This window comes from Chlorocebus sabaeus, chromosome 24 (genome assembly GCF_047675955.1).
Source record: "Chlorocebus sabaeus isolate Y175 chromosome 24, mChlSab1.0.hap1, whole genome shotgun sequence".
NCBI classification, from domain to species: Eukaryota; Metazoa; Chordata; class Mammalia; order Primates; family Cercopithecidae; genus Chlorocebus; species Chlorocebus sabaeus.
Genome location: NC_132927.1, coordinates 67,756,459 through 67,817,406, shown reverse-complemented (window position 1 = coordinate 67,817,406; position 60,948 = coordinate 67,756,459). Strand labels below are relative to the sequence as shown.

Here is a 60,948-nt window from a genome sequence, read left to right as displayed (position 1 = left end):
ACCGCCCCGCGCTCGCACGACGGTGCGTGCAGGGAGGCGCGAGGGAGCCTCGGGCTGTCACCGGCGCAGTCAGCGTCCCGCCTCCTCCGCTCCCTGCGCTCCCGCCACCTCGGCAACTCCGCTCCCGCCTCCCGCCTCCGTCGGAAGCCTCCGCCGCAGTAAGGCTCCCGGTCTCGCTGCTGTCTCTTTAAATGGTGGGGCTCCGAGCCGCCCCTGCAGCTGCTCCCTGGGTGGCCCCGCGCGCCGCTTTTGAGGGGCGAACCAAGATGGCGGCGGTTTTGGCTGTGTGAGGAAGACGGAAGAGGCGGCGGCGGAGGGAAACCGACTTCCACTAGCCCGGGGCGGTCGGGCGGCCGGGGGCCTTCAGAGTGTCCTGGGCAGTGGTAGCATTTGCAGAAGGATCAGGCGCCTGTCGGCTTCTGACGTTTGAAGCAGGGAGCGGAAGGGAGCCACTGGCCGCGGTGGCAGGGCCAGGTATAAGGAAGGAAAATATGGCGGCGGCGGCAGCGGCCTGAGGAGGCGGCGGCGGCGCGGGAAGCTGCTTCGCGGAGATCATGGCGGAGGCGGGAGCAGGGCAGTGACGGGAGCCCCGAGTTCCTAGCGCTGCGGGGCGGGAGGCTACGAAGCGCTGCGCGGCCCCCTCGGGGCTGCCGGGCGCCGGGCTCGCCGGGCCTGGACAATAGCGCCGGGGAGCCGGAGGCGAGGAAAGGCGGCGGCCCAGAACTCGGTCCCGGGAGCGGGCCATGCAGGCGGCGGCGCGGCCCCGCGGCGCCCAGCGGCGGCAGTGAGGCCGGGGAGCCCTCCGCTCGCGGGCGCCCTCACGCCTCGCCCCTCGCCTCTCCAGGACCCCTTTCCTGGGCGTCTACTGGCGGGGCCCCCGCCCCGGTTCCCGGGCGGCACGATGACCGACACCCGGCGGCGGGTGAAGGTGTACACGCTCAACGAGGACCGGCAGTGGGACGACCGGGGCACCGGGCATGTGTCGTCTGGCTACGTGGAGCGGCTGAAGGGCATGTCCCTGCTTGTCAGGGCTGAGAGCGACGGTAAGTGAAGCCCCTCGTGGCGGGACCTTCGCAGCCCCCACGGCCCTGGGCCGCCTCCCTGGTTCTTGCGGGGCATGGCGCTCGCTCCACGAGAACGGAGGGACGGCTGGGGACGGCAGCCACCCCGGGGGAGGGCGGGCCCCAGGTACCCCAGGTACCCCAGTCACCCCAGTCCTGCGGGAGCTCCCGGGAGAGCGCCTGAAATGTTTCCTTTCTCTGAGTGCCTGGTGGCATTTTGGGTACGAAGAGAGCCAAGCGTGTTGAGCTGTGCCGCCCTGGAGTGTGGAGAGGTCGAGGACCTGAGATGGGGAGTCCGGAGTGTACTGTTCTTTTGCACTAGAGTGACCTTGAGAAAGACACTGATTAATCCGGTCTTCTGCCTTAGTTCACCCATCTGTAAAGCAGGCATGAAACTTTGGTTGGAGCTAAGAAAGTTCTTGGACCTTTCATACTTTGAAGAACATTTTGCTGTGATTTCTTTTTCTTTTTAAACGTCTTTTTGCTACATGTTTCTGATCCCGTTGGAGGTTGGCAACACTGGATCTGGCAACTCTACACTAAGAGAAAACGCTTTACCTTGAGAAGATAGAGATTTTTGTTCACCAGTGTTGGTTGTCTTTTTTATAGTAATGCAGAATTTTGTGTGTAGCTCGCTATATAAACATCTTGCAAGTCTGGAATAATTTTATATGAGCTTTTTTTTTTTGATTGCTTAAATGGGTGTTCATAATTTCGTTAACAGGTGCAGAGAAGTTGGCAGATAATTTTTAAAACCTTTCGGATCTTCCCTAGTGTTTATGCTTCACACATTTTGAAACAACCCTCAAGGTTCAAAGACTAAGTTGTTTGAAAATAAGTGTTTCCCTTTTTTTCTTTTTTCCACATCATCTGAGTGTTTCATATTTTAAAAGACTTATTCTCTCTAGGGATTGCCACTGTTTTTGGAGATATACAGTGAATTTCAGTGTATATCAGTGAATATATTCAGATATACAGTGAATATACAGATATACAGTGAATTTCACTTATTCATTCAAGTAGGGTAAAACTGTTGTCAAATTGTTACTTCCAAACGTGAAAGTAAGTTCTCTTCCACCTCTTTTGGTACATTGGTTTATATTTTACAGTTGCTAATGAGGTCAGTTTATTACGATTGTAGTGATTCTGTGTCTGAATTATTACAGACTAATTTCAAGGAATTTTCTTCAATTGGACTCTACCCAGAATTCCAATTCCATGAAAAACCAATAAGACTAGCCCTTGTGTAGTTGAAGACTTTGGGAACATTGATGTTCTATTTAAATTGAAAGTGGTAATCTGGAGTATATTGCCCACAGGTTATAAGGTTACCCAAAATGACTTCAATCTGGAGAGAAATTATTTCCTTTGGGGGGCATTTAAAATTTTTTGAATGTTGGGTATATTTTTCTGGGCCTGAGGTATTATTGGCTTCTTAAAATACAATTTGAATGTCAAGTGTTAGTGTAATTTTGTATGTGACTCACGTAATAACCTACTCTAGATCTTTCACACGTTTGGCAAACTTTACATAGTATGTTAGAAGGTATGGGCTTTTAGTAGATTCATCTGTAGATTTCTTTTTAATTTTTTACTTTCAAAAAGATAAAAATAAAGACAGGATTTTGTCCTGTTGCCAAGGCTGATCTGGAACGCCTGACCTCACGCAATCCACCCACCTAGTCCTCCCAGAGTGTTAGGACTACGGGCGTGAGCCACCATCCCAGCTGAAAACGTGTAGATTTGAGATCAATTCTTTGAATTCCATATTAAAAATAATACATATAATCTTCACATCATGTGTTTAATTTGATTCATTATACAAAAAATCCTTTAAGATATTTTTAAGCATAAAAGGTTAATGTCATACTATCAGAAATATGCTCTTCTGCATAATTCTATGTTAATATAATTATATGTTAATATAAGAAACTTTTTTCTGTATGTGTGTATATATATGTAATACATAGTACATGTAGCATATAGTACATATATAGTATAATGTAGTACATATAGTATATAGTACTTATATAGTATATATAATATGTAGTACATACAGTATATAGTACATATATAGTATAATGTAGTACATATAGTATATAGTACTTATATAGTATATATAATATGTAGTACATACAGTATATAGTACATATATAGTATATAATATATACATATACATAATTTTTTTTTTTTTTGAGATGGAGTTTCGCTCTTGTCGCCCAGGCTGGAGTGCAATGGCATGATCTCGGCTCACTGCAACCTCCACCTCCTGGGTTCAGGCAATTCTCCTACCTCAGCCTCCTTAGTATCTGGGACTACAGGCATGTGCCACTATGCCTGGCTAATTTTTTTGTATTTTTAGTAGAGATGGGGTTTCACCGCTTTGGCCAGTCTGATCTCGAACTCCTTACTTCGGGTGATCCGCCCACCTCGGCCTCCCAAAGTGCTAGGATTACAGGCGTGAGCCACTGCGCCCAACCTCCATTTATATTTTTACCGTTTTGGAAATAGCCACAAATCTCTCTTCCTCCATTTCACAGGATGGAGGTTAAATGACTAAAGCAAAATGACTTTAGTTTTTATCTAGCAGGGAGATAGCTTAACTCAATTACTGATGTGCCCTTGTAAGTTTAGGCTGTAAGGAAAACTGAATCCAAATAATGGACTTAGGCTGGGTGTGGTGGCTCACGGCTATAATCCCAGCACTTTGGGAGGCCAAGGCAGACAGATTTCGTGGGCTCGGGAGTTCGAGACCAGCCTGGGCAACATGGCAAAACCCCATCTCTACAAAATGTGCAAACGTTAGATTTTGCGGTGGCAGGGTCCTGTAATCCTAGCTGCTCTGGAGGCTGATGTGGAAGGATCGCTTGAGCCCAGGAGGTGGAGGCTGCAGTGAGTTATGATCATGCCACTGCACTGGGTGACAGAGGGGGAGACCCTGTCCTACACACACACGCACACACACACGCACCCTGGACTTAGAAAAAATTCCAGGATACTTGTGAGATATTGTCAGTAATCTTTAGTTTGATGATTAACATTTCTTCTAACATCTAAGTAGGGATAATAAGTCAAAATTTACTGAGTACCTTCTATGTGCCAGACTTGACTTACATAATTCTCACAACAGTGCTCTGATTTGGTTAGTGCTGTTAGCCCTATTAAACCCCCATGTTACTGTCTACTTGCATTTGCTGCTCTATTAGCCTGAAGTTGTATTTTAAAGAAAATGAAAATAACTTTCAGCCTAAAGATATTTTCGGCTAGGCACGGTGGCTTATGCCTGTAATCCCAGCACTTAGGGAGGCTGAGGCGGGCAGATCACAAGGTCAGGAGATCGAGACCATCCTGGCTAATACAGTGAAACCCCATCTCTACTAAAAACATGCAAAAAATTAGTGGGGGGTGGTGGTGGGCGCCTGTAGTCCCAGCTGCTCAGGAGGCTGAGGCAGGAAAATGACATGAACCTGGGAGGCGGAGCTTGCAGTGAACTGAGATCAGCGCCACTGCACTCCAGCCTGAGCGACAGAGCGAGACTTATTCTCAAAAAAAAAATCTCAATTGTAGTTTGTCTACAAGCTTTACATGAATGTTTTTGTGTTGACTGCTAGTTGGGGTCAGCCATTACTGTGTGCTTGCTCCATTCTCCATCATAGGATGATTGATATTTTCTTTTTATTGTCATGAGCAAAGTGGAAAGTATTTCTGATTTTCCGTAAACTGAGTCATTTGTCCAATAGAAACTTAAAATTATTGCGCTTTTCCGTATTTGGGCTAGACCTAGTCATGGTTGTGTTGAAGTTTTTTTTTCTAAATTACTTGTGGCTTTTCCCCAAAAAAATCTGTTGATTTTCAGATTATTTCTTTAAAACAAAACAAATACTTGATTCTTAACACTTTTGCAATATTTTATGTTCTATAAAATTAAGTTTTTGTGATGTGTTAATCATCTACCTTAGAAATAGGCTGTCAGCTAATTTGGTGAGAAACTGGTCAGTGCTAGAGATAGGGTGATAGGGGCTTTTGCATATCTGTGAAATAAATGATGGGTTTTTTTGTTTGTTTTTGTTTTTTAACAGAATCTCTGTCACCCTGGCTGGAGTGCAGTGGCATGATCTCGGCTCATTGCAACCTCCACCTTCCGGGTTCAAGGGATTCTCATGCTTCAAGCCTCAAGCCTGGGATTACAGGCATCTGCCATCCTGCATGGCTAATTTTTGTGCTTTTAGTAGAGACGGGGTTTCACCATGTTGGCCAGGCTGGTCTGGAACTCCTGACCTCAGATGATTCAGCCTCCCAAAGCGCTGGGATTACAGGTGTGAGCCACTATACCTGGCCTCATTTCTTTTTTTTTAGTAAGTTCTCTCAGAAAGGATGACAACATGTCCAAAGTCATTCATCTATTAAGATGGTATGAGTTGGGATTCAAATTCAGGCAATTCGTTTTAAACTGTAAACACTACTTAGTAATGACAAAGTGTTTGGGAATTTTATAATGTATATAGTTTTAGCATGGTTATAGAAAGGCTGGGTAGTTTTAAAATTTTCTCATTATTGGGTCTATCTTTGTGGAAGGGGAAGCTATGATAATGCTATCTCAACTGTAGGCTCAGTTCCTGTTAGGGGAGCTTATATGCTCATCTAAAAATCACAGAAGGGAATTTATAAATGGAAGTACTTGTGGTTTTCGTATTACAGAGCAGATCTGTCTGGGTAAGTACTGTATGCCCTTCCCTTCCAAAACTGAGTAAACTTGGCACTCAGCCTAACTTGCTTTAGAGGAAAAGGGATGTCCCACTAAGCTTCTGGGCCCATTTCTTGGATTGCGTCCTTATCCACCAGGTTTCTGCTGGCAAAATTGGTTGGAAGAACACATCCCTTTTGTTTTTTGTTTTTTCTGGGTTTTTTTTGAGACAGTTTCGCTCTTGTCACCCAGGCTGGAGTGCAGTGGCACAATCTCGGCTCACTGCCACCTCCGCTTCCCAGGTTCAAGTGATTCTCCTGCCTCAGCCTTACGAATAGCTGGAATTACAGGTGCTTGCCACACGCCTGGTGAATTTTTGTGTTTTTAGTAGAGAGAGGGTTTCACCATGTTGGCCAGACTGATCTGGAACTCCTCCTGACCTCAGGTGAGCCACCACGCCCTGCCCTTTTTTTTTTTTTTTAATTTTTATTTTTAAGACTGTTGCCCATGCTGTAGTGCAGTGGCAGGATCATAGCTCACTGTAACCTCAAACTCCTGGGCTCAGTTGATCTTCCTGCCTAGCTGGGATTATAGGTGCCCACCACTGCGCCTGGGCAATTAAAAAAAAAATTTTTTTTTTGAAAGGGGGTGGGTCTTTGTCACCCAGGGTGGTGTTGAACTCTTGGGCTCAGGCGTGAGCCACTGTGCCCGGCCCAATTTTTGAATTTTTTGAGAGGTTCTCACTGTGTTGCCCAGAATGGTCTCGAACTCCAGGTCTGAAGTGATCCTTCCCACCTGGCTGCCTAAAGTACTAGGATTACCGCACACCTGGCCCGTGCCTTTCTTTAATGAAGATAGGTTACTTTATTTTCTCTCAGTTTTTATGATAGCCATGTACCTGCAAAGTTCCATCTTCCATTTCAGATAATTTTGTTTTTATTTTAATTATTTCAGTGTGTGCTGTGTCTGTTGACTTGAAGTAAGGATAATAATTTCATACCTTATTTGTCCTCTCCCTTTGTGGTCAAATCATTATACTGCTTTTCTCTCTTCAACTTTTATTTTAAATTCCGGGGTACATGTGCAGGTTCGTTACATAGGTAAATGTGCGCCATGGTGGTTTGCTGCACAGGTCAACCCATCACCTAGGTATTAAGCCCAGCATCCATTAGCTGTTCTTTCCGATACCCTCTCTGCCTCTGCCCCACTGTACTACTTTTCACCATTATGATTTTTACCACATCCACCTGCCAGTTTTGCAATTGATAAATGTAAGACTGGGGAACAAAGTGAGACCCCCATCTCTACAAAATAAACATTTTAAAATTAGCCAAGTGTGGTGGTAAACACCTGTAGTTCTGGCTGCTTGGGGTTGAGGCAAGAGGACTGCTTGAGCCCAGAGATCGAGGCTACAGTGAGCTGTGACTGAGCTACTGTACTCCAGCCTGACTGATGAAGAAAGACCCTATATCAGGAAAAATATATATATATGTATTTGTGTGTGTGTATGTGTGTGTATATATTTATATAAATATATATAGAGAGAGAGAGCCTGGGCACAGTGGCCCACACCTGTAATCCCAGCACTTTGGGAAGCCAAGCTGGGGGCGGATTGCTCAAGGCCAGAAGTTAAGAGACCAGCCTGGGCAACATAGCAAGACCCTATCTCCACAAAAAGTTGGAAAATTAGCCGGTCACATGGCACTTTCTTGTAGTCTCAGCTACTCAGGAGGCTGAAGCCAGAGAATTGCTTGAGCCCAGGAGTTTGAGGCTGCCATGAACTATGGTCGTGCTACTGCACTCCAGCTTGGGTGACAGACCCTATTTCTAAAAACAGATTTTTGAAAGAAAGAAATGTAAGGAAGTTGGAATTCCTCCACACATTGAAGAGTGTCTTTGGCCATAAAATATTTGTGCTCTTTATTATGAATTACTTGCCAAGGCATGCAGAATAGTGTGCTTACATTGAGTTTTTACCTTGAATTTTATAAAGTATTATTTACATTTCAAAATAGTTTTATCTGTTCTCTGACTCATCTTACAGAGTTAAACAGGTTAAATTCTCACTGATACTTAAGACGTGAAGAAAATGAGACATGGAGAAATGTTTTTGTTCAAGGCAGCACTGCTAGCGAATGGTGAAACTGGGATTCTGTGCTGTTTCTGCCTCTTGATAGAACTCCATGTTCGTTGTAGGTGGGTCTGCCTCTACCCCTACTATAATTAGAAAAGGAGGTCAGAACACATAGGGTGGAAAAGCTTTTGGGGGTGAGGGCTGTGAAAGAAATGAACAGTTAAGTCAGTAGTATAGAATCTTGTATATGCCAAGCATTCTGTATATTTACCAAGAAGAACTCAGTTTCGGTACAAGGGGAAGTATTTAACTTTGAAAAGTGTTTGTTTATTTAGAGACAAGGTCTTGCTCTGTCACTCAGGCTGGAGTGCAGTGCCACGATCATAGCTCACTGCAGCCTCAAACTCTTAGACTCAAGTGATCCTCCTGCCTTAGCCTCCCAAGTAGCTGGGACTATAGGCACATGCCACCATATGCAGTTGATTTATTTTTAAATTTTTTGAGGGGAAGTGGGATCTTACTGTGTTGCCCAGACTAGTCTTGAATTTCTGGTCTCAAGCAATCTTCCTGCCTCGCCCTCCTGAGTAGCCAGGATTATAGCTGTGAGCTACCACACCTGGCCCATTTTAGTTTTTAAATGCCATTGTGTAATGAGGCATTTAAATTTTTTTCCAAAAAAATCAGGAAAAAAGGACTTGGAGCATATGCCTGTTAGAGGTTTAAAGCATACTTTAGTCTCCCACCTACATAAGATTTTGGACCCCACTGACTTTTTGTGAGGTGGGGTCTCTGTTGCCCAGGCTGGAGTGCAGTGATCAGGGCTTACTGCAGTCTTGACCACCAGGCTCCAGTAAGCCTCTCACCTCAGCGTCCCAAGTAGCTGGGACCACAGGTGTACACCACCATGCCTGGCTAATTTTTGCTACTATTTTTGTAGAGACGGGGTCACCTTATGTTGCCCAGGCTGGCATTAACTCATTTTTTATGGTGCTTTCTCTCTACTAATGAGGCATAGTACATAAGTCCCTGCCTTAAGCTTTGAATATTGATAAGGACAGTATACTCTAGAAGCTGATGGGTTGAGCTTCTTAAGAGTGACAAGGGTGTAGCTGTTCATTCTGAAATCCTTCAGTATTTATCCAAATCAGGGCTGTGGCGAAGACCAAAGTTACTTAAACCAAAACACTCCCATGTTACCTTCCTGCTACCTGAGTCTAATTGGTTGATAGTGAAGATAAAACCATAAAAATTACAGGAATTGTCTGTACTACCTCATTTCTTCAGTGACAGGAAGTTAAATCTTCTAAACAAGTGAATTTTCCAGATGAATAAAAACTGTTTACCAGAAGGTGTTTTTGGGTTTTTTTGTTTTTAAATTTTAGAGACAGGGTCTCGGTCTTTCACCCAGGCTGGAGTGCAGTGGCATGATCATAGCTCATTGCAGCATCAATATTCTGGGTTCAAGCAGTCCTCCTGCCTCAGCTTCCCAAGTAGCTGGTACTACAGGCACATACCACCATGCCCGGCTAATTTTTGCATTTTTTGTAGAGACAGGGTTTGCCATGTTGCCCAGGCTGATCTTGAGCTGGTCTCCAATTCTTGGCCTCAAGTGATCCACCCACCTCAGCTTTCCAAAGTGCTGGAATTACAGTAATGAGCCACCGTGCCTGGCCTACCATAAGTTTTAAAAGTCAGTAATTTTTTTATGGAATGTTGACTAAATGTGTACTAGAATGTTTTTCCTAAACAGTAAATGAATATATTGGTTAACCTCTTATTCATAATGTGTTTATGGGTCATTATTAATACTCGTTTTCCTGCTATACAGTAGTACAGTGTTACCAGTGAAGATTGTATGATGGTGCCCTAAAAATACAAGTTTTGAGCCCGGGCGCGGTGGCTCACACCTGTAATCCCAAGCACTTTGGGAGGCCGAGGCAGGCGGATCACGAGGTCAGGAGATCGAGAACATCTTGGCCAATATGGTGAAACCCCGTCTCTACTAAAAATAGAAAAATTAGCCTGGTGTGGTGGTGCGCACCTGTAGTCCCAGCTACTCTGGAGGCTGAGTCAGGAGAATCGCTTGAACCTGTGAGGCGTAGTTAGCAGTGAGCCGAGATCGTGCCACTGCACTCCAGCCTGGGTGACAAGAGTGAAACTCCGTCTCAAAAACAAAAAAATATTGAGTGCTGGTTATGTACTTTATATTGGGACAGGCACTTGAATTAAAAATTTAAGTTAATGCTCGTGGCAGCCCTGTGAGGTAGGTATTTTTTTTTTTTTAACTATAAATCTTGCTGTATTAACTTGCACCCAGCAAGAAATCTATAATTTTTATGCAAAATCTTTCCTTTTAAAAATATTTGCTGAGTTCTCTCTAATGTCGACTTTGTTAGAAGGGTACCTTACTCTGTATTACCAGCCATCGTTCTCTCTAATCCCCAGAGGTGTAGCGTTGTGTTGTGTTTTGGTGGAGGTTGGCAACACCCTACAAGAAAGGCCCTCACATTTCATTTTATAGGAAGAACCAAGACGTGAAGCAGGGAGGGACCTTTGGTTTTTTTTTTTTTGTTTTTGTTTTTTTTTTTTGTGGAGACAGAGTCTCCCTCTGTCACACAGGCTGGAGTGCAGTGGTGCAATCTCGGCTCACTGCAACTTATGCCTCCCGGGTTCAAGCAATTCTCCTGCATCAGCCTCCCAAGTAGCTGGGATTACAGGCACACGCCACCATGCCCAGATAATTTTTGTATTTTTAGTAGAGATGGGGTTTCACCATGTTGACCAGGATGGTCTTTAACTCCTGACCTCGTGATCCTCCTGCCTCGGCCTTCATTATATTTTTTCTTGCTATTGGTCAGTTTCTACCTGCAGTTGTCTTGGTGATGTTCTGAGCGGCATTTCTCCTTTTGACATTGTTTTCCCATTTCCTAATTGGAAACACCTGTTATCAGTATAGTTGGGACATCGTTTAATGTCAGGATACACAGATCTCATTTAAAAGTAGCGTAGTATTCCACTGTACTTATTCACACAGTATCTTCTTGGTGGCACAGTGTAGTGTTCCACGAACTTTTTTTCTCAGGATACCTTTAGACTCTTTGTTTCTTTGTTTTGTTTTCATTTTTATTTTTTATTTTGTTTTTTTCAGACAGAGTCTCGCTCTGTTGCCCAGACTAAAGTGCAGTGGTGTGGTCAGAGCTCACTGCAGCCTCAACCTACTGACCTCATGCAATCCTCCCACGCAACTGGAACTACGGGCCTGCACCACCATGCCTGGCAATTTTTTTTTTTTTTTTTTTTTTTTTTTTTTTTTTGGAGAGATGGGGGTCTCAGCTGGAGGTGGTGGCTCATACGTGTAATCCCAGCACTTTGGGAGGCCAAGGTGGGTGGATGAAGTCAAGAGATCGAGACCATCCTGGCCAACATGATGAAATTCCGTCTCTACTTAAAAAAAAAAAAAAAAATACAAAAATTAGCCAGGCTTAAGTGACCCTCCGTTAGCAGACTCCCAAGTACCTGGGGTCATTGGCCTTTGCCACCACGCCCAGCTAGATCCCTTTATACTGTTAAATTGAGGATTCCCCAAATGTTCATTTGAATTGTGTTTATCAATATTTACCATATTAGAAATTAAAATAGACTTTTGGAAAAAAATCACTTAAAAATAATGTTTAATGTTTAAAATAAAAATAATGTTTAAAAAATAATGTTTTAACATAGCATGTTAACAAAATAACATTAAGGAAAAAATAACTTCTGAAGAGTTTAATGAGAAGAGTATCTTTATTTTTTTTTTTTGAGACAGAGTCTCACTGTGCAGTGGCACAATCTCAGCTCACTGCAAACTCTGCCTCCCAGGTTCAAGCAATTCTCCTGCTTCAGCCTCCCAAGTAGCTGGAATTACAGACATGGGCCACCACACCCGGCTAATTTTTGTATTTTTAGTAGAGATGGGGTTTCACCATCTTGGCCAGGCTTATCTCACATTCCTGACCTCAAGTGATTCGCCCGCCTCAGCCTCCTGAAGTGCTGGGATTACAGGTGTGAGCCACCATGCCTGGCCTATTTTTACGAATTGCAACATCTGGCCTAATTTTTAAAAAACCAGGAAGATTCTCATCTGCTTCTGCATTGAATCTTTGGCAGTATCAGTGTAGACTCTGAGAGAATTAACGGTGGAAAAGGCGTATAACCTTGTATCATTTTGAAAATAATTTTGACTTTGCAGGCCCCATAGCGTCCCCAAATCACATTTTGAGAACGGCTGGTATAGATTGTTTTTAGTGTGTTGCCATTACAGACTCTGCTAATGAAATCTTTATCCATATACCTTGGCACTTATCCGAGGGTGTAGGATAATTTCCTAGAAGAAGAATGGTTGGCCCAAAGAGTAGTATGTGTTTAAAAGTTGGGTAGGTGAAGATGATTCAATTTTCAGTCTTTGTACTGCTAAGTGAGTATTTAGGACCTCTTACGTTTTTGAGAAAGTCCAAGTGCATATATCAATTAGTAGACATGAGAATTTGTTAGGAATGATAGCTTCCACAGTGACAGATTTAATTAGAAGTACTGATGCATTCCGCTTGGCTTGAGCACTCGTGATTTTCATTTTTTTCTGTATTTCCTTTCTCATGGTTCAGATTGGAAGTGGAGAGATCTTTCTCAAGTCTCAGTATTGGAGTTTTCTTGAATTGGAGTGTAGGATTTCCTTTCCTTGGTCTTTGTTACAATGTCTTTCTCAGATGTGTGGGAAAAGGTATCGCGTGTGTGTGTGTGTGTGTGTGTGTGTGTGTGTGTGTGTAAGTAAAAGATTCCTCTTGGGAAATAAGGGAATCTGTTTCATTGGAGAGAGGATAGATGTGTTTCTCAAATGAGTTGGGGTGAATGGGGTCTGTCTTGAGCGTGTGCTTCAGTTACTGAGTTCCACTAGACGTAACTGTTATCAGAAACGTGTTGTTCTTAGTTAGAACCTTCTCTACCTCCCCTTAATGTTGCTGAGATCTTCTGCTAAGGATCATCATTTCTCCCCTGTCATCTCTGCTACCATGTTATTTAATAAATCCCTCTCCTAAGGTTGAACTCTATAACCCATCCATACCCATACATTAGTAGGATAGAATTACTGTGCCTAATACTGTAGCTATAGCAACAAAATACAAACAAACTTGGGGGGAAGGATTGTGTTAATTGATATTAACACTGAACTGGATCTTTTATAGTTGATTGGTGTAGTATATAACTTGGCTCAATAAAACCTATTAGATGATGGAGGGAAACCTAATAGACTAGGAGTAAATATAGTATTGTGTCTTTTATTTATTGTCTTACTGAACCCTCAGTAAGAGTTAAAAGACTGTTTCCCATGTTTTAGCCTCTACAGCCTACTTAAAGTGGGAATATGGTATTGGGAATCAGAGCTGGACTTCCTAGACCAAAACCATGTGATATGATTGAAAAGAGAGTTTCAGGGGATACTTTCCTCTAATATCCTGAATGGTCCAGAAAAACATTTCCCAACTCCAGAAACTTCTAGTGTGTCCTTGTTTTAGCCAGAACTTTGGAAGGGAATACGTCAAACCTTTTTCCCCCCCTTCCTAATTATCCTGATCCTGTAAACACTACTAAGAGAGTTTTGAAGAAAATGTGAAAGAGACTGGTACTTGAGAAATAATTGCTATTAGGTATCAGGTGACTGACAATGTCATACCACTGCACTGCCATGTTTTTTGTTTTAGCGACTGTAAAAGTCAGTGTGTTTCTTGAAAGCACAACTTGAATAACAACCTCAATCCCCTGTGCTATGTGTTTTTGACTTCTTAAACTTAGAAAAATCTTTTGAATTGCAGTATAATACATCAAAAAGGTACACAAATCATAAGTATTCAATTTGATGAATTTTCAAAAAATAACCAGTACACCATTGAAGAAACCACATAACCAGTACTCTAGAAGCCTGCTTCATGTTCCTCCCCGGTCACGATCCTACCCAGAGAAAACTGCTAGCCTAATGATAGGTTAATTTTGCCACATTATTCGTGGTATCCATTGTATGAATATTTATAGTTTGCCTTTTCATGTGTGTTTGTTTTGTTTTGTTTTGTTTTGTTTTTTTGAGACTGGGTCTTGCTCTGTTGCCTAGGCTGGAGTTCAGTGGCATAATCTCAGCTCACTGCAACCTGCATTTCCTAGGTTTAGGCAATCTCCCCACCTCTGCCTCCTGAGCAGCTGGGACTAAAGGCGTGCACTGCCACACTTGGCTAATTTTTAAATTTTTTTGTAGAGACAAGGTCTCACTATATTGCCTAGGCTGCACATTACCTGTTTTTTTGGTTTTTTAAAACAGCATTTGTATACTATATAAATCACCCATTCAAAATGTACAGTTCATTGTTTTTTAATATAATCACAGGTTTGCAACCATCACCACAATCTAATTTTAGAACATTTTGTCTCCTCTGAAAAAAATCGTGTGCCCATTAGCAATCACTACCCACTTTCACTTCCTCCCAGCTCTAAACAACCACTAATCTGTTTTCCATCTCTAAATTTACCTGTCTGGACTGGGAACGGTGGCTCACGCCTGTAATCCCAGCACTTTGGGAGGCCGAGGCAGGCATATCACTTGCGGTCAGCAGTTTGAGACCAGCCTGGCCAACATGGTAAAACCCAATCTCTACTAAAAATAAAAAAATTAGTCGGGCATGGTGGTACATGCCTATAGTCCCAGCTATTCAGGTGGCTGAGGCAGGAGAATTGCTTGAACCCAGGAGACAGAGGCTGCAGTGAGCTGAGATCACACCACTGCACTCCAGCCTGGGCGACAGAGTGAGACTCCGTCTAAAAAAAAAATATATATATATATATATATATATATATATATATATATATGTAACTTTACTTATCTGGACATGTGGTATTTTGTGATGGGCTTCTTTAATTTCATGTGTTTTCAAGGTTTATACGTATTGTAATGAGTTAGGTTTTCATTACTCTGTGTGGCTGAGTATGTGCCACATTGAATTTATCTGTTCATTTTTTGCTGTTGTAAATAACCTTGCTATGAATATAAATGTATATGTTTTTGTCTGGGCATGTGTTCATTTATCTTGGATATATACCAAGGAGGGAAATTGCAAGGTAACTCTGCTTAACTTTTTGAGGAACTGCCAAACTTTTGCAAAATCGATGCCTCATTTTATATTCCCAGAAGCAATGTATGAAGCTTCCCATTTCTCTACAGCCTTGTCACCACTTGTTATTGCCTTGTCTTTGATCATAGATATTCTAGTGGGTACTTAATGGTATCTCATTTGTGGTTTTGGTTTTTGTTTCCATTTGAGACAGAGTCTCTGTTGCCCAGGCTGGAGTGCAGTGGTGTAATCCCAGCTCACTGCAACCTCCGCCTCCAAGGTTAAAGTGATTCTCCTGCCCCAGCCTCCCGAGTAGCTGGGTTTAAATACATGCACAACCATGCCCAGCTAATTTTTTGTGTGTCTTTAGTAGAGACAGGGTTTCACCATGTTGGCCAGGCTGGTCTCAAACTCCTGACCTCAGGTGACCCACCTGCCCGCCAAGGCGGGCAGATCATCTGAGGTCGGGAGTTCAAAACCAGCCTGACCAATATGGAGAAACCCTGTCTCTACTAAAAATACAAAATTAGCTGGGCATGGTGGCACTTGCCTGTAATCCCAGCTACTCAGGAGGCTGAGGCAGGACAATCGCTTGAACCTGGGAGGCAGAAGTTGTGGTGAGCTGGGATCGCACCATTGCACTCCAGCCTGGGCAACAAGAGTGAAACTTCATCTCAAAAAAAAAAAAGTAATATTGATCCATAATGTACTGTATATACTTTATTATTTCCATGGAGAATAATAGAATGCCATTTTTATTCTAGTAATTAAAATAATGAAAGACTACAAAGATAGTTGGAGATGTTTATACTTTTTTTTAAATTTTATATTAAAAATATATAGAATGGAGTCTCACTGTTGAGACCAGGCTAGCCTCAAGCAGTCCTCCCATCTTGGCCTCTCAAAGTGCTGGGATTACAGGCATGAGCCACTGCACCTTGCCTTTGTTTTTTGAGACAGGATCTCTTATCACCCAGTCTAGAGTGTAGTGATAAAGTCATGGCTCACTGTAGTCTTGAGATCCTGGGCTCAGGCAATCCTCCTGTCTGTCTCTTGAGTAGCTAGAACTATAGGCATGCACCACCACCTCATCCAGCTAATTTTTTTTTCATTTTTTTTTTTTTTTGAGGCAGAGTCTCTGTTGACCAGGCTGGATTGCAGTGTTGCAATCTCAGCTCACTGCAACCATGCCTGGCTAATTTTTGTATTTTTAGTACAGATGGGGTTTAACCATGTTGGCCAGGCTGGTCCCAAACTCCTGACCTCAAGTGATCTGCCCAACTCAGCCTTTCAAAATGCTGGGATTACAGGCGTGAGCCACCAAGCCTGGCCTACTTTTTCTTATTTTTATTTTATTTTATTGTTATTTTATTTTTGCAGAGGCAAGGTCCCCCTTTATTGGCTAAATTGTTCTCAAACTCCTGGCCTCAGGCGATCTTCCCACCTTAGCTTCCCAAAGTGCTGGGTTATAGGCATGAGCCACCGTACCTGGCCACCTGCTGCTTTTTCTTGTTATGAATGTATCACTAGCACAGCTCTTAATAACCAAAATACAATCTTGAAAATTGAGCATGAAGAGAATTGAAGGGGCACTGGAAAAAGGGGTTTTGATTAATCTGGCAAAAGTTGGAAAAAGAGGAAGAAGATTAAAACTATTTTCTCTAAAACGTGAGAATGCTTATCTCAGCCTCCTAAGCCAAAACCAGTTTTTGTAAAGAAAGAAAACTCAAAGAAATGGGGTTTGTAGGGAATACAGGTGGAAAAAAATAATATGGAGAATGAGAATAAGAAAGAGATTTTGGATTAATTAGGTCACCTGTCCTAGACATAGTGGGAGGATTGGTGTGAAGTGGCAAACTGTTTATGTGCACAGGACGTACACAAATTGAGTTATCAGAGCTTGGTTAATTTACTATGTTCGGTATTATTTGGTACTGTTCTGAGCACACAGTAGTGAATGGTCAGTAAATCATTAATATTGGACAGTATCGTAAAACAAATGAATTTTGATGAAAAAGCAAACTAAATTTGGAAATGTTAAGAGCACTCTTAGCCATTTAGCCACTATTTGAAATGGGTAAAGCAATTGTTAAGTGTAATACGAGAAGAAATGAAAGCTCCGAATGAGAGACGGTTGCAAAGAAAACTGCTTTTTCTCAAATATTTTTGGGCCAGAGTTTGTCTTCAGGTAGTACTTGCAGGTATAAACTAGAACTGGTTGATAAGAGAAGAGGGGTATGGGAAGTCATACAATATATTGGAGATTTTAACCCAGATCATCTGACTTCACACTGTGCTGTTTAATTACCTTCTGCTGTCCATAAATTGGTAGATTTCTGTTGTTACCCAGTCCTTACTCGTGAGATTAACCAAGCATGGTAGCTGGCCCCTGTAATCCCAGCTACCCAGAAGTTGGAGGTTGCAGTGAGCTGAGATCACACAACTGCAACAGAGCCGAGACCCTGTCTCAGAAAAACATTTCTTTGGTTACAAGTAACTGTAATTAAACTTACATTGTTGTAAAAATAATTTTTCTAGGCCAGGTGCAATGGCTCACGCCTGTAATCCCAGTACTTCGGGAGGCTGAGGTGGGCGGATCACAAGGTCAAGAGATAGAGACCATCCTGGCCAACATGGTGAAACCCCGTCTCTGCTAAAAATACAAAAATTAGCTGGGTGTGGTGGCGCATGCCTGTAGTCCCAGCTTCTCAGGAGGCTGAGGCAGGAGAATCAAACCCAGAAGGTGGAGGTAGCAGTGAGCCGAGATCATGCCACTGCACTCCAGCCAAGGCAACAGAGTGAGACTCTGTCTCAAATAATAATAGTTTTTCTATAACTGAAGTTGAGTGTGCATCAAATGTTCAAAAAAGGAAATATGGCCAGGCACAGTGGCTTGCACCTGCAATACCGGCACTTTGGGAGGAGGGGGCAGCAGGAGGATCACTTGAGCCCAGGAGTTGGAGACCAGCCTGGGCAATGTAGCGAGACTCTATCTCTACAAAAAATGAAAAAAATTTTAAAAATCTTTTTTGAGGCCAAGCGCAGTGGCCCACAGGTGTAATGCCAACATCTTGGGAGGCCAAGGCTGGTGGATCACCTGAGGTCAGGAGTTTGAGACCAGCCTGACTAATATGGTGAAACCCCATCTCTACTAAAAATACAAAACATTAGCCTGGTGTGATGGCACACACCTGTAATCCCAGCTCCTTGGGAGGATGAGGCAGGAGAATCGCTTGAGCATGGGAGGTGGAGGTTGCAGTGAGCTGAGATCGCTCCCCTGCACTCCAGTCTGGGCGACAGAGGGAAGCCCTGTCTCAAAAAAAAAAAAAAAAAAAAAAAAATTTAAGGAAATATATATGTATGTAAGGGAATATAATTTTGCTGTTTTATAGTAACATAATGGAATGTCTTTTTCTATTTCCTAGGTTCTCTACTTTTAGAGTCCAAAATAAATCCTAACACCGCATACCAGAAACAACAGGTACAATTTTGAAGATGTTGTGTTTTATCTTGCATATTTTCCTTTTGAGTAAATGAAAGTTTATAATCTGATTGCTTATAGTGAAAAATTTAGAACAGATTACAACAGTTTGCCAGTGAAATTCTAAAATAGGATTTCTGCCAGTTCCTATAGTGTTTAACACAATAATTTTAAATTTAAAAAGCTTGCCACAAGTTAAAATGGAGTTTGTGTTCCACCTATTATAGCAACTGAGCCCTAAAATTTCCTTGTTTTTACCTTAATAAAAAGGTGACCATTGGTGTGATAAGCTGCTACTAACACAGTTAAACATGAAAATTCCTCCTTTTGCTGTTGTAGATGATAATGCAGAAGGAACATTAGTATCTCCCTCTACAGCAGTACTGTGTAGATAGGACTCTGTCATATGAATCTGATTTCTTTTACAGATTCCTGAATAGAGTCTTATTATGATATTACAGTTTTGAAGATAACTGTACTTAACAGTACAGTGTACTCAAAATACGCTGTTTCTTAAGCTTTTCTAATATGCAATGAAATATCAGAAAGTAAATCTTTCACTTAGTATCAACTAGTGCTGTTATTAAATGGTATTCATTCAGTACACACGCGCCTGTGCTTCATGTCCACCCACACACACACAAGATGAGTGCTCTATAGAGCCATTGAAGTCAAGATCAGTTCCCTCATTGCCCAGAAGATGCAGATACAAAATAGTTAATTTAAAAGAAAGAAGCTTACCAGCTTGTTCATAAAGTGCTTTGCTTCATCATTGATCTTGAAAATACTAGAAAGAAGTTGGTATTGTTTTTATTTTTCCCATTAGGTGATGCGTAAAGGTCGTGACTTGTTTGACGTCACCCAAATAGTGGATAGGAATGCTGGTATCAACTCCTAAATATCTTTAGTTGTGATTTATTTGTCCACCAAACATTCATACAATGTATTTTCTTGATAATTTGATGGTCTGATATAATACTGTGTTGCATTTAGTGTTCTTCAGAAAACTTAAGTTTGATGGAAAAATTGAGAGCCTGGAATCTTTGGCTTTGATCTTCCATACGTAAATACATTAAATTCATATTTTGAAGTTGTATTCAGCTGAAGAGTAAAAGCACATTTTAAGGAAAACGAAAGATTGAAACTTTTGAGAATTAGTGAACAAATTCCTGTGTCTCAGCCTATAGGTTGTTGGGTGATAAGATAATTTGGAGAAAAGTTGCTGTAATATTTGGAATCTTCAAGGAAAACAAGAGCAGTTTCTAAAATTTTATAAACTTGCTAGATTTGTCAAATGGGTAATTAAGAGCGTATGTCTGGCTATACCCTGACTTAAGCATCAGCCTCCAAATGATTCTGAATATACATTACAGCAGAATGTGTTACTTGGCTTTATGCTTATCCTAGTAGTCTTTATTGAGCTGATAATCGTAAGTATTTATCAGAGTTTTAGGAGCCATCTGATTTGGGCAAGTTGTTCCCCGCATTCCCAAGATGATTGTTATTTTCCCCCAACTTTGTTTTCATCACTAAGAAGTAGTACCAGCTGGGCACGGTGGCTCACACCTGTAATCCCATCACTTTGGGAGGCCGAGGTGGACAGGTCACAAGGTCAGGGGATTGAGACCATCCTGGCTAACACAGTGGAACCCCGTCTCTACTAAAAATACAAAAAAATTAGCCGGGCATGGTGGTGGGCACCTGTAGTTCCAGCTACTTAGGAGGCTGAGGCAGGAGAATGGCGGGAACCTGGGAGGCAGAGCTTGCAGTGAGCCTAGATGGTGCCACTGCACTCCTACCTGGGTGACAGAGCAAGACTCTGACTCAAAAAAAAAAAAAGTAGTATCTATATTATGACTAGTTTTCATAGCAGGATGTATTTTTCCCATCCTGATCATGAGGAAACTGAGGCTCAGAAAGGTTACCTAACTTTCTAAGCATCACCTGCTACATAGATGGTGGTATTAGAATTTATACTGTGGCCTCTTTACCTCCTAAATTTCTTAGTATTTTCATTCCATGCTATTTTGAGGGAAAATAATGTAATTTAATTTTGTCTTACATGAAGCCTTATAATAAATGCTCAGTATCTACTGAGCAGATAACCTTGTAAAGTATTTAGGCTGCCAGAATTATAGATTAACTGCAAATTCTTCTACCCGTTGTTCTGTTCTGGTGAATTATAAAGGTAAACTAAAAATGAAACCTTACTAATTTTTGGCATGTTGATCTTAGAATGTTAATAGTTTTGAGCCTGAACTGCTACTCAGTCTGGATCAGATTGCCTGCCTGGGGTCTGTGATAGCTGGAAGGCCTTTAAGATAGTGTAAAAAGGGGAGTTTTTGAGGTATTTTCCAAAATTCTGAATAAAAATTATAGACTTAGTAATACTGCACAACCAAATCAGATTCTCATTTATTTATTTCTGACTGGCAGCACTTTAGTCCAGCGAGACTACTGGTCTCTTGATTGACAGTTGTATAAATGACTGAACAGAGTTAATATGCAGTTTAGCAGATAAATTTTTCATTTTTATTCTTTTAGAGGTGGGGTCTTGATATGTTGCCCAGGCTGGAGTACTGGTTCACAGGTGTGATCTTAGTGCACTGCGGCTTCCAACTCCTGGCCTCAAGCAATCCTCCCTCCTCAGCCTCCTAACTAGCTGGGACTACAGGTATACATCATTGTGCCTCACTTAGACACATTTTTAAACATGGAATCCATTTGTGTTATTTTGAGAAGTGTTCTTGGCTAGAAGTGGTGGCTCACACCTGTAATACTAGCACTTTTAGAGCCCAGGAGTTTGAGACCAGCCTGGGCAGCATGGCATAACTCCGCCTCTACAGAAAATACAAACATTGGACATGGTGGCACATGCCTGTAGTTCCAGCTACTTGGGAGGCTGAGGTGGAAGGACCACTTGAGCCCAGGGAAGTAGGGGCTGCAGTGAGCCATGATGGTGCCACTACACTGCAGCCTGAGTGATGGAGACACCATCTCAAAAGAAAAAAAACAGAAGTCCTTGCTAGTGAGAAAGATTAGAAACTGCTGCAGTAGAATCATAGGTCCTTAAAAGTACCTTAAGCTAGTCCTGTTTCCTCCTCAATACGGGAACCATTGTCATCCCGATGGATGCCCAGTCAGCTTTTGCATGTCTGTTTTTGGTTACTTACTAGTTAGACTGAATTTTTTTTTCTTTATACCATACTCCAATCCATCTAACTTTACTCTTCTAAATTCTGTTTGTACCAGCTGGAAAAAACACCGAGTGGCATAGTCCTTCAGATTTGGAAGTTAGCCATTAAATGTGACTCTCCCTAGAGTACCATTCAATATTTCTTGTATGAGATGATTTATAGATTGCTGTCAATGAGAGGACCCTTTTTTGAAATGGTTTATTGCTATCAAAGAGCATGTATATTTATTTATTGCCAGTAAGATTTGAAAGGATTTTTTTTTTTTTTTTTTTTGAGACAGATTCTCACTCTGTCACCCAGGCTGGAGTGCAGCGGCACAATCTCGGCTCACTGCAACCTCCGCCTCCCAGGTTCAAGTGACTGCCATGTCAGCCTCCCATGTAGCTGGGATTACAGGCATCCGCCATCATGCCCAGCTAAAATTTTTTTGTATTTTTAGTAGAAACGGGGCTTTACCATGTTGGCCAGGCTGGTCTTGAACTCCTGACCTCAGGTGATCCACCTGCCTTGGCCTCCCAAAGTGCTGGGATAGAGGCGTGAGCCACCACACCCTGCCAAAAGGATATATTAGGCCTTAATAAATATTTTGACTCTTTAATTTTTTTTATTTTTTTATTTTTTTTGAGACAGAGTTTTGTTCCTGTTGCCCAGGCTGGATTGCAGTGGCGCAGTCTCAGCTCACTGCAGCCTGTGCCTCCTGGATTCAAGCAATTATCCTGCCTCAGCCTCCCAAGTAGCTGGGATTACAGGCACACGTCACCACGCCTGGCTAATTTTTGTATTTTTAGTAGAGATGAGGTTTCACCGTGTTAGCCAGGCTGGCCTCAAACTCTTGACCTCAGGTGGTCCGCCCACCTCGGCCTCCCAAAATGCTGGGATAACAGGCGTGAGCCACCATGTTCAGCCATATATTTTTATCATACCATGCATATCGTAGAATATATGCTGTTGGTACTATGAGGAATATAAAATGGTCTCAGTATTGTATGTGCAGTGTCTTGCTGAGATTACATCTTAATAAAAACTGTCGAACTATTCATTAAATTTTCATTAAAGTTCTGTCTAGATGGCCAGGCAGTGTGGCTTATGCCTGTAATCCCACTGCTTTGGGAGGCCAAGGCAGGAGGGCCTGAGGCCAGGAGTTCAAGACCAGCCTAGGCAACATGACAAGACCTCCATCAAAAAACTAAGAAGTTCTGAATAGGAATGAAAGTGTGGTAGGTGCTAGGAGTGTGCTGCTGCTTGAACCATAGCACTTCGCTAAGTTTTTTTTTTTTTTTGAACCTATGTACAGGTAAATACTCACATACTACAAATTTAGCCAACAATTTCAAGGGCTTCGTGGATCTCAGAAGCCCCTAGTGAAAAATACCTGCTAACAATAGAGGGAAGAGAGAAAGAGTTGTTTTAACCCTATCGTCCTAACATGCCCTTGGTATTTTATACTTAGATTTCCTCTTTGGACATTTTAATGACAGCATAAAATACAAGTCAGTATGCTTGGATATTGTTAGTGTAATTGGTATAATGTTTTTATCTTTTGCAGTGCATGAAAAGAATATATTCCATATATTGGTTTAAGTTGTCCTTAAGGAAACATTATTTTTGTTTTATAGATTGGGGGAAGTGAAGTGTAAAAAGTCATTGTTTTGAAAAAGAAAGACATTGGTAATTGCCAGTATTAGTGTTGCAAGAAGTAAAAATGAGCACAGTTTTATTTCCTTTTATTTGTTCGTTTTCGTTTGTGATAGTGTATGTTAATCATTCAGACTCCTTTTATGTTTCCAAAGGACACTCTGATTGTGTGGTCTGAAGCAGAAAATTATGACTTGGCCCTTAGCTTTCAAGAAAAAGCTGGATGTGATGAAATTTGGGAGAAAATATGTCAGGTAATTTTTTAAATAAAAAATCAACATGCTTTCTTTAAGTGTTTATTTTTCGCCATGCTTTCAACTAATGCCCAAGAATTTAAATAAATTTCAAATTGATCTTTTAAATTCACTGCTGCTTTGAACTTGATTTAAAGGAAGGTATAATTTATTGACACTAAACTTTCTAGCTCATACCTTTGCTGAACTCCAGTGTTTTATATCCACCTGCCTTTTTGAAACTTTCTCCTTGTGTGTTCACTAGCATCTCAAATTTAGTACTCCAAAACCAAATATAATCTTCCCACATACATCTATCCCATCTTCTTCTAAGTGCCATCCAGTTGCGAAATCAGAAACTTGTGGATCATGTTTATCCTTCGATCATCGCTTTTATCCATTCAGTCCCCCCATTTATTATCTCGATAATAAATCTTGATCCTTCGGTTTTATCTTCATTTTTACTATTGTAATTTTCCAAGCCACCATCATTTCTTGCCTGGTTTATTGGTTTTGTCTTGACTGATCTTCCTAAATCAACATTTTAGCTACAGTGATTAGGTGATCTTTTTAAAAATGCAAGTCTGATCACATCACTCTTTTGTTTATAACTTCTTGTGGCTCTTGAAAGAAAACCCACCCTTGTACTTGTCTGGAGCAGTATGGCTCTTGGCTGACGATTCAGCCTTACTCTGCCTCTAGGCTTGAATGTTCTTAATTTATTCTGGAGTTTCCCTAGTGACATAATCGCAACCTTTTGTGAATTTGCATTTGTATGTGCTCTAGTTGCTGATGCCATTGGCTCTTGTTATACACTCGTTTAGGCCATTTCTTTCCAGAGAAGGTTTCTCCATCTCCATGTTTACTTTATCTGGAGAATAATCTTCACCAGATTCCTTAATTCCTTTGAGTGTGGCCCTCAAACCAGCAGCATAAGCATGACCTGGGAACTGACAGAAATGCAAATTCTGAGACCAGCCCCCCTCCCACCGACCCTAGACCTACTGGATCAAAAACTGCAAGTAGTGTCCAATAATTGTTTTTTAAAATCCTGTCTTAGGAATTCTGTTTTCACAAGGCCTATAGGCCAGACTTTTCTCTTTAAAGGACAAGATGGCAAATATTTAAGGCTTTGCAGGCCATATAGTCTCTGTCACAGCTAGGTCAACTCTGCTATTGTAGTTCGGAAGTAGCCGTAGACGGCACATTAATGAATGGAGGGGCTGTCTTCTAGTAAAACTTCTATTTACAAAAACAGGCGCAGACCAAATTCGGCTGTAGTTTGTCACCCCCTGCTTTTGGTGATTCTGATGTACCCTGAAGTTTGACAGCCATAGCATTCATAGAAGATATAGTGTCCTTAGCACAGTTTTTTCTTAACTTGTGGAATTTATTTCAACTATATATTCTACTTAGCTGTGCTTTTCATAAATTAAGCTGTCTGTTAAGCTGTCCCTTTCCTTCTCTGAAACATGAAAGGACTAACATTTATATCTGAATACCATCCATCTTTTTAGTTTTTCTTTGCTTTCTGTCCAACAATTCTGTTTATAGCACATTTCTCTAGATTTTGTCTTGTAGAGTTCTCCCAAAGAGAGAGAGGTGACATTAATGAGTTCAGGCTATGTTAATAGCATCTGTTATTCAGACAAATGTTGTTCCCCTCTGTTTCATGTTTCTGAATCAAACAGTCCCACTCTGGATGCAGTCTTCCTTTATGCCAATGTGCAACTCAAACCTGAACTCGATCTGTCATTGTCATGCCTGTCTCTCCTTTAATATTGTCTGATCTTTACCTTTGTTCGGTCTTCAATGCCATAAAGTTTTCCGTCATCTAAAGTTGGGGCACAGATAGTAGTACTTGCATGCTTTCTCTATAATAATTTTATCACTAGCTGCGTTATATTCTTTTCTGGTTTTCCCTTTCAACATTTACATAGTTTATATTCAAGGTGTCATTTCTCAGTCACTATGGGTTCTGTCTGAACTTCTCAATCATTTTCTAGATCCAAAAAGTCATTACATTTTGCTCTCTGAGATGTTAAATGTTTTTCTGTTTCTTGAACCATGTTTACCAATTTTTGTCTGAACTCAAAAAGATGGCATTTTTAATATAATAAGGGTACTTCTCTCTTGTCATTCGGTTTGCTAATCAAAATCTAACATTTTTCTGTGGTAAAATCATGGTTTGGATATTAGAAACTTAAAATTATAATGAGAGCTTACATAATTAACAAATTCAGAGCCAATGTGAGACCATGCCAGGTACAAGCCATGAATGTGACTTGTCTTGCCTCCTTTCAGTGCTGCTGTCCACTTGGTTGAGGTCAAGACCATATCACCTTGCAGCACATTTCAAGAAAAGTACTCCAGGTCATCATCTTTTCTAGTGTCTGTCAATGCATCTGTTCATTATGCTAAGCAATTTAAGCTGCTTGGCTTTTTCATACAAGGTCTAATTTTTTTTCATCCCTTTACATTCTGCTTGGCCTTCTACTTGCTTTAGTGGTCACTGTCTCAAATTGTAGTGCCACGATAACAAAATTGGTTTCATTTCAAAGTTTATCCTTGACCTTTTGTTACAAAAACATGCCTTACTTTAAAATGTAGTCAATGTAAGTTACCTTTTTATAATAAGAGCCCCTCCAGTGGCATAAAATTGGGTTTTATGACAGATTTTCGGTCTCCTAGAGGGATCCTGAAGGCTACAGGTTAGGGTGTGTAGAAAGGAAAATATTTTCGTGGTTTGGTTACTTAACCTTCAGCAGACCTTTTTTGGGGATAACTCCTACTACATATAGGTTGTATTTACTTTATACGTGGCTTCATTTTTATGTAGGTACTCTTGTATTCTGCCTAGTGTTTTTTAAATCCTATTTTTGGGCTGTCAGTATTTATAGCAAATCAGTGACTCACTTTGGTCCAAAGCCAGTTTGTTCATGCTCTTTGGCCCTTGGTTTCTACAATCAATTGATGTTAAGTATTTTACTTTTTGCTTATAATGATATATATATTTTCTGTGATCATAACATTATGATATTTGGTGTTTGTTTGGTCTTCACCTCAGAGTTAAATATTGAAGAGCTTGGTGGTGGCAGCTATCCTTTAGCACAGTCCTAGCACTGTTTCTGAGACTTGCCCTGGTCTACTGGAAAAGAGGGCCAGGGATATGAGATGTTAGTGGCTGTTTTAGCATCAGGCTTCTGTTGTGAGTCTGCAGAGGTCTGTTTCATAACAGTCTCACTTAGTTTAGCCTGTCCTAGAAAGTTGTTCTTGCCAGCAGACCTCATGCTTTATAAGGAAGCTCAGTCTGTTTTTGAACTTTGACTAACTTCCTTAAAATTGAAAGTATACGTTATTTGGAGAAATGTAATGTAGAAAAATAGGCAGTTTTGTCTTGAAAATTACCATTATAGGTTTCTTACAGCATCTGTTGTATTCGTCTTAGAATATTTAGGTTTGCTGGTCAGTTGTTATATATTTAGTCAGCAATTAAATTTTTTTTCCATAGGTTCAAGGAAAGGACCCTTCCGTGGACATCACTCAGGACCTTGTGGATGAATCTGAAGAGGAGCGTTTTGATGATATGTCATCGCCAGGCTTAGAATTGCCATCTTGTGAATTAAGTCGCCTTGAAGAAATTGCAGAACTTGTGGCATCATCTTTACCTTCACCTCTTCGTCGTGAAAAACTTGCACTGGCACTAGAAAATGAGGGTTATATTAAAAAGCTCCTGGAGCTTTTTCATGTGTGTGAGGATTTGGAAAATATTGAAGGACTGCACCACTTGTATGAAATTATCAAAGGCATCTTCCTCTTGAATCGAACTGCTCTTTTTGAAGTTATGTTCTCCGAAGAATGTATAATGGACGTCATTGGATGTTTAGAATATGATCCTGCTTTATCACAACCACGAAAACACAGGGAATTTCTAACGAAAACAGCCAAGTTTAAAGAAGTGATTCCCATATCAGATCCTGAGCTGAAACAAAAAATTCATCAGACATACAGAGTTCAGTATATACAAGATATGGTTCTACCAACTCCTTCAGTCTTTGAAGAAAACATGTTATCAACACTTCACTCTTTTATCTTTTTCAATAAGGTAGAGATTGTTGGCATGTTGCAGGTGAGTTAGATCATTCCTTTTTTCATACTTCAAGAGATGCAGCAAAAACAATTTGCTCCTTTTAAATACATATATTAAGTTTTAATTTTGTTAATGTATAAAGTTAAGTATTTGTGAGATATTTTAAGAGATTATAATATATAATAATACTGTGAGACCAGAAGGTTACTGTATCTGGGGTAGGGGAGGTAAGTGTGATAAATGTAGTTTGAAGAAATGGTGCAAGGGGATGATTTTTTAGATACTGGGTCTTGCTCTGTTGCCCAGGCTATAGGGCAGTAATGCAGTCTCAGCACACTGCGACCTCCACCTCCGCTTCCCTGGCTGAAACAATCCTCCCACCTCAGCCTCCTGAGTAGCTGAGACCACAGGTGTGCACCACCACCCCCAGCCAATTTTTGTATTTTTTGTAGAGATGGAGTTTGTCATACTGCCCAGGATGGCCCCAAACTTCTGAGTTCAAGCAGTCTGCCTGACGCGGCCTCCCAAAGTGCTGGGATTACAGATGTGAGCCACTGGACCCAGCCTGACTTTTTTCTTTTTTTAAAAAAAATAAAGTTGGGGTCTTGCTCTGTTGCCCAGGCTGGAGTGCAATGGCACAGCCATAGCTCATTGCAACCTTGAACTCCTGGGCTTGAGCCATCTTCCCACCTCAGCCTTCCAATTAGCTAAGACTACAGATGCATGCCACCATACCCACCTTTTAACAATTTTTTTTTTTTTTTTTTTTTTTTTTGTAAAGAATGGATCTCACTTTGTTGCCCAGGCTGGTCTCAAACTCCTGGCTTCAAGCAATTCTCCCACCTTAGCCTCCCAAAGTTTTGGGATTACAGGTGTGAGCCACCATACTCAACTACAGGAGGATAACATTAATGAAATGGTTGAATGCTGAACTTTGGGGTTATTACTCTATGAATTATGCATAGAACAGATTGGAAGAGGAAAGAGTGAAGCACAAAGCCAAGAGAAATGTCACTAAATACAGAATATAAATTCTAATGAGAATTGTGGGCCAGGCGCTGTGGCCTGTCTCTACCAAATAAAATAAAATTTAAGGCGAATTTGTAAAAGTCCCAGAAAATGATACAGTAAAGGTCCAGTTTCAGGGTCTAGGGAATGTAGCAGAGGAGGCAGATTATAACTGCATGTATCCCTACCAAAAGCCACGTTTTGCTAAGGAGTGTGCCTGTGGGTGAGTTAAACCCATGTGAATTTGAGTTTCAGCTCTGTCTGTCACTTAAAAACTCTCAGTAGCTATATGAGTTGGGCAGCCTTAACTTCTTAAAGCTTCAGTTTCCCCATCTGAAGGATGGTGACATTAATGCCTACCCTGTAAAGTTGTCTGAAAATTAACTGAGGTCAGGCATGTAAAGAAAGTGTTTAATATGATGTAAGATTCATGGGAATTTTTTAAAGTATCTGTTGATAATTGCTTATTAAAATGTAGATTTTTTTCTTATAGCCCAGTGTCTCTGATCTGGTGTTTTAGGGTGTTTGCATCACAATCCCCTAGGGTGCAGTATGGTGAATTCCGCACAAAACAGAGTGGAAGTCTCTGAGAGCTAGACAATAATTTGTGTTTGTAACACCCTCAAAGTTAGAAAACCTCTTACTGTGTCATCCCAGTGTGTGAATCGGTCTATTCTAACTGAAATAGAAGTTTACATAGGCTGGGCCTAGTGGCTCACACCTGTAATCCCACCACTTTGGGAAGCCAAGGCAGGAGGATGGATTGAACCCGGAAGTTAAAGACTAGCCTGGAGCTGGGTGTGGTGGCTCATGCCTATAATCCCAGCACTTTGGGAGGCCAAGGTGGGTGGGTCACCTGAGGTCAAGAGTTCAAGACCAGCCTGGCCAACATGGCGAAAACCCATCTCTACTAATAGTAAAGTACAACAGTTAGCTAGACATGATGGTGGGCGCCTGTAATCCCAGCTACTCAGGAGGCTAAGGCAGGAGAATCATTTGAATTTGGGAGGCGGAGGTTGCAGTGAGCTGAGATCATGCCATTGCACTCTAGCCTGGGCAACAGGAGTGAAATTCTGTCTCAAAAAAAAAAGGTGATTGTTTTTTTTGAATTAGCCAGGTATGGTGGTGCATGCCTATAATCCCAGCCACTTGGGGAGCTGAGTTGGGAGAATCGCTTGAGCCCAGGAGTTCGAGTCTGCAGTGAGCAATGATCATGCCACCGCACTCAAGCCTGGGCAACAGAGTGAGACCCTATCTCAACAAAGCAATAAGTTTATGTAGTACAAAGAAAGAATTGTTATTTGCACCCGTACACACACACACACACACCCCCCCATGTTGTTTTTTATTCTTTGATGCCTGTGATATTGTAAGAATAACACATCTTTGGGAGGCTGAGGTGAGCAGATCACTTGAGGTCGGGAGTTCGAGACCAGCCTGACCAATATGGTGAAATCTCGTCTCTACTAAACAAAAATTAGCCAGGCGTGGTGGTGGACACCTGTAATCCCAGCTGCTTAGGGGAATGAGGCAGGAGAATTGCTTGAATCCGGGATGCGGAGGCACATGCCTATAATCCCAGTTACTCCAGAGGCTAAGACAGGAGAATCACTTGCACCTGGGAGACAGAGGTTGCATTGAGCCAAGGTCGCACTGCTGCAGATAAGTGTAATATGACTTGGAAGATCTTTTAAGACTTTACCTCAGGTGTATAAGTAAAATAATTATTTGAAACCTGCATTTGTTAAGTATAGAAAGGAAGACATTAAATGTAGTAAGAGCTGCTTGATAGCACACATTACATATAAAGCAGTATGTTAATCATATGTCTGTTCCTGTTTAGAAAATTTTGTATTTCTAAAGTATTAGCCAGTGATAGCCAAAAAAAGGAAAAGTATGAATTAAAATACTGAGTTCTCCTGATCCTTTTCTTCAGCTCCATATGGTTCTGTTTTTGTTATGTGGGGATTTGTCACTTCTGTGTTTTCTTGGTCTTCGTACATGTAAAATGCCAGTTTTATTCATTAAGTATGAATAATTTCAAGTTGTTAAATCTTTGCTTCCCTGCAATATGCTGTGTAAAATATTGGCTGCCAATACGTCTGTTTCTCTTGATGCTGGACATTTCTATCCAAAGTGCTGCTGTGAAGGCTGTAGCATTTTACAAATGTTTTGGCAAGAAGTGATTGAGGTATAGTTTAATGCAGGTTCCTGCCCACTTTGTGTAGCCCCATGCACACATAATATCACGCCCTCTTAACATTGACTGCTTCCTTGTAGTACCATAAACATTCTTATTTTCTCTACTTCTGTACCCCCAACTGCAGCAGTTCAGAGAATATCTTTTTTAACCATTTGATATCCATTTGGTAGAATATACTATATTGGGGAGTGTCTTGAAATTGGATACCATTTGCCATCTGGGTAACAAACATGGTCAAGATCATATTAGTGAGGTATGACCTGTTTCGACATTTTAGAAAAAGTAAAGGTGGGAATAACCAAACTAACTTAGTGCCACAGAAGATTTTTCTGGAGCACTCACAACAGTGAATGTGGAGCTAGTAATCTAGTGGGCGCTTGTATACACATCCATGTGTATGTTTATTTAGAGTGAGGCATGTCTAGGGCTGGAGTGGTATTGAATCTACTTCCACTAGCTGAGGTAGTATGTAATTTAAATAAAATCTTTGTCGAGCATGGTGGTTCATGTCTGTAATCCCAGCACTTCAGGAGGCCCAGGCCAGTGGATTGTTTGAGGCCAGGAGTTCAAGACCAGACTGGCCAACATGACAGAACCCCGCCTCTGCTACAAATACAAAAATTAGCTGGGCGTAGTGGTGTGTGCCTGTAGTCCCAGCTACTAAGGAGTCTGAGACAGGAGAATTGCTTAAACCTGGGAGGCGGAGGTTGCAGTGAGCCGAGATGGCACCACTGTGCTCTACCTGGGTGACAGAGCAAGACTTTATCTCAAAAAGCAAAACAAAACAAAAGCCAGGATCTCGATGAAAAAATAGAGATGAGAAGCGTTGACCGGGCAGTCGTGAAGGCTCTACCACCTTAATTGGGCTTGGGTGAATTTTAAAATCCAAGTCTCAATTTTAAAATGAAGTAAAACAAAAAGTTCTAAATTTTGCTTTTTAAATAATTGTGTCATTCTCTGTATCTTTAAAACACTAAAGTAGCTTTGTCTTCATTTTCATTCTCATTTGAGAGGTTGTAGAACCTACCCTTTAAAGGTTAAAGTTATAAAGCCTGTGAAAGTGAGGAGTCAGCAAGTGTTGGTCCTGCTATTTTTGTAAATAATATTTTATTGAAATGCAGCCATATCCATTCATTTACAGTTGTCTGTGACTACTTTCATACCACTGGACCAGGGTTTAAGTACTCGTAGTAGAGATCACATGGGCCACAAAGCTCAAAATATTTACTACCTGGCCTTTAAATAGGCTTAGAAAATAGAACCTTGACAGAATTTTATACTTTAATAGTGTGGTTTTTCTTTCTTTTAAGAAAATAAAAAGACAGCATTGTCAATACCTTCCTTTTTTCAGTTATTGCCATTTATATTAAAGCATCCTGAAATTATATTTTAGTACAATCTTAGCATTAACATAATTGCATTTGTCCTTTGTTTCACAGGAAGATGAAAAATTTCTGACAGATTTGTTTGCACAACTAACAGATGAAGCAACAGATGAGGAAAAAAGACAGGAATTGGTAAGAAATTAGATACTATGAAAGGCATAAAAATAAAACCACTGGCCAGGCTTGATGGCTCACGCCTGTGATCCCAGCACTTTGGGAGGCCAAGGTGGGTGGATCACGAGGTCAGGAGTTCGAGACCAGCCTGGCAAACATGGCAAAACCCCATCTCTACTAAAAAGTACAAAAATTAGCCAAGCATGGTGGCAGGCGCCTGTAGTCCTAGCTACTCAGAAGGCTGAGGCAGGAGAATCACTTGAACCCGGGAGGCAGAAGCTGCAGTGAGCAAAGGTCGTGCCATTGTACTCCAGTGTGGGCGACAAGAGCAAGACTCCGTTTAAATAAATAAATAAATAAATAAATAAAACTTTTTGTATCACTTATCCTGTTTTCTAATTTCAGGTTAACTTTTTAAAAGAATTTTGTGCGTTTTCCCAAACGCTACAGCCTCAAAACAGAGATGCTTTTTTCAAGACTTTGTCAAACATGGGCATATTACCAGCTTTAGAAGTCATCCTTGTAAGTTTTGTGTCTCCTCATTTTTAATTACCATTTTTTAATCCCAAAATTAATATTTTTAATGTAACATGCAAATATTCTATTATAGCCAATATTTAATCTTAGCTGGGTAGTTCATTAAGTTAAAGAAGCTATAAAATTGCAATGTTAGACAGTTTTCACACAGTATTGAAAGAATGCAGTTAAAGGAATTTTCCATAATTTAATGATAATTTGTCGGCTTTGCAGCTTATTAGCTGAAATGTTAAAATAGAAAGGCAAACAAAAATACATGATTTAGAAAATACAGTTTTATCCATACAATAAGAGTTTTATATGCAGAAGAATTTCTTTGACCTTTCTTTTACATTACAGTTTTTTCATATGTTTTGTTAGGTTTGGATATTTACATAGCTATAGGTTCCATATTTTTATAATTATAGGAGAAATAAACGCTTTTTGTCTGCAGGGCATGGATGATACACAGGTGCGAAGTGCTGCTACTGATATATTCTCATACTTGGTTGAATATAATCCATCCATGGTACGAGAGTTTGTCATGCAGGAGGCACAACAGAATGATGATGTAAGTAAGAAGTTAACAGAGCAAAAAATAACCAGCAAGGTAAATATTATTTGTACTAATAGTAAGTATTTATACATAGGAAGCTATAACTTTTTATTATTCACTTTTAAGATTTAAATTGTTGCTGTTTGGGAAAAGTGTAGCCATAATATCAGATGAGTTATTGTTCCCCTAAATTGGTTCCTGTCTCAGTTTATCAATTTGTCCTACAGAAATTATTTATGTTCGTTTAAATTGCCTTTTAAAATGTTAATGTCACTTTTTTTTCTTTTTTTAATTCTGAAGTCAACTTGCTATGTTACTTAAATCATTTAGTCAATCAGTTCTTGTATCTGGGGAATTATGAATAAGTTACCTAGGGAAACATTGACTTTAGGGTAGGTTCTCAAAATCATCAAGAATGAAGAAATGTAGCATAGTCTCTTAAAATATGTAGGATGCTGTTTCTTTACTGCCTTGCCATAGAGAACAAGCTGTTAGTTGTTCACAAACACTCACATGTTAGCATCTGAGATATACCATATTTTAAAGTGATAGAGAATATATCCTGGTAATGTGAAGGGTGCGCCTGGATCACGTAGTGCGTGACATGTGAGAGCACTAAATGTGTGTGCTCTTTTCCTTTATTTTAAAATAATTGAACCAATGATTCTGATGTTTTCCTGCTTCCCCTATAACAATTTGGAAGCAACTTTTTACATAAGAATAAGATATTCTGCCTTTAGGTTCTTCTTAAGGGAGGAGGGGAAAAAAGCACCCTTAAGGAAAAAAAAAAAAATCTGTTTAGAATTCCAGCCTGTGGTGTTTTTACAAAATAAGAAAATAGACTCTCTTACTTTTTGAAAAGATCCTATTTTATGTATTGTGATGTCAAAAAAATAGAATGCCATGTAACTGTTACGTTTAAATTTTTATTTTTAAAGTACAGTGCAGGATAGGTGCAAAAAAGCACCAGTTCGACCTGTTGAATGTTATGTCATGTTTTTCTTTTATAAAATATTAATGTCAGCCTCAGCAACATAGCAAGACCCTCCTTTACTACAAAAGTAATTTTTAAAACTTAGGTATGGTGGCATGCACCTATAGTCCCAGATACTCAGGAAGATGAGAAGGAAGGGTCTCTTAAGACCAGGAGTTTGACTGCAGTGAGCTATGATTGCTCCACTGTACTCCAGTCTGGGTGACAAAGCCGGACCCCATCTCAAAAAAAAAAAAAAAAAAAATTCTGCTAGAACCAAAGTATCTGTATTACTGAAAATAAAGGCTTTTGTTGGTCCCCTTAACCCATGAGCTGAACATAGGAACATATATGGATATACCTCAAAATACTTACACACAGTAGGACTCTTTTTTTTTTTTCTGTTTTGCAGCAGAATAACATTTCAGTCAATAGGACTCTTGATTCCCACTCTTCTTGATCATCATTTCGGTCTACTGTCTCCATTTTCTCTATCCCTTGTCCATCCTGCCTTTGCATACACATAGGCAAGAGCAGGGATTTTCTCACTGAATCCCTCTCAATCTTACTTACTACTTAGGTGAGGAATACCAGTCATAATAGGACCTCAGGAAAACCAGCCATCTATTTTCTTTGATATTTAGAATGTGTATAATCCATTTGTTCTCTGCACTCTCTAAATACCATAGTCTCATTTTCTCCAATTTCAGACATTCAGATAGTTTTTTCCTAAATTTATTTTAAAAGGAAATTTTATGTCACTTTTACAAATGGAGAACATATATCATTGGCCATAAATAGAAGGACTCTATAAAGATAAAAGCAATAGACTGGGCACGGTGGCTCATGCCTGTAATCCCAGCACTTTGGGAGACCCAGGTGGGTGGATCACCTGAGGTAGGGAGTTCAAGACCAGCCTGACCAACATGGAGAAACTCCGTCCCTACTAAAAGTACAAAATTAGCTGGGCGTGGTGGCGCATGCCTGTAATCTCAGCCACTAGGGAGGCTGAGGCAGGAGAATCACTTGAATCCAGGAGGTGGAGGTTGTAGTGAGCCGAGATTGTGCCATTGCACTCCAACCTAGGCAATAAGAGCGAAACTCCGTCTCAAAATAAAATAAAATAAAATAAATAAATAAAAGCAATGAAAGTAGAATGATGATGTAAATCCTACCTAAATATTCTTACTGTTAAAGCTATGGTCATAAAACCCACTGGCTTTCTTCAAAAGATAGATTACATTGTTAGAAAGTTGTAAAGATCTATTATCACCAAACTAAAACCTTGCTTTTGCTTTAATCAGAGGAATTGAAAGATAATAGACAAGAAATTTATATTTAGGGCTATGTCCCTGTACCACACTTTGGGGAATGAAACAGTCATGTGTCCTATCAGATAACTGAGTTAAACATTTCACTTTCTAGTTAACGAAACACCTTGAGCCTAGGTATAATGCTGTGGTATGTGTCTTAGTTTTTGCTTTTTCCATTCTCTCATAATAAGTGATTCTGAGTATGTCTGTTTTTTCTCTCCAGGATATTTTGCTCATCAACCTCATTATAGAACATATGATTTGTGATACAGATCCTGAACTTGGAGGAGCAGTCCAACTTATGGGCCTGCTTCGAACTTTAGTTGACCCGGAGAACATGCTAGCCACTGCCAATGTAAGCCATGAGCATTTTTATTCTTTTTCATAGCTAGTATATTGTGTATTGCTAGTGGGAACCAGTGCGGCTAAAGTTCATGGAAATGTTTTTGATTCTTTAGAAAACAGAAAAGACTGAATTTCTGGGTTTCTTCTACAAGCACTGTATGCATGTTCTCACTGCTCCTTTACTAGCGAATACAACAGAAGACAAACCTAGTAAAGGTAAGATAATTCAGGTTGGTAGTTAAGTTCTCTGTTCTTGAATGCTGAATTCAAAGTTGGTGTTAAGTAATCTTGTTAGGAGGCAGTTAGCGGGAGGTAGGGGCTGGGAGGACACACCTTTTAAAAAGTAGTAGTCTTTAAAAGTTCAAACCATCAGGTTAACATAGAGGTCTTAATAATTTGTTTGTTTGTTTGTTTTAATCAAAAGCAACCTGGAGTGTTAATAATGTATTTTGAAAAGAAAGATTCTTGATAAAAATTTCCCTGAAAGACCTGTAATTCCAGCACTTTGGGAGACCTAGGCAGATGGATCACGAGGTCAGGAGATCGAGACCATCCTGGCTAACATGGTGAAACCCCGTCTCTACTAAAAAAATACAAAAAAAAAATTAGGTAGGCGTGGTGGCGGGCACCTGTGGTCCCAGGAGAATGGCGTGAACCTGGGAGGCGGAGCTTGCAGTGAGCCGAGATCGCGCCACTGCACTCCAGCCTGGGCAACAGAGCGAGACTCTGTCTCAAAAAAAAAAAATTTTTTCCCCTAAAAGTACTGTAATCAGATAACAGAAACATGTAAAAGAAATAAGATAATTTTCTGTTGAACAATATTTGTATTCAGTTTGCATCTACACTGGTGAAATGGAAGGCAGTAGCTATGAAAAAATTCATTTTAAATTATATTCCAGATGTATAGACAGAGCTAGGATTTTTGCACAGTATTAAGCTACTTTTATTTATATTGAAGATATGTTAAGGTTTGTTATTTTTGCATTTTATTCATTAGAGCTTTAATGCATATGTGTGTGTGTGTTTAATTTAGGAGGTAGTTTTAGGTCTTCATTCGGAAATTGCTTAGTTAAGCTTTAGGAGTAAATACATTATTTTGTTGTTTGAATATTTTTTTTTTTTGGAGCCGAATCTTGCTGCCCAGGCTGAAGTGCGGTGGCGTGATCTCGGCTCACTGCAGCCTCTACCTCCCAGGTTCAAGCAATTCTCCTGCCCCAGCCTTCTGAGTAGTTGGGATTACAGGTGCCCACCACCATGCCTGGCTAATTTTTTGTATTTTTAGTAGAGGCGGGGTTATCACCATGTTGACCAAGCTGGTCTCAAACTCCTGGCCTCAAGTGATCTGCCCGCCTTGGCCTCCCAAAGTGCTGGGATTATGGGTGTGAGCCACCACGCCCAGCCTTGAATTCTTAATATAACATAATTAACTTATAGCACTCACATAAAATACATGTTAAATTTACTTTTTGTATAACTCCAGAATCAAGTCCATGAAATGTGAATGTCAATTTTTCCTACCTGCTTTATTCATATTAGGGTAAAGCTTGAGCCTTCTTTCCAAACCACGTTTACTATTCCTCCAACCTTTATTAAGATGAGAACTCATTGTGATTTTGTGGAAGGACTGTGTTATAATCCAAATGTGGGGGAATGAACAAAAAGCCTTTCAGAGGCTTGCTGCCTGGTGAGGAGTAAAGATAATTCAATGATTATAATTCAGTATAGACTCATTACAAGTAGTAAAGGAGGCACAAAACACACTGTGGAATCAAGGGAACAGGGAGACAGAGTAATTGCACCGAAGATGACACGGTGTCTGGCAGAACCTCACATAGTATATCTGTTGGAGAACGTGCTAAGATACTTGGTAGAGGGTCCTTGGATTTTGAAATAAGGCAGATACTCTAGATTTGTATCCTAATTCTGCCTTACTAACTTTTCCAACTTGGGTCTAGTTAGTTTAATAGGCTCATAATGTGAAACCAATTCCCTGTAGGGTTGTTAAAATTAAACTTTAAAGCACCATTCCTGGCACATGTTAGGCATTTGGTAAATGCTGATTTCCTCCTCCCTAAAATTAATATATTTTGGTTAATAGAAGGGATTTTACTTGATTAGAATTTGAGTTCTTATATTTTAGAAGGAAAAATGTTAGTCATTAAATATAATTAGTTGTGTTTGGTTTCTTTTAGATGATTTTCAGACTGCCCAACTATTGGCACTTGTATTGGAATTGTTAACATTTTGTGTGGAGCACCATACCTACCACATAAAGAACTACATTATTAATAAGGATATCCTCCGGAGAGTGCTAGTTCTTATGGCCTCAAAGCATGCTTTCTTGGCATTATGTAAGTGTTAGAATTATTTATCATCTTTGTATATTGTCATGTTGTTGATATTTTTACACCTTATTGCCCAAATGAAAAGACCACTGATTACAAGTCAGGAGATCTGGGTCGTAATACTAGCTCTGCCACTGATTATGCAGGTTTGCCACACTGAGCAGGTGTTTTTCTTGACTCTCTTCTTACTCAATATACAGTAAGGGAGTAGAATGTATCTACAGTGTTATATTCCGTTACTAAAACAGCACCATTGATCATTTTACCTTGGACATTTTATAGCAGGGGTGGCAGACTACAGCTGAGGCCAGATCCAGCCCGTGGCCTATGATTGTACAGCCTACAAGCTGAAACATGTTTATGTTTTTAAAAGGTGACCTGAGAAGAGGGAAATGAATATGCTACAGAGACCAACCATATGGTGGCCCACAAAGCCTAAAATATGTACTAGGTGGACATTTGTGAAAATGTTTGTAGACTCTTTTAGAGCAGTATAGTCTCATAATAAGATTGTTGTTAGACATAAATTTTTCAAAAATTGACTTTCACAGTGTTCTCAAGACCCTCGTTTGTTAGAGAAAACTATGTTTCTGAATTGAAAATAGGTTAATTCAGAATGTTCTTAAGCAACAGCCAGACATCTCAGGTAATGAGTTTCCGTATGTAAGTGGTCCTTATTGGTAAGTTGTTAGACCAAATTTAGGGGCACCCTAGAGGTTCTGTAAGAGATTTCTGCTGGTAATTTAATTTTTGCCTTTTGGTTTTTAAAGGTAAGTTTGAGTGTTTTTTGTTGTTGTTTTAAGCAGTCATAGTCATGCACTAATTAGAGGCCTGAATATATATCCGTTTTTGCTAATCTTCATTTCTAATTGTTTTGCTTAATTGATTTTTTTAAATCCTTAAATCATATAATTACATATTATAAAAATAATTATAAATTAAAATTTATTTAAAATATATAAATAAATAAATGGCCAGGCGCAGTGGCTCATGTCTGTAATCTCAGCACTTTGGGAGGACGAGGCGGGCAGATCACCTGAGGTCAGGAGTTCGAGGCCCGCCTGGGTAACATGGTGAAACCCCGTCTGTACTAAAAATACAAAGCTGGGTGTGGTGGTGCACCCCTGTAGTCCCAACTACTCGGGAGGCTGAGGCAGGAGGATCGCTTGAACCTGGGAGGCGGATGTCGCGGTGAGCTGAGATTGCACCATTGCACTCCAGTCTGGGCAACAGTGAGAGACTGTCTCCCCACCCAAGAAAAATAATAATAAATTTTATAAAAGCAACGTTGATTTCTTTTAAAATGCATTAAACTTCCTATCAGGGCAATATTATATTCATTTTTCTCATATACCTATCACAGAAAAAGTGAGAACAGCAAGGCCAAGGTTAGAGGGGGAGCTTATAGCTCTTTGACTTGTTCTTTTATGTAGACAGTAGAGTTTTGTTCAAGTGTGGAAAAGGGAATTTGAGAACAGAATGGAAAAACTGAATTCATGAATAAATTTAGTTTCATTTTACCAAACATATTAAACACTACTATATTTCATTGATTCAAAAAATGTGCATTTTTACACATTTCTGAAATCAAGATGTATTCTTACAATTAACTTATTTATGCCTAGTGTTCCATTATTGGAATGCTAAGCTTGTGGGAGTTATTTATATCCTGCTCAAGGTCATCACCCAGGTCTGATTTTTTTTTAACAAAAAAAAATTTGCAACCTCTAGCATAAATGGGTTCATGGCATGTCATTATAATTGGTAGCTCAATCAGTGGCATCTTAGATTTAATTACTGTCTTACATCTGGTGTACTAGGAAAATGAAGATGGTTATGACCTGGACTTGGCCATCAACGGAATCAGTTCATTAGGAGGAGAGAATCATGTGAAAATCAAAATGCAACAGTAATAAGCACTATATTGAGGGTGTTTGGGTGCATAGTGGAAATAATTCATTATAATTTAATGAGGCAGATGAAAAATTTCACACAAGTGGTAACTTGAGTTGTGTCTTGGTCATGGGAGAGTATTGCATTCTTGGTTGAATACACAGTTAAGATGTTAGTTGGATAAAAAAAAAATGTGGACAAAGTATATTTGGTCTTTTTTTTTTTTATTTTTGAGAGAGAGTCTCACTCTGTCACCTTGGCTGGAGTGCAGTGGCATGATCTCGGCTCACTGCAACCTCCGCCCCCCGGGTTCAAGCGATTCTCCTGCCTCAGCCTCCTGAGTAGCTGGGATTACAGAAGCACACCACCACGCCCAGCTAATTTTTGTATTTTAGTAGAGATGGGGTTTCACCATGTTGGTCAGTCTCCTGACCTTGAACTCCTGACCTCGTGATCTGCCTGCCTCGGCCTCCCAAAGTGCTGGGATTCAGGCGTGAGCCACCGCGCCTAGCCTACTTGGTCATTTTTAAAGAGAGTCAGGACAATGCAGCTGAAAGGAAAGAATTTTTCTTTAGTTCAGTTCCTCATTTCATTATTTTGCTTGCAGTATTACAAAGAAAATTTCTCATAATCTAATGAGAACTATGGACAGAATCTTTTAAGTAAATGAAAGTTTATTGTTCGAAACTATGTTAGCAAAATCTTAGTTATGTTTCATTGTTGATATTTTCCAAACTGAGTCAAGTTATCATTAAACCTAACTCTTTGAAATGACTTCTTGGTGTACCTCTCTTCCCAGGGTTGATACATAAGTATCTTCCTAACAGAGATGCCTGTCATTAGGAACAAGCTTTTTAGAACTGGCTTTATAGTATGCAATAGGAGTTTTTATCAAAGCTATCTAAGAACTAAAATAAATTTGAGGAAATTTAAGATATTTGTGGTTCTTCTGAAAAAAGTATACTTTGAAGTATTAGGTGTAGTATTTTTTAAGGGAGAGTTTATTGATATTTAAGTTTAGATGCACATACATAAATGCAGACAGTAATGAGCAGTTGTATGTAACAGTTTGGGAATTTCGGGAGCTTTTAATTTTTTTTATATTTGCTGTTGCTTAATTAGTATACTTTGTCATATTTAAAGACAGCTAGTTGGCCGGGCGCAGTGGCTCACGCCTGTAATCCCAGCACTTTGGGAGGCCGAGGCGGGTGGATCACGAGGTCGGGAGATCGAGACCATCCTGGCTAACACAGTGAAACCCCGTCTCTACTAAAAATACAAAAAATTAGCCGGGCGAGGTGGCAGGCGCCTGTAGTCCCAGCTACTCGGAGGCTGAGGCAGGAGAATGGCGTGAACGCGGGAGGCGGAGCTTGCAGTGAGCCAAGATCGCGCCACTGCATTCCAGCCTGGGCGACAAAGCGAGACTCCAAGAAAAAAAAAAAGTTTAAAAAAAAAAGACAGCTAGTTAAGTATGTGGGTGTGTCTAATAATCCTTTCTGGCCAGGCACGGTGGCTCAAGCCTGTAATCCCAGCACTTTGGGAGGCCGAGACGGGCGGATCACGAGGTCAGGAGATCGAGACCATCCTGGCGAACACTGTGAAACCCCGTCTCTACTAAAAAATACAAAAAACTAGCCGGGCGAGGTGGCGGGCGCCTGTAGTCCCAGCTACTCGGGAGGCTGAGGCAGGAGAATGGCGTGAACCCAGGAGGCGGAGCTTGCAGTGAGCTGAGATCCGGCCACTGCACTCCAGCCCGGGAGACAGAGCGAGACTCCGTCTCAAAAAAAAATAATAATAATAATCCTTTCTAAACTCAGTCTTTAAAGGCTAGGTATCAGATCTGTCAATTTCCTTGGCCTTATTAAGTTCCTTGGATCTTACATTATAGCCCTTTAGCTCATACTTTTATGTTGTTTGAGGGTGTTTTGTTGTTGTTATTAAAAACATGGAAATCTTAAAAAGGAATGAAATAAAGCTTTATTGTAGAGGCATTTATTCAACTATCATTAGTTACAAAGTAAAAAGTCACAAATTTATTACATGGAATCTCACGTTTTATAAAGTACAGATAAATAATGTTTTTTTGAGATGGTTGAAACTAAGCACATGAGGTTCCTGGAAATGTTAATGAAGGTTAGCGATGTGAGTGGAAGCAGAATGTGCTTTACATTGAAAATCCAGTGGCAGTGCCAACTTGGCCTGTCCTAAAAGCTTTCTCCACTCTACTTTGAGTGACTTGACTTCCTAGATCTTACTGGTAAAATTTTGAAAGCAGCTTTTTACTCAACAGCAAAGAATAGTGGTTGGATATTTTTGATGCAGGTTTCTTTTAAGGGATGGATTTGAGTGGTAATAATACAAAGTTCTTGATACAAAAATGTAAGCGCAAATGGAAATAAGGACCAAAACAAAAAGACCACTAGAACCTCATTCTGTCTACACCAGCAGTTTCTGGATAGAAGTGCTCTTAAAGAAGTGCAGTGGTGCCCATCTGCATTCCCTTGTCTTAGTGAATTTCAGGAAAGGAGTTTTTCACTCACCTAGGAATTACAATCAGACAAGAGGGGTCAGTGTGTGTGCGTGTGTGTGTGTGTTATGGTAGGACACAAGTCTCCACAAAGCCCGCAAAGTTGGAGTACAAATTCTTAAAATAGTAATACTCCTGCCTTAATTACTACAAGTTTAAAATGTGGTCTGTTAGCATGAGCTCCAAAGTACTGATTTTTATTCCTAACAAACAGAAATGCCTCAGTAAGTTCCTTTGTCAAATAAGCTTAAAAATACAAACTGAAAATACTGTTTTGGGAAAATAAACCCTTGTTAGGCTTTGACTTATCACACAGAAAGATGCCTCTTAGTGTTTAAAATGTCTTAGTTCACCATGATTATGTTTTTAAAATATTCAGTAGTTTAAAAAATAAAATGCAATTATTATTCTATAAACTATTTAGAAACTCCCTGCCCAGAGTGTTTCTTAAGAAAGATACACTCTTAAATAAGTTGCATTGTTAAGGCAGTTAATAACTGTACCTAATTGGGCATTCACTTGTGGACCTCTTTTCTGCCAACTAAAGAAAAATTGAGCTGCTTTACTCCTCTGCCTTCCCACCCAGAAACCGTGTCAGCATGGTTGCCTGGCTACCTGCTCATGAAGGACTTGATTAATAGCAAATTGGCAATTTAACGAGCCACTTCCATGATCTCCAAAGAAACCAAAATACAAACACAATATTTAATCTTGCCAACCGAAGACGATGTGACTGCATGAAGTGAGTATGCTTTTTTGCACTGTTTACAATAACTGGGGCATTAACTTACTGATAATTCCATTTAGGGAAAGAGGGCTTTGTTGAAGTCTAGCTGTCTGAGTATATTTGTGTCTTGACGAATGGTGACTTAAGTAACTCCCCATACCTCAAGATGTAAATATACCTTTTAATCTGTAAGTTAAAGCCTAATTAATTATGAAAATGAAAACTAGAAAAAAATTAAAAAGCATACTCGCTACAATAAGCATAGAGGACCACATTTTAAATAATATCCTCTAAATTTATTTCTAAACTATGGCAAGGCAAATTTTGGGTCATGCAGATTTTTGTGGGTTTATGGCCTTTCGACAGCCACATCTACAAATAAAATTTCCATGAACTACAATGCAAAATAATAAGAGTGTCCAAAAATATTGAAGATCAAATTATTAGTGGATTGCCCTAATAATATAAAAGGTCATGTTGAATTTTTTCATCTTAAGTAGTGTGATAGGTTCATTCATTTGTCTTAGCTCTTATTTTAGATGTAAATTACATTTTGGTCATTAGTAACTGGTTTATTTTCAGGATTTTTCTGGCTTTCTAAGACTTGTGTTCTATGATGACATACACTACTTTTAGAAGACATTTTTCTGATAACACTTTCATAATCCTTATCTTCAGGTTCACAGTTCCGGAAGTGCAAACATCACAAATAATTATTGATATGTGTTAAGTAGTTTTTCTTGGTTTGATGGTTTATTTTGTTTGGTAAGTCTAAAGTATGGAAGCGTGGTATGTGATTTAAACAACAATGCCTCTGTGTTTCAGGTGCCCTTCGTTTTAAGAGAAAGATTATTGGATTAAAAGATGAGTTTTACAACCGCTATATAATGAAAAGTTTTTTGTTTGAACCAGTAGTCAAAGCATTTCTCAACAATGGATCCCGCTACAATCTGATGAACTCTGCCATAATAGAGATGTTTGAATTTATTAGAGTGGTAGGTTCTGTATTTTTAATTAGAATTTTCATTTTCATTCTTTGAGAAAATTGAATATGCATTACCTATTATTTTGGCTTATTTATATAATATTTCCTTATATAATACTTGCTTCCTTATAATAATATTTTCTCATATAATATATAAGCTTCCTTATATAATATTTGGAGAGTTTTAAAAAAAAAAAAAAGGTACCACCAGCCTGTGAGAGATTTGATTCAAGCTACGTCTTACCTCTCAGCAGCTACAAATCTTTTACAGCAGGGGTCCTCAACCCTTTGGCCGTGGACCAGTCCATAACCTGTTAGGAACCAGGCTGCACAGCAGGAAGTACGCTGCAGGCAAGCAGGCGTTACTGCCTGAGCTCCACCTCCTGTCAGATCAGCAGCAGCATTAGATTCTCCTAGGAGCATGAACCCTTTGGTTAACTGTGAGGTAGAACAATTTCATCCCGAAACCGTGCGCCCCCGACCCTCACCCCAGTTTGTGGAAAAATTGTCTTTCATGAAACCAAAAAAGTTAGGGACTGCTGCTTTGTAGGATGATCACAGTAATCATTTTAAGAAAGCAAAACTACACTTGACAGATAAGCATTTGAATGTGTTTTTCTTAGCTTACACATTTCTAAAGACCAATTTCATAATACTCCTTATTCTCTAGTAATGTAATAAGCTAGTGGTTCTCATTGATGCTGTGCAAATTTATCTGGCATGGCTTTTTGTTTTGTTCATTTTTTTAGAGACAGGGTTTTGCTGTATTGCCCAACTGGGCTCAAATGATCCTCCCATCTCAGCCTCACAAGTAATTGAGACTGTGGGTGCATACCATAGTACCTGGATGTCATGCTTTTTTAAAAGTTGGGATAAAATAATACATAACATTAAACTTGCTATTTTAACCATTTTAAAGTATACATTCACATTGTTATGCAGCCATCACCATTATCCGTCTCCAGAACTTTTCTGGAACATGCTCTTTTTGGGGGTGGGGACAGAGTCTCTATTACCCAGGCTGAAGTGCAGTACCATGATCTCGACTCACTGCACCTTCCACCTCCCAGGTTCATGCGGTTCTTGTGCTTCAGCCTCTCGAGTAGCTGGGATTACAGACATGCACCACCACACCTGGCTAAATTTTGTATTTTTAATAGAGATAGGGTTTCACTATGTTGGCCAGGCTGGTCTTGACATCCTGACCTCAGGTGATCTGCCCACCTCGGCCTCCCAAAGTGCTGGGATTACAGGCATGAGCCTCTTCACCCAGCCTGTGACATGCTTTTAAAATACGCATGGCTACTGTGTGTGCTCACTTGGAAGTGGGAACTAAACTTTGAGTACACATGGAAGTAAAGAAGGGAACAACAGCAGATACCAGGGCCACTTGAGGGTAGAGAGTGGGAGAAGGTGAGCATTGAAAAACTACCTATTGGGTACTGTGCTTACTACCCGGGTGATGAAATAACCTATACACCAAACCCCTGTGACAGGCAGTTTACCCATATAACAAATACACACATGGACCCCTGAACCTAAAATAAAAATTGATTAATAAAACATAAATGTCCATGGCCAGGGATAGTGGCTTATGCCTGTAATCCCAGCACTTTGGTAGGCCAAGGTGGGAGGATTGCTTGAGGCCAGGAGTTAGAGACTAACTCGGGCAACATATCAAGACCCCATCTTTACAAAATTTTTTCTTTAAAACTTAGCCCTGTATGGTGGTACATGTCTATAGTCCTAGCTGCTCGGGAGGCTGAGGCGGGAGGATTACTTGAGCCCAAGAGTTCAAGGCTGCAGTGAGCTATGATCATACCACTGTATCTCAACCTGGGTGCCAGAGTGAGACCCCATCTCTTAAAAAAATAAAATACACATACCCAGCCCATACATCAGAATCAGAATCACCTAGGGCAAGACCTGGGCATTTACTTTGTAAAGACCCAAAGACCCATAGATAGCTGGGCGCAATGGCTCACACCTGTAATCCTAGCACTTTGGGAGGCAGAGGCGGGTGGATCACCTGGGGTCAGGAGTTTGAGACCAGCCTGACCAGCATGGAGAAACCCCATCTCTACTAAAAATACAAAATTAGCCAGGCATAGTGGTGCATGCATGTAATCCCAGCTACTCGGGAGGCTGAGGCAGGAGAATCGCTTGAATCCGGGAGGCAGAGGTTGCAGTGAGCCGAGATCACACCATCGCACTCCAGCCTGGGCAACAAGAAAACTCCATCTAAAAAAAGACCCATAGATGAATTGGGGACTATTATAGTAGCCGATATATGTTATTCCCATTTTTTATTGTTTGGCTATCTCTAAGATTATGTAATTTTATGAAATTAAGCTACTTTTGGTGGCTATGAATTTATTAAATTAAGCTTCATCTTGCTAAAATGACATTTTCCTATCATTTTTTCATTACTATTCTTTTCTGTAGGAAGATATAAAATCATTAACTGCTCATGTAATTGAAAATTACTGGAAAGCACTGGAAGATGTAGATTATGTACAGACATTTAAAGGATTAAAACTGAGATTTGAACAACAAAGAGAAAGGCAAGATAATCCCAAACTTGACAGGTAAATTACCATACATTTAAACATATTCATTCAACATCAAGTTGTGTGGTAGTGGCTTTATTGTTTATTTGATATTATTTGGCTTGACAGGGAACTGGGAAATCAGCAGATAGCAAATAGAAATTGTAGCTTCCTGTAAGGGTCAGCATAAATGTTTCCCTGAAGATTTAGCTGGTCGTTAGTATAATACTTTAGGCATGTATCAAGCTAGATAATGAAAAAAAAACAAAAAGACCAAACAGTGGCAGTGAGGCTTCATGTGTTCAAAATAAAATCAGAGCGTTATATTACTTGCTTTAAATTTACAAGTTACTAAGGTTACAAATTATTATTTAAAATTTTGTACATTAATCTACCTGGATTTACATTGATATTTTAATATTTGTAAATTTCTTGTTAATTCCCTATGTTAAGTTTAATAAGTCATCTGTAACAGTACAATTAAGTCCATATATGATTGTATTTACTCTTTCTTCTCTGCTCGTAGTATGCGTTCCATTTTGAGGAATCATAGATATCGAAGAGATGCCAGAACACTAGAAGATGAAGAAGAGATGTGGTTTAACACAGATGAAGATGACATGGAAGATGGAGAAGCTGTAGTGTCTCCATCTGACAAAACTAAAAATGATGATGATATTATGGATCCAATAAGTAAATTCATGGAAAGGAAGAAATGTATGTGGGAAAAAAATGGCCAAGAGAAAATTAAGGCTTTCTCACTCTAGATTTATTCTTATTTCTTGACAAAATGATTAGTTAATATTTGCTTGGAATGTGTGATGGCATAGGTTTTAAAGACTCCATTGCTTTATGGGATGTGACTGAATAGCAGTGTTGTGCAGGCATAGACTAAGTTTTCTTAATTTGAGTTGAATAAGGAATGTACTATTTCAGGAAGGGTAGCAATACTGAATATGATTCTGAAGGTTTCACTTCTTCTCTGGAGTAAGATCCAATGAATGGAATTTTGTTTAGTGTTTTGGTAAGCTTCATTTATAAATTGAACTTCAGTGTTTTTACCCTGTGGAGTAAGCTAGTTAAATGTATTTTAGTGTTACCTCATTTGGGGAAATTTAAAAAAGAATGAGTATGGGTGACAACTATTGACAGTATTCTCATTTTTAGTAAAAGAAAGTGAGGAAAAGGAAGTGCTTCTGAAAACAAATCTTTCTGGACGGCAGAGCCCAAGTTTCAAGCTTTCCCTGTCCAGTGGAACGAAGACTAACCTCACCAGCCAGTCATCTACGACAAATCTGCCTGGTTCTCCGGGATCACCTGGATCCCCAGGATCTCCAGGCTCTCCTGGATCCGTACCTAAAAATACATCTCAGACGGCAGCTATTACTACAAAGGTACATTTTTGACTCCCATTTTGCCCCCTTTTTTCCCAATTTAAGCTTTCTCAACAATAATTTTTACTAAGATTCCGTTTGGTTACTGCCACCTAGAACTGATTTAACATTCGCGAACTAGAGGATGAGTCCCCCCCACCACTTGAACTTATATAAATGTTGAGAAATTTCTGAAAGTTTTTTGCAAAAGTCTGAATATAGTGTTAATTCTCACTTGGGTATTTTGCATTTTAGAACTGCAGCTTCAAATTTGTATGTCAGAACATTCACAGAAATGTTTAAGGTTTTCAGTTATTCTCGAATAAATTTTCCTAACTAATACCAAGATAAAGCCTTTGTGGGGAAATAATAATCTAAATATCTGGATACTTCTGACTTTACTTTGCCAGTTATGGTTTATTTTTTTAAGAAAACTTAAACATCTACTGTCACTAACATTTCATATAAGAAAAGAACAAGGCCAGGCGCTGTGGCTCACAAGGGCCCAGCACTTTGGGAGGCTGAGGCGGGCAGGTCATGAGGTCAGGAGATCAAGACAATTTTGGCTAACACAGTGAAACCCCGTCTCTACTAAAAATACAAAAATTTAGCCAGGCGTGGTGGCGGGCTCATGTAGTCCCAGCTAATCTATAGTCCCAGCTACTCTGGAGGCTGAGGCAGAAGAATGGCGTGAACCTGGGAGGCGGAGCTTGCAGTGAGCTGAGATCGGCGCCATGGCACTCCAGCCTGTGCAACAGAAAGAGACTCCGTCTCAAAAAAAAAAAAGAACAAAATCTTAATAAGAAAAATGTAGAGAATATGCAATCTCCAAATAAAACCAGTTTTGGGGGCTCCTTATGCCAACCACCCTTTTCTTTTGAGACATAATGTATTGATTATTGGGCTAGCAAACTAGCAGTTAAAAGACTGGCATTTGGGAATCCCTGATCTAAATCAGACATGTAATGCCCATTCAGTCTTTTTTTTTCTGGCGTGAGCTGTAGAGTCCTAATGGCTAAGAAGTGAATCTGAGACATGCTTGAGAGCAGAGCAATGTGAATTTTTCCTTTAGCATCTAAGTAAAGCAAGGGGCAGTGGTTGCTGGTGAAGGAGCAGGGCCAAAAGGAAACCCAGATGAAATGATGAGGAAGAGTCAAGGTAGAACTGCTTTCCTAACTTCTAATAGAATAGCCTGTCTACCCTCATTTCTGGTGGTCTCTTTATCTGCTGCAGCTTTCATTTTAGTACTTTTTTTTTTTCTCCTTTTCTTGAGACAGTCTCAGTCTGTCACCCAGGCTGGAGTGCAGTGGTGTGATCTTGGCTCACTGCAATCTTCACCTTCCGGATTAAAGCGATTCTTGTGCTTCGGCCTCCCAAGTAGCTGGGATTACAGATGTGCACCACCACTCCTGGCTAATTTTTGTAATTTTATTAAGAGACAGGGTTTCAGCATGTTAATTAACAGGCCAGGCTGGTCTCGAACTCCTGTCCTCATGTGATCCCTCTGCCTCAGCCTCCCAACATGCTGGAATTATAGGCATGCATCAGTCTCATTTTTATACTATTTTAGACTTTATGTTCAAAAAATTTTTAATGTGCTATTAAGTCTTGAAATATTTTTCATTCATTTTCTAATTCCTGGGTAATTTGCCAGGAGTATAAACTACATGTTTTTGCTTTAAGTTGGGTGCAGTGGCTCATACCTGTAATCCCAGCACTTTGGGAGGCCAAGGCGGGTGGATCACCTGAGGTCAGGAGTTCAAGACCGGGCTAGCCAACATGACAAAACCTTGTCTCTAGTAAAAATACAAAAATTAGCCAGGCATGGTGGTGGGCGCCTGTAATCCCAGCTACTCGAGAGGCTGAGGCAGGGAGAATTGCTTGAACCCAGGAGGTGGGTTCCTGCACTTCACTGCACTCCAGCCTGGGCGACATAGTGAGACTCCGACTTTGAAAAAAAATGTACTGTGTTGGTAGGATCTGTTTTCTTTCTCCAGCCATAAAACACCCGTGTTTTTAATATGTGTTTTGTTTTCTGTTCTTTAATCCTTATTTCTGAATAGGGAGGCCTCGTGGGTCTGGTAGATTATCCTGATGATGATGAAGATGATGATGAGGATGAAGATAAGGAAGATACGTTACCATTGTCAAAGAAAGCAAAATTTGATTCATAATAATGGCAACGGCCTAGGATCAGTACCTGTTGAAAAAAACTGATTCTCCACCCCTCCCCCATACAAAATCCACAACAACGCGCAGTGGTCTCTTGTGAATGACTGACACAGATCAGCCTCTTACACTTGACTTCTGCTCATCAAGTGCCAATTCAATGGAGCAGGAGGAGGGGATATCATACATTTAGGGGAAAGACTTAAGCCTTTGAGCTCTCCAGCTTGGACCACACATTGCCCTTTTCTCAGGGAAGGAAATGGAAACAAAAAGCCAACAGGGCAGGGGTTTTGTAAGTGGAACTCTGGATTGACTGGTCAGTTGCTACAATCAGAATACGCTTTCTTGGACCATGTTTGAGACTCAGAAGAATGGGCCTTTCTGCCATAATTCTTCACTAGTTAAGAATGCCAGCAGTTTCTTTGTATAAAGAGACCTGCCTTTAAAATCATACATTCTGAACATTTTAGTCAAACTACAACAGGTTTGGAAAACCTCTGTGGGGGAGGGGCGAATATAAAGTTTTCCTCTTTTTTATCTGTTCCCTTTGCCCTTCAAACTGCAGATTTTTTTTTTTAAGTGGGGATTTCTCCCTACTTGATTAAAGATTGAGTGGAATTCTAGATGTGGTCATTTGTGTCATAATTTTTTTGTTTTATTTTGTTTTTGATTTTTTTTTTCCTCCCCTGAGTGTATGCTTAGTTGTTGAGTATATATATTTGGGACCATTAAAACTTTTTTTGATGTAATATAACCTAACGTTGTGCTGGTACCTGTTTTACCATGTGTAATTTTTGTTCTACATCACAGTTCTTAATTTGTTTAGAGTTTTATGAAAGATGGTATAGTTTTTATTGACAAAAGCAAAGTAATCTTACAACTATGTGCATACAAAAGCAATACTATTTTGTGACTAAATATTTTATATTAAAATTTACATCAGCAACTGTCTTGAGAATTCAGGGAAATAGAGTGGAATTTAAAACTTCAACAGTTTTGTTAAATCTAGAAACATGAAATTAGTATTCCAAAGAGATTCTGAAATTTCTTTTCTTGGGGAAATGACGGTACATTAAATCAAAATTGAGGATGGATGATTTAAAAACATTTGACTTTTGAATAATAAAAAGAAAAGTGAAGAGTAAGAGAAATTGTATTAGTTGTATGTTTCTTGTTTTTGTTTTTAACTACTCCCTTTGGAATACCAGTTTGACTTGTAAGTGGTGGTTTCTGAATAAATACCTGGCCAGAGGACCATCACCCTTTAAATAGGTTCTTTTTGTTGTCTTAGATGTGATCAAATTCTTTCAAGGAAAATGAAAGTAACTCTACTTACCCTCACTTTTTAAAGTGAAGAGTTTAGAACTTATATTTATTTTCAAATGTGAGTAAAACTTCATATCCTGGAAAGGATGCTACTTTAAGTATCATATACTTTAACTGAGTATCTAGCAAGCACTGTGTGCTTCTCTATCTTGTCTTGTTTATTCCTCAGTAAATTCTAATGGTGGTACCAAAAACAAGACTATATTGAATAGTTGGATAGAAAACCAGAAAGTGTCAACTTGCTACAGTCATTAAAAGTTTTATTATTGGCTAATTTTTTTTAACAACAAAAACTTTGGGTGCATAATTATGAGATTATATCTCACTAGAGTATAGATCTAATTCAGAGGCGCAAGTTTTGGTTATTAATAATTGAAGTTAATCAACTTATCTTGCAAATAAAGAGAAGAAAAACTCTTAGGATCTAAGCCAATTATATTATATGTCTTCCTTTTTTACCTAGAAAGCCTCATGTCAACTAATGTTTCTGCCTTAAACATACAGTTTAAAACTGACCTTTCTGGGTGATTCTTGAAACACTTGTCTTGGTATTCTGCAGGTTCTTAGATTGAGAGAAGCAGCATCACTTGCTTTCATTTTGTGGTCCAGTATATTAACTGCTGGCCTTCCATAGTTAAGAGATGACTTTTGATTGATGGACTTTTGTGTTCCCTTAGTTATTAGTGATTATGGTTACTGAAATAGAAACCTGACACAGGTGTTCCTAAAACCTACACAGTAGGAGAAATGAGATTAGAAATAGCTTGTCATCATGAAGGAATACTGTTAGAAAGAAATTGCTAGAAATACAACACTTCACACAGTTCCATATGACTTAAAAGTCCATACTTTGTTTTACTCTGTCACTCAGTCTGGAGTGCAGTGGTATGACCATGGCTTACTGCAGTTTTGATGTCCCAGGCTCAACTGATCCTCCTGCCTCAGCCTCCCAAGTAGCTGGGACCAAAGGGACACCACCATGCCCAGCTAATTGGTTTTGTTTTTTTTTTTTTGTAGAAACAGGATCTCCCTATGTTGTCGTGGTCTCAAGTGGTCCTCCTTGCCTTGGCCTCCCAAAGTGCTCGGATTACAGGTGTGAGCCATCGTGCCTGACCAAAAGTCTAAACCCTTAATCATAGATACTGTCTTGGTAACTGACATGAATGTAGTTTATTCTCCACCTTAATAACACCAATTGGTACTTTTGGTCATTTTGCAGTATTTAAAATGAAAACATTTTCACCTCCCAGAGTGAACTCCACAGTTTCTGAAAAAGATTTATAATTATTGCGGGAAACACTTTGACATCTTTTTAATAGAATGATGTGTCTTTTGGTTTTTTTTTCTGCCCAATTATACTCAGATCTTGCATCTAATTTTTCCCAGAACTCCAATTTGCAAGTCAATCTTTTTGAATTTGGAAATGCAGGGGAGGCATGGAGCAGGGGAAAACATTCCCTATTTGTTCTTAATTAATTTAACAATCGGTCATTGTAAAGGCTGCAAGATTAGAATGGCAACAGGTTTAAACTGGAAGATTTAAGTGGAGATTTTTTCAGGTTGTCAGATTTGTAGTATTTAACCATAAATAATTGCTAAAACAGCATTGTCAGAGTTCCTTTTGGAGGAAAATTTAGGCCTTCAAAATTCTTTTGTTCAGATTATATTAACTTTTTCTTACAATGTTATTTCAAGGAAGATTATAGACATTTTTATGTATGGACTGTCATCTACCGTTAAACCAGGGCTTTGAGAGCATATGAGAAAATGAGTCATCAGTATGTTGTGATTCCCAATGCTAATTCAGTTTTATATTTATTTCTTTAGCCTTAATATCTTATTTTGGCTCTGTAGAATGATAAATCTGAAAGAAAACTGTAGAGATCCTCTTTTCAGCTAAGTATGTTAATGCTGGAGTCAGATGTCTTGTTCTTCAAATAGTTCTTGTTGGAGACAACGTTCCTTGACCCTTTTCAGTCTCCTGGATAAAAGGTGCTTCCATGGACTCAGAGGAAATAGTGGTTACTTGAACAAGATGCCAGATGGGCTTTTGTTTATTTAATTTCCTCTGCCTCCTACCATTTCAAAGAAAGTGCTCTGGTATAAGTGACATCCTACCTGCAGGTTCATTGGATCCTTTTTCATTCTCTGTTATTTGACACTGAGGCAGCATTAGCTACCAACCACTGTTTTTTTGATATCTTTGTCTTGGTGTCTACACGTGTTTTTTGTTTGTTTGTTTGTTTTTGAGATGGGGCCTCACTCCATTGCCCAGGCAGGAGTGCAGTGGGGCGAGCACAGCTCACTGCAGCCTTGACCTCCTGGGTTCAAGCAACACCTCACTCCTTTCTCGAAGGAAGGGGCTAGCTATATCCTTTTCAACTTTGTATCCCTAGCATCTAGCATGATACTGAATCCACAGGTAGATCTTGGGTAATCTGGGTGAATGAAGGAAAGACTGAATAATGTGCACACAGAATACAGACTAGGAAAGTGTTAGCTGATGCTCTTAAACAGTTAAGAGTTTGACTTCTTATTGACCACAAAATTTCCTATCCTTTGTACCCGTGAGCCTTAGGGTAATTCTTTTTTTCCTTTTTAAGTGAACTGTAGCTAGAAAGAGACCTTAGAGTAATTCTAAAAGCCCAAAATAACCCCCTAGCATAACTAACATTTGTTGAATCAACAATTCCTACAATCCCACTTCTTTAAGCTTTCCTGGTTTATTCATCTCTGCCCCAGCACCCGTAACTCCTTAGCTCAGTGTTCATTTTGGTCATAGGTCTTTGCCCCTAAGTAGGACTTTCATCACCAGACCTAGTCATGAGCTGGTTGGTTCGTCAATACCCGGGCCACAGGCCAGTAGCAGCCCATGGTTTGTTAGAAACTGGGCCACACTGCAGGATGTGAGCAGCAGGCAAATGAGCGAACTGTATCTGTGTTTACAGCCACTCCCTATTGCTTGCATTACCACCTGAGCTCCACCTCCTGTCAGATCAGCGGTGGCATTAGATTCCTTTTTTTTTTTTTTTTTTTTTTTTTTTTTGAGACAGAGTCTTGCTCTGTCGCCCAGACTGGAGTACAGTGGCCGGATCTTAGCTCACTGCAAGCTCCGCCTCCTGGGTTTACGCCATTCTCCTGCCTCAGCCTCCTGAGTAGCTGGGACTACAGGTGCCCGCCACCTCGCCCGGCTAGTTTTTTGTATTTTTTAGTAGAGATGGGGTTTCACCGTGTTAGCCAACATGGTCTTCATCTCCTGACCTCGTGATCCGCCCGTCTCGGCCTCCCAAAGTGCTGGGATTACAGGCTTGAGCCACCGCGCCCGGCCTAGATTCTTATAGGACAGCAAATCCTATTGTGAACTGCACATGCAAGGGATCTGTCAGTGTCTCCCATCACCCCCAGATGGGACGGTCTAGTTGCAGGAAAATAAGCTTGGGGCTACCACTCATTCTACATTATGGTGAGTTATATAACTCAATTACAATGCAATAATAATAGAAATAAAGTGTACAATAAATGTAAGTGCACTTGAATCATCCCAAAACCATCCCCCCACCCACCCTCGTCTGTGGAAAAATTGTCTTCTATGAAACAAGTCCCTGATGCCAAAAAGGTTGGGGACCATTGCTCTAAAGGAAGGTGAGGAAATAATAATACTTTATTAACCAACCTCCAAGATAATTCTGATTGGCTTATACTATGAAAGGTAAAAATCTAAAACAAAGAGCCCAGAAATATTTGGCCTTTGGAATGCTTGGGGTGGCTTTCAACAAAGGCAGAGAATGAGGAATTAGTGAAAACCTTTCACCCAAAACCCCCAATTCAAGCCCTTCAAGGGCCTACTTTGGAAGACTGGAATGGGATAGGGAGTTGGGGTGCAAAATAAAAGAGGCTAAACAGCACTCAGGAAATCCCACAATATGTGTTCTATACTTGTATATTGATTGATAAATTGATTCCAAGAACATATTTCCTGGTAAGACAGCAGTGAAAGTGGACAAAGTAGAATGGCAAGAGCATAGAAAGGCCTGGGTTTAAATTCTTACTCTGCTACGAAGATCGCAGGCAAGCTCCTTTAGCCTTGGTTTTCTCATTTGTGATAGGAATAATACCTACAAAACAATATTGAGGGCTATGGAATATATGTATATATAAAACAGCTATCCCAATGGTAGGTACTCAATAAGTAGTACCTATTTAATATATTAATATAGTCCAAACAAGTCTGAAAATTATCTACTTTTAGGAGTCATTCATAGTCTATGCAGTGGGAATTAATATATTGATTAAGATTACACATCCATAAATGGCTGAGTGAGGAACTTGGCAAATCTCTCCCCAAAAAGCAATGTTAAAACAGCAAAATTGGCCAGGACGCAGTGGCTCACACCTGTAATCCCAACGCTGGGAGGCCAAGGCAAGTGAACTGCTTGAGCCCAGGAGTTTGAGACCAGCCTGGGCAACATGGTGAAACTCTGTTTACAAAAAATACAAAAATTAGCCAGGCATGATGGTGTGCCTGTAGTCCCAACTATTCTGGAGGCTGAGGTGGGAGGATCACTTGAGCGGGGGAGGCTGAGGCTGCAGAGAGCCATGATCTCACTAGTGCACTTCAGCCTGGGTGACAGAGACCCTGTCTCAAAACACAAAACAGCAAAATTGCCAAAACCAACCATTTCAGGACTGTAGAAATCAACCAAAGACATACAACAAATTAAGAAAAGTTAAGAATCTTGGTGGGCTGGGCGCAGTGGCTCACACCTATAATTCCAGCACTTGGGGAGGCCGAGGCAGGCAGATGGCTTGAGCTCAGGAGTTCGAGACCAGCCTGGCCAACATGGTGAAACCCCACCTTTTCAAAAAAATACAAAAATTAGCTGGGCATGGTGGCACATCCCTTTAGTTCCAGATACTCTGGAGGTTGAGGTGGGAGGATCGCCTCAGCCCAGGGAGTCAAAGCTGCAACTAGCTGTAATCATGCCACTGCACTCCCCCTTGGGTGACAGAGTGAGACCCCGTCTCAAAAAATAATAATAATCTTGGGTAAGAACAGTGGGAGTCTAGAATTTTGGCCCGGGGCTACTCCCATCCCCTGAAGCCACCTTCCTTCCCCACTCCCAACCCCTCAGCTCAACCAGCTCGGTAGTTCTACTTAAGCAGGATAGCCTTAAAAACAAGTAGCTTCACTGCTGGAAGTGGCTGACTCGATTTGGAGTGGAGGGAGAAAACACACCCCTGGTTGTTCACAGAAGCAGTAGCTTGGCAAAGAAAAAAAAAGAAGACTCAGATTATTAACATCAGAAATAAAAGACATTTGGTTGGGACATTACTACCAACCTTGAAGGAATACTATGAATAATTGTATGCCAGTAAATTAGATAACTCAGATGAAATGGACACATTCTTAGAGACAAACTTCTGAAACTAACTCAAGAAGAAACACTATTTGAAGAGATCTGTAACAAGTGAAGAGATTCAATTAGTAATCCAAAAGACTATCCCCACACACAAAAAACCCTGGAGTCCAGCTGGCTTCATTACTGAATTTTACCAATTCCTCACAAACTCTTCCAAAAAACAGAAGAGGAGGGGCCACTTCCCAAGTCATTCTGTGAGATCAGTATTACCCTAATAACAAAATCCAGACAAAGATATCACGAGAAGAGGAAGCTACAAAGTAATATCTCTGAATATGGTTGCAAAAATTCTCAACAAAATACTAGGATACTGAATCCAGCAACAAAGAATTGTATACAGTGACCAAGTGGGATTTATCCAGGATTGCATGGTTGGTTTAACGTCTTTAAATCAATTAATGTAATAAACCATATCAAAAGATTAAAATACAAAAACACATGATTATCTCAATAAATGCCGAAAAAGCATTTGACAAAATTCAACACCATTTCATGATAAAAATACTACACAAACTCAACCAGATAAACGGCATCTGAGAAAAATCTAGAGTTAACATAATGGTGAAAGACTAGATGTTTTCCACCTAACGTCAGAAATAAGAAGTGTCTCTTGCCTCTTCAACATTTTACTGCAGGTATTAGCCAGACAATTTAGGTAAAACAATTAAATGAAAAGCATCAGATTAGAAAGGAAAAAGTAGCTGGGTGCAGTGACTGACCCCTGTGATGCCAGCACTTTTGGAGCCCAAGGAGGGTGAATGGCTTAAGCCCAGGAGTTACAGACCAGCCTAGCCAACATGGCAAAAACCCTTCTCTACAAAAAATATTTTAAAAATGAATAGCCGAGCATGGTGGTATGTGCCTGTAATCCCAGCTACTCCGGAGGCTGAGGCAGGAGAATCACTTGAACCCGGGAGGCAGAGGTTGCAGTGAGCCGAGATCGCGCCATTGCACTCCAGTGTCTGGGCAGCAGAGTGAGACTCCATCTCAAAAAACAAAAAAAAAAATTGAGGTGGACATGGTGGCATGCACCTGTTGGTCCCCGCTACTCAAAAGGCTTAGGTGGGAGGATCACTTGAGCCCAGGAGGCAGAGGAGGTTGCAGTGAGCCAAGATCACACGCCATACTCCAGCCTGGGCAACAGAGTGAGACACTGCCTCAAAAAAAAAAAAGGTGGAAGAGGTAAAACTGTTTGTAGATGTTTGTAGATGCCATGATCTTGCATGCAAAGTCCTAGGGAATTCATACAAAACTCTTAGAACGATAAGCAGGTTCAGCAAAGTTGCAGATGTAACATCAACATACAAAAATCAGTTGTATTTCTGGGGCAGGGCGCAGTGGCTCATGTCTGTAATCCCAGCACTTTTGGGAGGCCAAGATGGGCAGATCACGAGGTCAGGAGATCGAGACCATCCTGGATAACATAGTGAAACCCCTGTCAAAAATACAAAAAAAATAGCAAAATACAAAGAAATTAGCCAGGCGTGGTGGCGGGCGCCTGTAGTCCCAGCTACTCAGGAGGCTGAGGCAGGAGAATGGCTTGAACCTGGGAGGTGGAGCTTGCAGTGAGCCGAGATCACGCCACTGCACTCCAGCCTGGGCGACAGAGCGAGACTCCGTCTCAAAAAAAAGAGAAAAAAAAAAGGCTGGGCACGGTGGCTTATGCCAGCACTTTGGGAGGCTGAGGCGGGCGGATCACCTGAGGTTAGAACTCACAATGAGCCTGACCGACATGGAGAAACTCCGTCTCTACTAAAAATACAAAGTTAACTGGGCATGGTGGCGCATACCTGTAATCCCAGCTACTTGGGAGGCTGAGGCAGGAGAATCGCTTGAACCTGGGAGGCGGAGGTTGTGGTGAGCCAAGATCGCGCCATTACACTCCAGCCTGGGCAACAAGAGTGAAACTCCGTCTCAAAAAAAAAAAAAATCAATTGTAATTCTATACACTTGCAATGAATTATTTGAAAATTAAGACAATTCCATTTACAATAGCATAAAGAAAAATAAGATATGAACAAATTCAACAAAAGAAGTCCAAAGGTTATACTCTGAAAACTGAAAAACATTGTTGAAAGAAATGAAAGTTTTGTTTGTTTGTTTGGGGACAGAGTCTTGCTCTGTCACCCAGGCTGGAGTGCAGTGGTGAGATCTCGGCTCACCGCAACCTCCACCTCTTGGGTTCTAGCGATTCTCGTGCCTCAGCCTCCTGAGTAGCTGGGATTACAGGTGCACTCCACCACGTCCAGCTGTTTTTTTTTGTATTTTTAGTAGAGATGGGGCTTCCCCATGTTAGCCAGGCTCCTGGCCTCAAGTGATCCGCCCGCCTCGGCCTCCCAAAGTGCTGGGATTACAGGCATGAGCCGCCAGGCCTGGCCAAAATTAAAGATTTAAATAAATGGAAATGGATCCCATGTTTATGGATTGAAAGATTAATATTGTTAAAATAGCAATATTCCACAAATTGATCCACAGACGGAATGCAATCCCCATCGGAATCACTAGCTGACATATTTGTAGATGTTGAAAAGCTGCTTGTAGAATTCATATGGAACTGCAAAGGTCTCAAAATAGCTAAAACAATCTTAAAAAAAAAAAAAGTAGGAGGACTCACACTTCCAAATTTCAAAACTTACTACAAAGCAAGAGTAATCAAGACAGTGTCGTACTAGCATATAAAAAATAGAGATCAATTGGCCGGGCGCGGTGGCTCAAGGCTGTAATCCCAGCACTTTGGGAGGCCGAGACAGGCGGATCACGAGGTCAGGAGATCGAGACCATCCTGGCTGACCCGATGAAAACTGGTCTCTACTAAAAAATACAAAAAACTAGCCGGGCGAGGTGGCGGGCGCCTGTAGTCCCAGCTACTTGGGAGGCTGAGGCAGGAGAATGGTGTAAACCCGGGAGGCAGAGCTTGCAGTGAGCTGAGATCTGGCCACTGCACTCCAGTCTGGGCCACAGAGCAAGACTCCGTCTCAAAAAAAAAAAAAAAAAAAAAAATAGAGATCAATTGAAACAAAACAGAGAGTTCAGAAATAAAACCATGTGTCTATGGTCAACTGATCTGCAACACGGATACTGTTACAAGCTGAATTGAGTACACCCAAAATTCATATGTTGAAGTCCTAACCCCCAGTCCCTCAGAATGTGATGGTATTTGGAGACAGGGTCTTTAAAGAGGTAACTAGTGGCGTGTGCCTGTAGTCCCAGCTACTTGGGAGGCTGAGGCAGGAGAATGGCGTGAACCTAGGAGGCAGAGGTTGCAGTGAGCCAAGATCGTGCCACTGCCCTCCAGCCTGGCGAAAGAGCAAGACTCCGTCTCAAAAAAAAAAAAAAAAAGAGGTAACTAAGTTAAAAATGAGTCATTGGGGTATACTTTTAAGAAGAGGAAATTAGGACACAGACAGACACAGAAGGAAGATTCTGTGAAGACATAGACATAGGGAGGAGAAGCCGACCATCTACAAGCCAAGGAGAAAAGTCTCAGGTCAGAAGAAACCCATCCTGTTAACACCTTGATCTTGCACTTCCAGACTCCAGATCTGTGAAGAAATAAATTTCTGTTGTTTAACCCACCCAGTCTGTGGTATTTTGTTATGGTAGCTCTAGCAAACTAATACCTTTTTTAATACCAAC

At 40.3% G+C, this 60,948-nt stretch overlaps 1 protein-coding gene across 2 annotated transcripts; it reads left to right on the top strand.

Annotated features, from left to right (window-relative positions):
• Window positions 1-240: 240 nt before the first annotated feature.
• Window positions 241-51,189, top strand: PPP4R3A (protein phosphatase 4 regulatory subunit 3A). 2 transcript variants are annotated; one of them, XM_007987604.3, is made up of 16 exons: window positions 254-474; window positions 845-1,043; window positions 18,375-18,430; window positions 23,418-23,516; window positions 27,007-27,624; window positions 32,236-32,313; window positions 32,701-32,817; window positions 33,266-33,421; window positions 35,877-36,008; window positions 36,112-36,214; window positions 38,191-38,349; window positions 44,316-44,485; window positions 46,921-47,063; window positions 47,551-47,741; window positions 48,192-48,418; window positions 50,461-51,189. In XM_007987604.3, exons 2-16 carry the CDS (start codon window positions 902-904, stop codon window positions 50,569-50,571), a joined length of 2,502 nt encoding a protein of 833 aa, XP_007985795.1. In that variant the 5' UTR covers window positions 254-474; window positions 845-901; the 3' UTR covers window positions 50,572-51,189. The 2 variants fall into 2 exon arrangements, with proteins under 2 accessions (XP_007985794.1, XP_007985795.1); XM_007987603.3 differs by having other exon boundaries at window positions 241-1,043; window positions 33,266-33,382.
• Window positions 51,190-60,948: the final 9,759 nt, after the last annotated feature.

Excerpts from the sequence above, each read along its gene's own strand:
- PPP4R3A (XM_007987604.3), top strand. The coding sequence starts at position 902 with ATGACCGACACCCGGCGGCGGGTGAAGGTGTACACGCTCAACGAGGAC. Across the intron at positions 1,044-18,374 it reads TGTCAGGGCTGAGAGCGACG|GTTCTCTACTTTTAGAGTCC; the intron begins GTAAGTGAAGCC and ends TCTATTTCCTAG. Across the intron at positions 47,064-47,550 it reads GATAATCCCAAACTTGACAG|TATGCGTTCCATTTTGAGGA; the intron begins GTAAATTACCAT and ends CTCTGCTCGTAG.